Source organism: Acomys minous (assembly GCF_964271855.1).
Source record: "Acomys minous genome assembly, chromosome: 12".
NCBI classification, from domain to species: domain Eukaryota; kingdom Metazoa; phylum Chordata; class Mammalia; order Rodentia; family Muridae; genus Acomys; species Acomys minous.
In genome coordinates, this window is record NC_140493.1 from 72,172,756 (window position 1) to 72,243,967 (window position 71,212).

General features: G+C 46.4%; 1 protein-coding gene and 1 long non-coding RNA gene across 11 annotated transcripts; both read right to left on the reverse strand.

Moving 5' to 3' along the window:
- Nucleotides 1-8,180: 8,180 nt before the first annotated feature.
- LOC311579963 lies at nucleotides 8,181-31,496 on the reverse strand. 6 transcript variants are annotated; one of them, XR_014773305.1, is made up of 6 exons: nucleotides 31,407-31,496; nucleotides 30,647-30,820; nucleotides 30,390-30,563; nucleotides 26,428-26,660; nucleotides 22,067-22,226; nucleotides 8,181-9,322 (listed from the first exon to the last, which is right to left on the reverse strand). It is a non-coding gene; the product is annotated as an uncharacterized lncRNA (long non-coding RNA). The 6 variants fall into 6 exon arrangements; XR_014773304.1 differs by lacking the exon at nucleotides 30,647-30,820; XR_014773307.1 differs by having other exon boundaries at nucleotides 30,390-30,820.
- A 4,301-nt stretch (nucleotides 31,497-35,797) lies between these two features.
- Nucleotides 35,798-51,978, reverse strand: WSB1 (WD repeat and SOCS box containing 1). 5 transcript variants are annotated; one of them, XM_084748285.1, is made up of 9 exons: nucleotides 51,633-51,977; nucleotides 47,117-47,285; nucleotides 45,065-45,330; nucleotides 42,503-42,634; nucleotides 41,887-41,987; nucleotides 39,384-39,556; nucleotides 38,716-38,829; nucleotides 37,400-37,507; nucleotides 35,798-36,902 (listed from the first exon to the last, which is right to left on the reverse strand). In XM_084748285.1, exons 1-9 carry the CDS (start codon nucleotides 51,670-51,672, stop codon nucleotides 36,743-36,745), a joined length of 1,263 nt encoding a protein of 420 aa, XP_084604411.1. In that variant the 5' UTR covers nucleotides 51,673-51,977; the 3' UTR covers nucleotides 35,798-36,742. The 5 variants fall into 5 exon arrangements, with proteins under 5 accessions (XP_084604411.1, XP_084604412.1, XP_084604415.1 ...); XM_084748286.1 differs by lacking the exon at nucleotides 37,400-37,507 and having other exon boundaries at nucleotides 51,633-51,978; XM_084748289.1 differs by lacking the exons at nucleotides 45,065-45,330; nucleotides 47,117-47,285; nucleotides 51,633-51,977 and adding an exon at nucleotides 40,887-41,049 and having other exon boundaries at nucleotides 42,503-42,521.
- Between the last annotated feature and the right edge of the window lie 19,234 nt (nucleotides 51,979-71,212).

The following is a 71,212-nucleotide window of genomic DNA, read 5'->3' on the forward strand; positions in this document are numbered from 1 at the left end:
GACAGGGTTTCTTTGTGTAGCCTTGGCTGTCCTGGACTCGCTTTGTAGACCAGGCTGGCCTCGAACTCACAGCGATCTGCCTACCTCTGCCTCCCGAGTGCTGGGATTATAGGCATGTGCCACCACGCCCAGCATTTCCTTGTTTTTTCAAGACAGGGTTTCTCTGTGTAGCCCTGGCTGTCCTGGAACTCACTCTGTAGACCAGACTGGGCTGAACTCACAAAGATCCGCCTGCCTCTGCCTAGGATTAAGGGAGTGCGCCATCACTTCCTGTTCATCAGTCTTTAGTGAAGGACTGGTTTCCCTTTCCTGTGTCCCTTTCATTTCTCGGTCTTTCTGGCTTCCTTCACTAGGGTTGCCTAAGACACCACACCAAGCTTTTGTACTCATAATCAATGCGATGCAGGGAGGTGCGGTGGCAGGCCGCAGGATCGCTGTGGTTTGAGACCTACTGCCTGGCCATAGCTGTCACTTCATCCTCCAAGGGCGGCTCTTGGAAAATAGCTGATTATCCAGACCAGGTGAGTCTGTGGTTCTCTGGAACCTGGGAGGGAAGGAAAGGGAGAGTCTAGAGGACCGCCATGGGTCAGGATGGTCATCTATGACTGTGGAATCCTTCCTGGTGGGGCCTAGGCAAGTAGGGTTCCAAGAAAAACCGCATTGCAGGACCCACAGTGACCGCTCTTTAGAGACTATGTCTACCAACAGTGCTGGGTACCCCCACCCCCACGGGAGGAAGAGCCGGAGTAGAGGATGAAATCGCTACCTGCGGTGTGGAGCTGAGGGATTCATTTCTGAGTTCCTACCCACTCTTGCCAGTCCATGTCGGGAACACCCCAGGTCTCCTTTACTTCCCTGGGCCAGACCACACCGTGTAAGGTCTGAGGTCTGAGCCAAGGTGGTTACCGCCCCTTCCTGCCTGGCTGCGGGTCTGGCTCTTGCGGAACGCGCTGCGGGCTTTGGCGCCCTCTGCCGGCCAGGGAGAGCCATGTCATGCGCCGAGCCTTGGCGACGCGAGAAGGGCCTGTCTCTGCTAAGGCAGGATTAAGTCACTTAGGAAGAAAGGAAATGAGTCACCACTCTTCGCAGCTGGGGGTCGGCCTGGGGAGAGTGCCGAGATTAGGATACAGGAACTCAGGGGACAATGGCGGGAAGTGAGAGGAATGTGGGACAGCCTCCAGTACCCTCTGCGCCCAGGACCAGGGAGGGATGCGTAACGCGATTATGAGGCACACTTAGGGGTGGGATCGCGACCAGAACTCCATCACAGTGGGCTGAGCATTGGGTGGTTGGAACAGAGACCAGCTCAGTGTGCCTATATCATATTTCCTACATCCACGGAACTTCCTAAAACCTTAGCTAGACCTCCTGAGAGCCCTGTAAGGCCCTTAGAATAAGACTCAAACTCTATGCACATCCCAACACTCCCAGGGAACGGGTCATGCTGTGACAGCTATGGAATCTATTTGCCAGAGGGGAGAGTGTCCCCTGAGAGTAAAGCTATTAGTCCTCCTCTCCTCGGGGATTTAGGAGAGCTGGCCTTTAACTTCAAAATAGCTCAGGCCCCATCTGGATTTAGATATTTCTGGGCTTGCTACATTCCTTCTCCCAAGCAGAAGTTGTGGCATGCTTTTGGGAAATTTGTACCAGTCCAGTTGTGGATTCCTCTTTTGTTGAGTATGCCTCACTCTCTCTCTCTCTCTCTTTCCTGAAATAAGTCAACTTTACGTTCTACCTCAGAAGTTGAGGACGTTCCCTTGTGAGTGTCTCTCTTCCAAGCTGGCCCGTGGTGGTTGCTCCCCACTCCCCAGGTGTGTACTGAGTGCCCCTAGTAGGTCTTATTTCTCCCTGGAGGGCCTTCTCTCTGTTGCTCCCCCTGGCCAGAAATGAACCAGTCACCAGTGGAACTGGGTTTACTGGAGAGTCATGCCCTGTGGACAGCTAGAGGTGATGAGCCCACAACCTGGAAATGTCCCACTGGAGAGAGAACAGCTATAATACCTTCCAGGCATGAAAAACATCTGGGCATGGCCAAAGGGGCTCCCAGAGTCCTCTGGTCCCTTGGGTGAAGATTGTTCCAGAAGACTTCTCAGTCCATCTGGTTCTACTTATGCCAGCCCGCAATGCGAGATAAGCCCTAGCTGGCGGGTGGATGCACCAAGGGCCTCCTAAAAGCTGAGGCGGTTAAGGGGTTCTGTAAGTATCCCACCGGGCAGGAGAGCGCTAGGGGCGAGTCGCTCCTCTCTGGTGGCCTCAGCAGTACAGAACCGCAATGTCCTAGGGAACAGAGCTGCATCAAATCAATCCAGGATCCCTTTAGCGTGTCTGATAGCTCCCGAGGCTGTCAGCGTCCCTCTCTTCCCAGATGGCCCCATGTGCACACAGTACCCGGCATGCATATTCAGAGACCACGTAGCTGAGTTCTGCTAACTGGGCACTGGTGCTGGCTGGAAGAGGGCATTAGCCTCAAGGGTCTCAAAAACTCTGTGGACACAGCATGGCCTGGTTTCCTGATTCCATCCTGAACAGACAAACTCCCATCCCGAAACATCTGGAGGTTGAACTCTGCAGAAGGCTGCACCTTAGGAGCTGGCCTGCATAAATGTATAGTAAAGCCGGGATACATATAGACAGCAGGAAGTGAGGAGGTGTATAGTAAAGCCAAGGTATGTATAGACAACCAGAGATGTATAGACAGCAGGAGTGCCAATGCCCCACCCCCACCCCCTTCAGGGAGGAAAGCAGCGGGGTTGAGGGAGGGATGCTGCTGTGTTACTTCAGGAACTTCCACGAGAACAGCCTGGTGCTTCACCATTCTGTCTGGCAGCTGTAACTGTCCCTTTTCATTAAAGTTAACTATCCTCCAGTGCCTTAGTGGTATGTACTCTGAGAGGCTGTGCCAAGGTTAGCTATGCGTCTCAAGGTTCAGGAGTCCTGAGGCCATTGTGGCTCTCAAATGTTCTGTCCACCCGAGCCACTGAGTCTCTTTTTTTTTTTTTTAAAGATTTATTTATTTAGTATGTTTACAGTGCTCTCCCTGATGTAACACCTGCAGGCCAGAAGAGGGCACCAGATCTCATTACAGATGGTTGTGAGCCACCATGTGGTTGCTGGTAAATGAACTTAGGACCTTTGGAAGGGCAGCCAGTGCTCTTAACCTCTGAGCCATCTCTCCAGACCCCCTGAGTCTAACTTTTTATTGAGGTATCCTACCTGCTGGGGTGCTGGTCTAGCCTGAGCTAGGAAGTTATCCTACCTGCTGGGGTTCTGGTCTAGCCTGAGCTAGAAAGGCGATCTGTGGCTTTATAGTTTGAGGGAGGGGCTAGTTTAGAATACGCCAGATTCTTCCAGAACTCAGGCTATATTTCCCTCTCTAGTTGGGCATAATTGTGCTTTTCCCCCAAGAGACCTTACAGACTCTGGTGGCTAAGACAGAGATGCCTTCCTCCTCTGTTGCCTCACAGAGCAATAAGTTATCAATGTTTTGAAGGGGCTCAGCCAATCCAGATCATGGGCCAGAACCAGTCCAAATAGATGTGGGCTGCCACTAAATCCTTGGGTCAAAATGGTCTACATTCCTACACACACACACACACACACACACACACACACACACACACACACACACACACACACACACACACACTTCCTATCCCTTCTACATGCAAGTATTAGCTCTTCAGGGGCAGTCCCCCTCCCAACCCCCCAATCCAGAGCAGAGGGAAGAACGGAAGACAGTCCCGAAGGCTCACCAGCGCCCTCAAGTGGTCAATGTCCTTGAGTGTGCAACTTCGCCGCATTGAAAATGCAAACCTCTTCCTTCCCTTTGCAACCCCACTAATAGTTTAAAACAGCCAATCCGAACACAAGTCACCCTATGAGGAGACAAAGAACCCAAAATGCTATGAAAAGGCTATCTCACGCTCTGCCTTTGTGGAAATCTCCCTCAGAGGTGAGCTAGCACATAATAAACTGCTTCTTACAGAGGAGCCTGTGTTTCCAGGGTTACTTCGTTGGTCTGAAACTCCTCCCCTTCCTCCCACCGACCCTCCTGGCGGCTTCTGCCTTTACAGTCATTTCCATAGACACCAGTAACACTGAAAGTGCAAGTCACAGACCAGGAAAAAAAAAATAGCCACAAACTGTTTCTCTGAGACCTTCAACACTTTACAGGCCACTCATAACGTGGTAACAGCAGCAAAATCAAACAACCGAATTCAGGACTTGAATAAACATTGATCCAAGGAAAAGGAACAAGAGGCCAGTAAGTGTATGCAAAGGGCCCGAGAGAAGGCTCATCTGTTCCGTGAGCGGGCCTGACAACCAGGGCTTGGTCCCTAGACCCCAAACAGTGTCTAATCCCACCCATTTGCCCTCCGACCCGGCGAGCTTGTGGAAAGATGTCTCGCAGGTCTAATCACCAGGGAAGCAAAACTATAGGCGCGCACCTTTAATCCCAGCACTCGGGAGGCAGAGGCAGGCGGATCGCTGTGAGTTCAAGGCCAGCCTGGTCTACAAAGCGAGTCCAGGACAGCCAAGGCTACACAGAGAAATCCTGTCTCAAAAAAGCAAAAAGCAAAGCAAAACAAAAAACTACAACAAAAGCTGAGATATCCTTTTCCTATCCATTGAGAGAAACAGTGAGTGTTGGTTAAAAAAGAGGAGAGAGTGATGCTGGAGAGATGACTGGATGACTCAGAGCACTGGTTTGGTCCCATCATCCACATAGCTGCACTCAGTGTGACTGCAGTTTAGGAGACCCAGTTCCAGGGGATCGGGTGCCTCTTCCCATCTCCCTGGTTACCAGGTACACACATGGTGCACATATATACACGCAGCACACATGCACACATATAAAAAAATCAATATGAATTTTTAAGAAAAAAAGTGAAGAATTAAAGCTGGCGATAGTAACACAGAAGTAGAAACCTAGCTCTTGGGAGTCAGGGGGGCTGACTAAAAAAACAAAACAAAAAAGCTGGAGATGGTTCAGTGGATTATAGCCTTGGCTGCTCTTGCACAGGACCCCGACACTACATGGCTCAAAACCAGGCAGTTCCAAAACATCTGAAGTCCTCCTCTGACCTCCTTGGGTGCCAGGAAAACATGTGCTACACATATGTACAGGCAGGCAAAACAATCATAAGTCATAAATCTAAAAATACTTTCTGAAAAGAGAAAAGTCATTTTTTAAAAAAAATAATTGGACTCTTGTGTCTGTGTGCAGGGGATAAAGAAATGTGACAGCTTTTGTGGAAAGCAGCGTGGGAGGCTCCCAAAAGGTTCGACTTGGGTGTGTGAAATGCATGCTCTTAAGGTGTGCCTAAGTGAGTAAAATCTGTTAGAGGTAGGGTCCTCTTTGGGCAGTTGCCAGGCCTGGACAAGCAATTATAAGAGAGCCTTACCTTCACTAATCTCTCTGTGTGTCAAATGATTCTTTACTGAGAGGGTATATTTTTTCTATATCATTATGATTGGTTCTTTCTTTCCTTCTTTCTTTCTTTCTTTCTTTCTTTCGTGTGTGTGTGTGCTGTTTTGTGAGACAGGGTTTCTCTGTGTAGCCCCAGATGTCCTGGAACTCTCTCTCTATAGACCTGGCTGGCCTCAAATTCACAGAAACCCACCTGCCTCTGCCTCTGTTGGGATTAAAGGCTTGCACCACAGCCTCCTCCTCTAGCATTATGGCTGGTTTCCAGAGCAACCTGCCACATCAGAATCACCTGAGTAGGGAGCGGCTGTTTTTATGCACTTGTTTGTATTATTCAAATGCTGATTTCTGCATTCAGGGTGTTAATGCCAGCCTGGCTTTGGTATTGTCATTTTATATGAAGCATCTCCTGCCTTGGTATTTGTAAACACTCTTTCCAACACCTTCTGATATAGCTGAACAGCCAATAGCAAAGGCAAAACTTCCAGCAGAGATAGAGATGTTGGGAAAACAACCTGAGAGGCCAGATTCCCCTGCAAGACTCGAAGGAAGTCTGACCACATGAAACTGAGGAGAGGTTAAAAAAAAAAAAAAAACCATGTGGAAGAACACAGATTAAACATAGGTTCTGAGAGCAAGTTGGGAACAACAGTAAACGAAGGCCTAAAGCTATTGTAAATAAATATGTCTCCGTGGCATTATTCAAAGCTGGGTCCGGCAGAGAGAGCCAGTATGGTTTTAGGGAGCTCCACCTGAAGAGGTGTTCTGATTGTCTTGATTGATGTGGAAGGTGACCCTGACCATTGGCCACAGCTTCTGGTAGCATCCCAGATTCCAAGGGTGCCTCAGGAGGAAGACCATGGAACCCTTCGCTCTCTTGACCATCTCTCTTGTCCACGAGTTGGATGTCCCTGTTGCTGCTGCTGGCTCCTCTGCCGACAGCAAAAGCAATGTGTCCAAGCTTTCATGGTGGGCGAGGGACCAGCAACTGTCTGGGAACCTTCCAGGCCTCCAACACCAGACTGGAACTACTGAGGCACACAGCCATGGTACCTGGCGGTGTGGATTTCCATGGAAGATATTGGCTTGTTGGCACACGCAATCAAAATTTCCAGCTTGATTCCTCCCTTGAGACATCTGGATCCCATTTTCAGGCAGAACCTCAGGGCCAGCTCCAAGGCTTCCAGAAAGGATTCGGTGTTGCACACCTTTAAATCCCAGCACTTTGGAGGTAGAGGCAGGTGGATCGCTGAGGGTTCAAAGCCAGCCTTGAACTCTATTTAAGAGAGTTCCAGGACAGCCAGGGCTACATAGAGAGACCCAGCCTCACAAACAACAATAAAAATGACCTCTACAGATGGTCACAGTAGGACTGCTCACAATAATCTAATGGTGAAGCCAGGCATGGTGGTGCACACATGTAATGGCAGCACTCAGGAGGCAGAGGGAGGAGGATCTCTGTGAGTTCAAGGCTAGCCTGGTCTACAAAGAGAGTTCCAAGACAGCCAAGGCTATTACACAGAGAAGCCCTACCTCAAAAAATCAAATCATCATCATCATCGCCATCATCATTATCATCCTCCAATGGTGGAAGCAATTTAACTGTCTTGTCAATGGATGAATGATGCAATTAGCACTTGAGATAAAAAACATAAAACCAGAGAAAATATTTTTCTCTATGTGTATGTGTGTATGTACTGCTTTGCCAAGTGTCCCATTCCTCAGGGCAAGCTGAACAGGGTCTTAGAAAGAGGGAGTGGGGATTGAGGGGACAGAGACATGAAGAATGGAGCCAAGACAAGAAGTCCTGATCAAGGCTCAACTTTATTTAAGCAAGCATGGCTTTTATAGCAAGACATCACAAACTCTTGCACAATGTCACTTCCTCCTCGCCCCCTAGGCAGGCTGAAAAGAATACATTGCTCTAAGTAGTTCTCAATCAAAACTTCCCTGTTCCTTGCACCTGTGTTTGGAACATTGATGGTTTTGTGGAAAAACAGCTCAAAGGTCACAGATTGGAAAAATGCTGCTTCTGCTTAGCTGTCAGCCTCAGCTATAAGCACAGTGATTTCTTCTAGCATGGCTCTCCTCATTTCCCGCTTCTTTATTTTTTATGAGGTGTCTGTCTTAGGTTGGTGAACTAAACCCCCTCCTCTCTTTTTTATTTATTTATTTTTTTTTAAGACAGAGTTTCTCTGTGTAGCCTTGACTGTCCTGGTCTTGCTTTGTAGACCAGGCTGGCCTCGAACTCATAGCGATCCACCTGCCTCTGCCTCCAAAGTACTGGGATTAAAGGCGTGTGCCACCACCGCCCAGCTAAAAACCCTTCTTACCCATCATCAAGGCCCCGGATAGAATTCTCACAAGCCTCTGTCTTAGGTTGCTAGGGATTCAGAGTCACTGTTAGCCGTCATTGGCTGCCGTACCGTGCACTTGCGCGTGTATCGGCTGCAATCGCTGAGGCATGAACTGTGTCAGGCAAGGAAGGAAGGCACAGGCTATAATAATTTCAAGCCCTGCCACCCCCACCAAGGATAATCCATACCGCAGAATACTGCTAATTCCAAAAAGATGATGTTGAATGGGAATCCAATGAAATCTAGTCGCATTATATTCATAAGGAGTAACGCAAATCCAGGGAAATCCAGCCTGACATTGTAACCTGCTCAGTTGTCTCAAACCACTAACCTCTTCCTAAAGTGCTCGAGACATTTTCAGTCAAGGTATTAACACACTTTACCAGTGTGTACAGTTTGAGTTAAAGCAATAGCAAAAACAGTAGTAGATGCAATCAAATGTAATTGAGGCAGCTACACCAGCCACTACTAATATGGTAGCAACTCACTTGGTTCTCACAGACCCTCTAAATTCCTCAGGTACTTGCAACCCCTCATCTGGACTACCAGTCAGTGGAGACTTAATGAAAGGTGACTGCATAAGGACCATTACCGCAGGTCCCACGCCTTTAGCTATGCAATTGCTCAGATCACAGGCTGGGCAGCGCTGACATCATAACTTCCATTACTGGAATGAATAATAAGAGAGATTTTACCACTCGACAGCACAGAAGGAGGAGCATGAACACGAGCCATCACCGGCCCCTTTTCAGCTCTGCACAGTCCTGCAGACAAAGCTGACTCCAACAATTAGTGTGGAGAGGGACTTGTACCAGAATAATCACTGTTGCTTGCAGCACTCCTATATGAAGACCAATCATAAAGGCTAAAATTTGAGCTTCTGGAAGGGAAATATTCCAGGGGACTCTCTGCAAAGCACTGTTTCCAAGGTACAGTCAAGTTAGTACATTCTCAAGGTCCACAAGGAGGATGCCTCATCGGTACTGGAACACTTGAATTTTCCTTTCCCCTTCATATTTAGGGAAATCAAGCAGTTGAGTGTTGTTGACATATACCAAGACCTCTATGTTATCCCAGGAAACAAGTTGGAGAAAAGGAGGATCAAGAATATATGTCCAGTGGTGCACACCTTTAATCCCAGCACTCGGGAGGCAGAGGCAGGTGGATCGCTGTGAGTTCGAGGCCAGCCTGGTCTACAAAAGTGAGTCCAGGACAGCCAAGGCTACACAGAGAGATCCTGTCTCAAAACTCCCCCACCAAAAAAAGAATATATGTCCAATAAACCTTCACTTCCGACTTCGGGATCATCAGCAGACACATCCATCCCAACATCCACTTGATACACAAGCCTGTCGGGTAGCCAGAGTGTAACATCATGTTCCTGTGAGAAAACAGAGACAGAGCCTCCACTCCATATTAATACAGGTCGGGTCCATTCCACTGTCCACTGTTAAAGGATCCTTCCATGTCACTCTAGCAAAGGATGACTGAGTATTAGTGTGCCAGAACTGATCACCTGCAGAACTCCTCTTGGAATCTGGCAATAAAAAATTCAGAATAAAGAGATCATGACTCAGAGCACTTTTAGGTGATTGGGGGTGCAGCTCCCCCTTCTTTACTTTTTTGTAAATAGGTTTTCACGGTAGAGTGAACTCGCTCCACCATTCCTTGTCCTTGAGGATTATAAGGAATACTGTAATGTGCTTTATAGAAAAAGAGTCACAACATTTTTGAAAAGCTTTACTAATATACCCTGAACCATTATGTCTCTTAATAGCCTTAGGCACACCAATGTGAGAAGAGGAAACAATGGGCAGTAACATTTTTTGTAGCTTCTCCAGACTAGAAAGAAGCAAGCATATATTCAGAATAGGTATCTATGGAAACATGAACATATTTTAACTTTCCAAACTCAGGTATATGTGTAACATGCATTTGCTAAAGTTGACTAGGCACCAAACCTTTGGGATTAACTCCCAAATGTGGTACAGGTAAAAACTGAGGACAGGTGGGGCATGCCTTCACTATGGCTCGAGCTTGTTCTTTAGTAATCCCATATTGAAGTCTTAGACTTTGGCAATTAATATGATGTAAATCATGGGCCTTTTGAGCTTTTTCTACATTTGTAAGGCATGCCAAATTTCTATTAGCTGCATCTGCCAACACATTACCTGTAGCCAAAGGTCCAGGTAAATCAGTATGAGCTCTTAAATGTCCTATTTTTTAAAAAGGATGTTTTCTTTTTTGAATAGCTGTTTGGATTTGTGAAAATAATCCATTAGCCCATGATTGGGGTTGGATTTGTCCTGCAGTTTCTAATCGAGGAACAGCCGCTGCTACATAGGCATTATCTAAATATAAATTAAAAGCACAAGAGGTGTAGTGTTGAAACCCAGCAGCTACCACTTGTGGTTCCACAATTTGAGCAGACTTAGCAAAACTAGGAACAACATATGCCTGCCTCTCAACTACATAACTAGCTTTTCCATTAGAAGATCCATCAGTAAAGATCAATAAACCATCTGCCACAGGTTGGAATTGAGTTGTTTTTGGAAAAAAAATAACTGGATGTCTTTTCAAAAAGTCAAGAAGCTTGTTAGAGGGATAATGATTATCAATATTCCCACAGAAGTGGGCACAGGCTGATGGCCAATCATCAGTATTAGCAAACAGCCAATCCTGCTGTTCCTTATACTATGGCTGAGTAATAAAATCAGGTTCCTTGGCAAAATACTTTCTTCTTTGCAGTTGTCCAATATGAATCAATTTTGCAATAGCCAAATAATATGGTAATATTACTTTATAGGAAGAAGATGGTAAATATTCCCACATAATAGGGGCCTCTTGCCAAAATACTGCCGGAGGTGCTCTATGAGTGACCAAAATAATATATCCTAAAGGCTTGTCATAATCTATATGGGTTATGATTTGATGGGAAATAGCCTTTTCTCCCAATGCCACGGCTTTTCTAGATTCAACTGTAAGCTCCTGAGGTGAATTTGGAGAAGAGGCTCCTTGTAAAATTTCAAATAAAGGTAGCAAATCTCCAGTGGTCAACTTTAAATAAGGTCTTAACCAACTTATATCGCCAAGTAATTTCTGAAAATCATCTAAAGTCTTTAACTGATACACTCTCAATGTCATCTTTTGGTGTTTGATTTGAGAAGGAAAAAGCTGAAAATCCAAATACTAATATAGATCCACTTTTTGGACTTTTTTTGGAAGCTATCCGCAGACCAGACAGAGATAACGAGGTCTCCATAAAAGCATAACATAAAAGCACTTGCTTCCTATCCTTCCTGGCAATAAGTAAGTATATCATCCATATAATGAATGATATACAAATTAGTATATTTTTCTCTAACTTTTTGTAGAGCTGTGGCTACAAATGTTTGACATAGGGTAGGACTGTTGCCCATTCCTTGAGGCAGAACCTGCCAATGATATCTGTTAACTGGTTCTTTAAACTTTCACAGGCCGCGACTCTGTCTACCTTGACAGCTGGGGTTGTTAGCAGGGCAGTATGAGCTCCTTTCCACCGTGGTTCTAGGGAAGTGGCTCCGTGGCATCGCACATACACCACATCTCCTGGCTGAAACTTGTGAGGGACGTCAGGAGTCCCTGGGGGTATAAAGAACAGACAACTGGGACTAGATCACTTTGTATACTCTATAGGGCTAACAGCCAGGCCATGATATCATGAGGATGATCCTTGGACAGGTTAAAGTCAAGGCCCGTAGCCACTAGAGGGGAGGGACCCACATAGATTATTTCAAAAGGGGTCAGACCCAGCTTGTAGGGGGAGTTTCTTACATGGAAAAGGGCCATAGGAAGGAGCATCGCCCAATCTGCATCAGTCTCCAAGGTCAATTTGGTTAAGGTCTCTTTTGTAGTTCTATTAATTCTTTCTACCTGTCCTGACCTCTGGGGGGTGGTATGCACAATGTAAATTCCATCTGGTTCCCCAGTACAGATACCAGTCCCTGACTTACCTGGGAGACAAAGGGAGGCCCGTTGTCTGACCCTATTACGTTGGACGGTCTGAATTGGGGAAGAATTTCTTCCAGGATCTTTTTGGCTACCATGTTGGCAGTTTCCTGTTTTGTGGGATAGGCTTCTACTCATCTGGAGAACAAACATGGAAGAGGCCCTTACGGACTGTATTAACTTGTCTTGGCCCAAGTGGGTCCAATGGTGGCATCTGAGAAATCCAGTCCACAGCCTGTTCCTGGGGAAGAATGACTTCTCCTTCTGTGGTTTTCCATTGTTTCTCTTTCTCTAAGTAATAATTAGAGTGGTATTCTTTAATTAGGTCTTCATCTTCTTTGGGGAAGAATAAGTAAGGCTATCCTTTCGTCCAGTCATTTAGGCGCTGGTAAGTGGCCAGTCCGATGTTAGAAGATGGGGGCGGCCCAACATTAGTGACCAGAGCATTTAAACTGACCATGGGCTGTTGGGGTGCCTCTCTTGCTGCCTGATCTGCCCGGTTATTTCCACGGGCCACCGGGGAGCTGCCTTTTTGGTGGCTCGGACAATGGATGACACTCACACTTTTGGGCAGATGTAAGACTTGTAGGAGGATTTCTTGTTTGTTTTTTATTTCTTTTCCTTCAGGGGTTAAAAGTCCCCGTTGTTGGTAAATGGCTCCATGAATGTGTGCAGTTTCATATATGTACCTGTTGTCTGTGTATATGTTCACCTTTTTGTTCTTTCCCAGTGGGAGGGCCTTGGTTAAGGTGATGAATTTGGCTCTTTGAGGTGACATTCCTGGCCAGAGCCCTTCAGCCCAGATGACATTGTTGTCATCGACCACTGCCACTCCAGCCCACCGTGTCCATCCTGTAAGAACCTACTCAGAGTTGATGCAAAAGCAAAGGAATTGTATGGAGCCGACGCATCAGGACCCATCAAGCTCAGAAGAGTTGAGGACCCTGTCCTGCAAAAGCTGAGGGTTTAAATACCCTTTACAGAAGGAGAACTCAGCAACAGTGGTTAGTTAACGACTGATGGACTAAACAGAGGTGACCTTTTGGGGGGGGGGTGGGAGGCACTGGATTCTGGCAGATGTCTGAGGTAAAATATGTGGGTGTGGCCCTTTTTTCGGAGGCTGGTAAATTTTGAGCAGGGTGAAGTAGAGGCAGTAAATTCTGAGAAGCAGGGCTCTGCTCAGCTAACAATGCTAACTTGCTCTGTTTATTCCTGCTATCAGCCTGTAATGCTATTGTTAAGGTGGCTGAGCTCAGGCCACCTGGAAATCTTATATCATCACCCAAAATAGTGCCACTACCTAGCAACCAAACCTTCACTACAGAGACACTGTATATTTAAGCTACAATAAAAGGAAGGAACAGGGCTGGAGACATGGCTCAGAGGTTTTTCCAAGAGTCTTGAGTTCAATTCCCAGCAACCACATGGTGGCTCACAATCATCTACAGTGAGATCTGGTGCCTTCTTCTGGTGTGCAGGCACTCATGTGGGCAGAACGCTGTACAAATAATAAATAAATAAGTCTTTTTTTTAGAAAAAGGAAGAAACAAGGGTCGGCAGAAACAGGCAGATCGAGGCCAGCCTGGTCTACAAAGCAAGTATAGCCAAGGCTACACAGAGAGACTGTCTCAAAAAAACGAAAAAGAAGAAAAGGAAGAGGAGGAGGAGGAGGAGGAAATTGTGGTATTTCTATACAATGGAATATTATTCAGCCATAAAAAGCAAACTAGCCAAGCATGGTGGCGCACACCTTTAATCCCAGCACTGGGGAGGCAGAGGCAGGCAGATCTCTGTAAGTTTGAGGCCAGCCTGGTCTACAAAGTGAGTCCAGGCAGGGCTGTTACACAGAGAAACCTGTCTGAGAAAAAAAAAAAAAAGAACAAATAGTGCTCAATGGTAGAGCACCTGCCTAATATAGGTGAGGTTATAGACGAAATCTCTAGCATTTTCCCTCACCCCAAAAAGGGATGTATTACCATACATCCTTATGTACTACAATATGAGTAGACCTCATGAGTGTCACGCTAACTGAAAGAGACAAAACATCAAAGGAAAGCCTGTGTGATGGCTCCTTGGGTAAAGGTGCTCAGTAAGTGAACACATTTATCATACAGGCCTGATGACCTCAGTTTGATCCTGGGAAACCATGTAAAGGTGGAAGAGAGAACCAACGCCAGACCTGCCCTCTGACCTCCACACCTGCCTCAGGCACACACACACCCATACACACCCACCCCATGCACTATCATGTCTCAAAGAGACATAAAAGGACGGTTATTATATGGTTCCATTTTTTTGTTTTTTGTTTTTAAGATTTATTTATTATATATACAGTATGCATCAGATCACATTATAGATGGTTGTGAGCCACCATGTGGTTGCTGGGAATTGAACTCAGGACCTCTGGAAGAGAAGGCAGTGCTCTTAACCTCTGAGCCATCTCTCTAGGCCCCATGGTTCCATTTTTAATGAAATGTCTAGAATAGGCAAATCCATAGAGACAGAAATCAAACTCACAGATGTCAGGCTTGGAAGAGAGGAATGGGGTGATTTCTGACACTGTCTAGGGTCTTTCTTAGTTCCAATACATATTCATTCTTTAAGCTATATGCAGGTGAGGTTTGTAAATCCCCATGAAGATAGCCAGGCAGTGGTGGTGCACGCCTTTAATCCCAGGAGGCAGAGGCAGGCGGATCTCTGTGAGTTCGAGGCCAGCCTGGTCTACAAAGTGAGTCCAGGACAGCCAGGGCTACACAGAGAAAACCTGTCTTGAAAAACAAAAACAAAACAAAACAAACATCATAAAGGCACCAGATGCCTTCTCTAGGACGGAACCCAGACCCTAGAACACATGCTCTTGACTGCTAAACGGCCTCTGCCGCCCCCTAAAATGGTGATTATTTTACAGGCTGTGCCTTGTCCTGAGACAATCCGTTTTACAAGCAGCATCTGACTGCATTTCGAATGCAAACACAGAGGCAAGATGGTCTCTATCTTATTTGGCATGTAAACATCTGTCCTCACAGCACAGGTGATAAATAATTTATTCCTAAAAGTAAAATGGCACCACCTGGGTTGGAGCAATGGCTCAGCTAGTGCTCTTCAAGAGGACCTGGGGCCAGTTCCTAGCATCCACATGGTGGTTCACAACTGTCTGTAACTCCAGTTCCACAGCATCAATGCCCTCTTCTGATCTTCTCAGGCACCAAGCACGCACATGGTACACAGACATACAAACACTCATACACGTAAAATAAATAAAAAAGAAAAATTTTAAGCCAGGTAGTGATGATGCAGGCCTTTGATCCCAGCACTCTGGAGGCAGACGTAGGTAGATCTTTAAGTTTAAGGCCAGCCTACTTTATAGAGGGAGTTCTAGGACAGCCAAGGCTACCCTGTCTCAAAAAAATAAAAAATAAAAAAGCATATCAGAAAAAGCAGCTCGGAGAACTTGCAAAACGCACAAGCAGCAACCACTGCCCCCCCACAAAGGAAGACACTTCACATTCCCATGACAACAGCCTCCTCTGAACTGTCATCTTATTACAAGAGTTAGGCTAAGAGCCTGTGCCCTGGCTGCCCTGTTAAGTGATGGTAAGCCAGGTCCAGCCACCTGTTCTCCATGAGCCAATTAAAAGCCAAACTAGGCGTGAAAAGAAGAAAAAGGAGATTTATTCAATGTGGCCACTTTGAGAAAAGAGACCAAGATATCCAAAGACCTCCCAAATCCACTACCCTAGCAAGAGGGTAGTGTTTAAATAGAAGACAACAAATGTGGTAATTAAGCAGCCCTGGTCAGTGAATGGTACTGTCCATCTCTGCCTTGATTTAGATCTTTCGGGCAAAGCCATCTGATAAGTCACAAATCTCTGGTTGACACCAGATTTCCACCATTTCCTTCTCCTAATATAAGGTTCCCAAGGGACATGCCTGTTCCCTGGGTACCTTGTAAGAGTCCAGACGGCCAGAGTGAGGGCAAGTATCTCCTGAAATAGCATCTTCTCTCCCAGGCCTGCTGACTACAGTCTGACCCGTGTCTATATTTCACATCCTTGGCCTCCATACATCTGGTCAGTACAGCTTGACTGGACCAGGGTGTTGGGGGACGACACTCAGCTCCACTCTGACACTGCGGTCTGACTTGACTCTTCACCCAGCACTTCCAGCTGCGTTCATTTCCCCTCCCCCTCCCTCCCCCTTCCCCCCTCCCCCCCCCCCCCCCCCCCCCCGTTCTTTGGTTTCTAGAGACAGGGTTTCTCTGTTTAGCCCTGGCTGTCCTGGAACTCATGCTACAGACCAGGCTGGCCTCGAACCCACAGAGATCCGCCTGCCTCTGCCTCCCGAGGACTGGGATTAAAGGCCTGCGCCACCACCGACCGGTGCTGTGTTCATTTTCGAAGCACTATGCCCTCTGTGATCTGAGAGTTAATATTACTAATTGTGATTTGGAAGCGCTGTCAAGATGGCTCACCACGTAGAGGCCCTTGACACGCGGCCCAGTGACTTGAGTTTGATCTAGAAACGGCATAAAGGTGGAAGAATAAACTCAACAGAGCTGTCCTCTAACCTTCACTTAGGCATTACAGCAACATGCCCACTAATGATGGCTAATGTGAGGTTATAAGTTTTAAAAGATCCAGAAAGCAAAAATGCCTCTACCCTGTATAGGCACCACTTTCCCCCCAAGGACAGGTAACTAACTTCCTGAATGTTGGGGGCTGCTGTTCAGGTAAGATTAACAAGTCACACGTTTCTGCTTCTGTAAACATGCTTGGTCACGTGTAGGTGGGAGGTACCTAGACAGGAAGTGTACCAGGATGTACGCTTGTCCCTGATTTAGATGAAGGCAGGAAGTATGTAGCCTTGTTGTTTTGCCTTGATAAGCCTTTGACTAATGCAATTTGTGGCCATTCCCTGGGCATCCCGGGTATGGACCCAGCCATTGTCCTGGTCAGTATGTGATAAAGCTTGCCTCAAATTTGGCTCAAAAAAACATTGTCATAATGATCTTATTCTTGCCTGGTGGGATTAATACTATCACCTCCAACACACACACACACACACACACACACACACACACACACACACACAACTAGATCCCAAACCGCCCCCCCCCAATACCACACACACTCACAAATAAAAATTTCAAAGTCATTAAGATCGGAATAAAAGAACCCGTGCCTCCACTGAGAAGGAGAGACATAGAAGGCTTCTGTGACAGCCTCTATCCACCCACCCCACCTCCCGTCCCTTAAAAAAGGAACAGTCTAGACAGGAAGCCATCGAAAAGAGCTCTTAAAAATTGTGATAGGAGGGCTGGAGAGATGGCCCAGTGGTTACAAGTACCGTCTGCTCTTCTTAAAGGACCCAAGTTCAATTCCCAGCACCCACATGGCAGCTCACAACTGTCTGTAATTCCGGTTCCAAGGGATCTGACACCCTCACACCAATGCACATAAAATAAAACTTTTAAAAAATTGTGATAGGAAAGCTAAAAGGTCACTCTTCACAGTTGATGACTTCTGGCGGAAGTGGGGAAGGACGCAGTTTTCTTTAAGGGGCTGGGTGGCCACTGGGAGTTAGAACATGCTGCAGTGTGTACATGGGCAACGCAAATTGGACTAGGTTTTTTTTTTCCTTCTTTTTTTTGGGGGAGGTCATAAGGAGTGGACCTGAGAAGGCTGGGAAGTGTGATCGGGGTCCACTATGTAAAGTTCCCAAATAATCAATAGAAATATTCTGTTGGGAAAACAAACAAACAAACAAACAAACAAAAAACCCCAAACCTGTGCTCCCCTTTGCCAACTATCAAGGCTATTTGGAACGACTTGGCAAATTGTTGCCAATAAAAGCACCATTTTTTTTTCTTTTTTGTCATCCAACAAATTCTGACAGGGTGAAAAGACGTGTGTCCATCTAAGTTTCTAAGATGGCCCACTCAACACCAGTCACACTCAGCTGATGTTGGGGATCACCAGCGTTGGGTATCATCCTGGGACCAGCTTCAGAAGCCCTTCAATCTGCGTCTGGCCACTGGGGGGCAGTGCTGCACGGAGACCGACTTCTAGCCACCCTGAAAAAGGCCCCTTTCTCCTCCAGCCAGACGAATCCAGCTGGGCAGGTCCGGAAGGCCTCTGTCCCAGGAGGCTACGGAGAAGCTCCTGAGTCACCACAGATGCTGGCTCTGGACCCACAGCTGCCCCCGGGGCTTGGCAAGTTGCGCTGGAAAAAACTAGGTCAGGCATGTGGCCTGGTTTGCTGGTTCGCAGCGCAGGCCAGGGGAGAACCCGGGAGTGCGAAGGGCATCTCAGTTTACTCCCTGGCTCAATCAAGTGACAGCCGCCTGAGGAGTCCCTACTAAATGCCAGGCCTAGGTGGGTGGGTGAGGGGACATACAGCCAGCCAATTTCGGGTGAACTTCTAAAAGCCCAGGTTACACAGCTTCGCTGTATGTCATCTCAGGCTGCCTGGCTGTGCTGTGTGGGGTGGGGAAAGTCAACAGCTTCCCTTTCGCGCTGGCAGTTTGTCTGCCCGGTATGGAAGGCCCACCTTGGCACAGCCGCCGTTCCCCAGTTCTTGGTCGGCAGAATCCCAACTCTTCAACGCTCTCGGGCAGAGCTTTCCCAACAGAAGGTTACTTGCGCAGAAATCGAGTTTCACTCGGGGACCAGAAAAGGCAAAAGCTTTCAAGTCAGACGGCTAGATACATGAGCACGTCTCCACACAACACCAGCAGGGGAAACAAACGCCATCTCCTGTTTTCTTAGGCTAGGGAAGGCCAGGTGCATTTATAAAGAAGAATACTTGGGACTTTTCCAGACAAAGTTTTTTTTTTTTTACATTATTGAGTGTGACAGCTAATCCTAATTATGCACTTGACTATATCTGAAACTAACTAAACCCGGAGCAGCTGGGCATGCCCGTGAGGGTTTTCTGGGTCCATCATACACACCCGAAATTTGGACCGCACCTTCTGGGCGGTGGCCCACATAAAAGGGTCTGGAGGAACGAAACTTCGGCTTTTTGCCTGCTGGTCCTCACGCCGACCCCCCAGGACAAGATCACATCTCGTGTTGCTGGGATACCCCCAGGTATTAGAACCTACTCCTTCGGGATTCCAATGTAGATGGAAGACAGGGGTATGTCTTTAGGGATTCTGCAGGACTCCAGCCCCAGACTGGGACTGCTGAGACTTGTAGCCTTGTGGGCAGCTATAGGACTCTTGGCATTTCCACAGTGGGACCACCATTGTTGGACTATCCAGAACACCTCTTGTGAGCCAGGGATGGGCTCAGGCCTTTGATTCCAGGGCTTGGGAGGCAGAGGTAGGAGGATCTCTGAGTTCAAAGCCAGCCTGGTCTACATAGTGAGTTTCAGGACAGCCAGGGCTACACAGAGAAACCTAATCTCTGAACAACACAAAAAATTTCTCCCTCTCTCTCTCTCTCTCTCTCTCTCTCTCTCTCTCTCTATATATATATATATATATATATATATATATACACACACACACACACACACACACACACACACACACACATATTCCTTCTATCGGCTTAAACCTGTGTCTGCGTAGTCTTTTTTGACAAGTTGCCTCACAAGTTCCAGGACAGCCAGGACAAATAGAGAGACCCAGTCAAAACAAAACGAAACAAAAAACAGAGCCGGGCATGGTGGCACAGGCCTTTAAAAGCTGCACTCGAGAGGCAGAGGCAGGCGGATCAATGTGATTTCAAGGCCAATCCGGTCTACAAAGTGAATCCGAGACTATGACCTTGGGCCCAGCCTAAGACGAGGCCACATTCCTCCCACAGCTCTCCCATAATGTGCAGCTTCTGGTGTATAGGAAGCAGGGGTGAGGTCATGGGAAAACTGAAATGCAATCGGTTTCATGGGGTTTTGTTTTCTTTCAGACGTACTGGACGGAAAGTGCTGCTGGGGGTTGGGCACAAACGGCGCGGCCTGTGTGTGTTTAGCCGTGAGGAATGTGTGGCCTGCACGTGTGGTCACGGCTAGCTGACACCAGCCCACATTCCTGTTTCCAAGGGTTCTTTCTTTCTTAATATTTGTATTTATTCACGGACTTACTTTTGTGCATGCGTGTGTATCATGTGTGCATATATTCGTGTGTGTAAGTACAGGTTTGTGAATGCCACAGAGTGCCTGGGAAGGTGAGGGGACAGCTGTGGGTGTTGGTCCCTTCCTTCCTCTTGTTTGAGGCAGGGTGTCTGTTGCCAAGCTGGCTGGCCCTCAGGCTTCCAGAAGGTTCTACTGTCCCCCCTTTCCCATCTCACCATAGGATTTCTGTGATGATAGGCATGTACCATTGTGGCCAATAGGTACAGGCTCTAGGGACCCTCTGTCTTGTGTGGCTTAAACAATCTCTTTTTTTTTTTTTTTGGCTTGGTAGTCCAGGCTGGCCTCCATCTCATGGGCTAGCCTCTGCCTCAGCTTCCCAAGTATTAGGATTACAGGTATAAGGCACCAAGCCCCTACAACTGCCAGCTTTTCCCGCCACCATGAGGTGTAGGTATAGGCCTCCTATGTGTCAATCACAATCTACCTGTCAGTTACCGGCTTTTCTCTGAGTCACTAGGGGAATGTTCTTACTCCTTTGGACTCGCTTGAACAGTCTCTTCTTGAAGGTAGACTGGGGCTCTGTGAAATAGTTACATACAAACCATCTGAAATTGATCCAAGGGGTGGGGCTAGAGAGATGGCTCAGCAGTTAGGAGCACTGGCTGCTCTTACATATATCCAGACTTTGATTCCCAACACATACATGGCTGCTTACAATGTCTCTAACTCCTGTCCTAGGGGATCCAGTGCCCTCTTATGTATGGTCTCTTTGGCCATCAAACATTTTACATGGCAGACAGGCATCTATGCAGACAGAACACCCGTACACACTTAATAAACCTCATCTAGTCTAGTATTGCCTAGGTGAGGTCTCACGGGTACAGGCTGCGAATGAAGCAAGTCCTCCTGAAGTCAGAGTTGTGTCTTCAGCAGCTGTCACTGCAATGTCCCTTGTGGGTGGAGTGCAGCTCTCTGTGTACAGTCCTCCTCCCAAGGCTGCCAGGCCCAGTGGGAGCTTTGGCTGAACCACCACCAACACTGCAGACAAATGTCAAAGGGCACTTGTAGAGACTAAATAGGACCGGGGATGGGGATGTTTTGGTTATAATGGTTCCTTCTTTCACAGAATCACCCCCAGGACTCTTGTGACAGGGTGATGACTTCTCATGCCATAATGACATTGGTGGCAAGTCCATCTATGGTGAGGCACTGACGATGATAACAGCATCCTGAAGAAGCCAGTCCCGCTGCCTTAACCATCGCAAATGCTGGGCCCCTTTCCCATCTCCCTGCTAAGGCTCAGTGATTGGATGGCGATCACGGAGTCTTGGGGAAGGCAAAAGAAGGCCCAGGAATGACAGCACTTGCAAGATGGGTACCGGTACTGACTGTAGACGGCTTTAATACTTTTGACTGTATTGCATCTTTTCTTCTCTCTCTCTCTCCCTCTCTCTCTCTCTCTCTCTCTCTCTCTCTCTCTCTCCTCTCCTCTCCTCTCCTCTCCTCTCCTCTCCTTTTGGTTTTGTGAGACAGGGTTTCTCTGTGTAGCTTTGACTTGCTTTGTAGGCCAGGCTGACCATGAACTCACAGTGATCCACCTGCCTCTGCTGGAATTACAGGCATGGGCCACAACTCCCTGCTGACTCTATTTCTTCTTCTTCTTCTTCTTCTTCTTCTTCTTCTTCTTCTTGGTTTTTGGAGACAGGGTCTCTCTGTGTATCCTTGACCATCCTGGACTCACTTTGCAGACCAGCTGGCCTTGAACTCACAGCGATCTGCCTGCCTCTGCCTCCTGAGTGCTGGGATTAAAAGCATGTGCCACCATCACTCGGCTCCTCTTCTTCTTCTTCTTCTTCTTCTTCTTCTTCTTCTTCTTCTTCTTCTGGTTTTTCGAGACAGGGTTTCTCTGTGTAGCCTTGGCTGTCCCAGACTCACTTTGTAGACCAGGCTGGCCTCACAGGACTCTATTGCTTCTTAAGTGTGGGCACTTGTCTGCAGACAGAGGAAACACTCCCTCCTGGTAAGCTTAGTGCTCCAACATGGGTGAGCGGACCCTCTCCTGATAACAACCCACCAAACCCAAAAGTGTTAAAAGGCTAGTTCCTTGCAGGGGCCAAAGCACAGACCCTAACCCACATAAAAAGTGATAAAAGCTGGCTCTTTGAAGAAAAACTTATCAAAGGAGCCTGGTGATAGACTTTTAGATGCTCCCTACCTGCACCAGTGTTAGGGTTCCATTCAGGGCAGCACAGGGGAAATCCCTCGTCAGTGTCAGCCTGGAGTTGGGTAGGCTGCCCATTGGCTCCTGGGATGTTCTTTTGGGCCTCCAGCAGGATTCTTTCTCGCTCCTCAGTGGTAAACAGGATCTGTAGGAGCTGTTGACAATCGTCCCAAGTAGGCTGGTGAGTAAAGATAATGGACTCGAAGAGACTAGTTAAACACTTGGATCCCACGGTCGTGGCAGAAACCAAAGACAGACAGAAAAAAACACATACAGACCAGCACTCCTGCCACGGGTGCGGCAGAAACCAGACCTGGGAGCGGAGTCTTCTACCCCTTTTGAGCAAGAGCAAAGCACTCGCACACAGGTTGGAGGAGGACCATTTCTCCCTCCTCCAGAAACTTCTGGAGTGTCCGCCAGGACAGGCGGGGGACACTGTTCTCCCAACAGGGGCAGCTCACGCTGGGGACCCTGACTTGGGCAGGGGCAGCTCACGCTGGGGACCCCAACTTTTGTGAGGACATCTAACATGCCACTTACGTAGTATGCTCACCCCAGATACAGACCAATTGTTCGAGAACCAGATTCAGAGTAAAAAGTGAAAGTAACAGAACAACACAGACACAGACAGGAGACAAGACAAGCCACAGCAATACCTGGTCTCCTCAACCGGAGTCTGGTCCTCAAGGGGACTCAGATCTCGATGGAACGTCCAAATGTGAGACTCAGATTGTCAGAGTCTATTCCTGGAAGCCCAGTTGAGAGTCAGAGTTGATGCAAAAGCAAAGGAATTTTATGGAGCTGACGTGCCGGGGTCCACCAAGCTCAGAAGAGTTGGGGACCCTGTTCTGCAAAAGCTGAGGGTTTAAATACCCTTTACAGAAGCAGAACTCAGCAACAATGGTTCTGGGAATAGACTCTGACAATTTGAGTCTAACACTCCTAGGTCTATTTGGCTGAAGAGAGGGGGAGCAGGATATGTCTGGAGAGACCTGGGAGGGCTGAGTGGGCTGAGTGGCAGGAGCACCACTGGTGTCTTTCCTTCCTCCCGATGCTTCCTTTCTGCCTCCTTTCTCTCCAGCTCCAGCCCCACCCCCACCCCCTTCACCCCCTTGAGGTTAGACCTTATTAGCACCTCAGTGGCTGCCCTCTGAGCTGGGCAGCTACCGGCCTCCTCCTTTGCTAAGGCAGTGTCATCTGACCTACCCTCCCTTCACGCAAGGCCTGTTTCCAGGGACTTCAGAACATCCAAAATGCTCCACACCAAAAGTCAGAATGACACCCTAGGAAACATGGCTGTCAGAAGTCAGGCCCTGAGGCCCAGGCAGCCAACTATGCTTCAGAGGGTGTGAACATCAGGAAATCAGGTGCCCTGAGATGGGGCTGCTCCCAAAACTGATGTTGCACAGGAGGAGGAGAAAAGGAGGAAGAGGAGGAGGAGGAGGAGGAAAAAAGATTTATTTCCTGTTTTTGAGACAGCATCTCCTGTAACCTGGTTGACCTCCAATTTGCTATGAAGGTAGGGATGACCTTGAACTTCTGACGCTCCTGCCTCTACCTCCTGAGTGCTAAAATTACAGGTATGCCCAGTTTATTCTGTGCAGGAGGTAGAACACAGGGTCGTAGGCATGGTAGCTAGGCCTGTTACCAATTGAGCTACATTCCCAGGCCTTTTAACCACAACAAACCACGTTTGTTGCAGAATCTTGGCTGAGCACAGACGCGTAAAATAGTATCCGAGCAGAGGTTCAGTCTTCCCAGCTCACATCTCACTGGTTTAAAAGCCTTTCAACATACAAATGTGTTAGTAACTTACGTTTGCTGGGACAAAATACTTGACAAAGGCAACCTCAGGAAGGCCTCCGTGTGAGTGCTGGGAAACAGACCCAGTATTCTTAACCACTGGGCCATCCCTTCTGCCCCGAGATAGAACTCTTGGTAAACATGAGGTCCTGAGTTCAATTCCCAGCACCCAAACCAAACAAACTTCACCAACAATCAATCAAACCTGAGGGCCACGCTGGTGGTGACAGGTGAGTGGTATGGGCCAAACAAGAAGTTTAGCTTTCAAAAAAAAAAAAAAAAAAACCAAAGCGCCACACACACATACACACACACACACACCAAAAAAACAACAACAAAAACATAAAGAAGTTTAGTTTTATGGGTCCCATTGTCATGCTCAGCTTTGAACCCATGGAAGGTGGAAGGAAAGATGGACGGCAGGCCATAACCCTGGTCCGTTCCTCCAGTGCTGTGTGAGCAGAGCAGCAAAATTCAGTTCCCAGCACCCATATTGAGAGGCTCACAACTGTCTGTAACTCCAGCTCTGAGGGAGCTGATGCCCAATTCCGGCTCCATGGGCACATATCCACACACAGATACATACACATAATTAAAAATGTTTTTAAAACAAAAACAAACAAACAAACAAAAAAGGGCACAAAACACAGAGTAACTGGTGGTGGCGCACACCTTTAATTCCAGCACTTGGGAGGCAGAAGCAGATGGATCTCTGTGAGTCTGAGACCAGCCTAGTTTACAGAGCGAGTTCCCAGGATAGTCAGAGCTACACAGAGAAACCCTGCCCTGATAATCAACCCAAAAAACAAAAAACAAAACAAAACAAAACAACAACAACAACAAAAAGCCAAGAAACCCAGACAGAAAAAAAAAAAAAAAACAACAACAGATAATGCTGTCAAGGCCTGGCAACCGGTTGTGCTTCCTTGTGGCCCCTTCTGGCTTTCCCTTACCTCCTGGCCACTGCTTTCCTGACTTGGCCTTTGCAGACCACCCTCACAATTTGAGCCATGTCTGCCAATCCTGTATGCTACTACTAATCATTGTGACTGTTTTTGGCAGCCGCAGAGTTTCTCATCTCCACCCTGTCCTGTCCAGCCTCAGCCTGCGTGCCCATCTAGCTGCTCCCTGACCTGGCCCACCTGCTCAAGTCCAAGTCTGAGGCTAGCCTCCTCCAGTTGTGGTCAAGGACTGCCACCGGTGGGGGGTCCCCAGCTCCCAGAGCTCTGCCCAGTTGCTATGGTCCCCACTGTTAGGACTCCGAGATACATTCAGGAAGGATTTAAATACCCAGCCTTAATTACTTGTTTTAAAAAATTGTTAAAACAGGATATGAACATTATGAAAGGCTTAGGAGAAAGTAGGAAGGCTGGCTTCGTGGTGAAAGACAAGAGAAAGGGGCCCAGCACAGGAGGCCTTGACTCTGTAAAGGCTAGAGGGTCTGGGCGGGGCCCAAGTGGACTGGGCCCAAAGCTGTAGGAAGTTTGAAGAGGCCCAGAGGCAGTCTGACTTGTACAGAAAGGAAGGAGAGTGCCTGAAGGCTGATGGGGACAGCATCAGCAGCAGTGGATGCCAGCAGATTATATCTACCAGGGAGAAAGAGTACAACACTTGTACTCATTTTTCTAAGGAAAAGAAGCAGAGAGGTCTATTTCCGGATTGTATGGGTTAAGAGGCGGCCTCCTTGGTCTGGGATGTGGCTCAGCAGGAGAGCACTTGAGGCTTCTAAGGTGCCCAGTGGGGGATGGGGGGGAAGCAGGATGGATTCTCCCTCAACAAGGACTCACACTGAAGCCTCCAGGAGGCAGCTGGGCCAAATCCTCAGCCGCCAGCTCCCCATTACAAAGAAACCTTCTGGCTGGGGCTCTAAGGTTCCCACTTTGACCTCACTGGCTGGTTTGTCTCCTGGTGCATAGATGCAACTCTGTGGCCAAGCCCTGGGGTCCTGAGCGTCACCCTTGAAGCTGCCCTCTCTCCTCAGGCATGCCTCTGCCGAGCGTAGGCACCCCCACTGCAATGAAAGAATGAAGGCTTGACTAATGTATCTACAGAGATGCACCCCGGAAGTGAACCTCTTTGGAAGACTTAAACAGAGACTTCAAGCCTGGCCACTGGGGGCATCTATGGGAGATTTACACCAAAGAGTCAGAGTATACTGTCAGGTCCCAAAGTGAAAGACCGGAAGGATTAAAATTGGATTTCAGAGTCACTGGGGCAAAGTTTAAGGGATCCACCTACAGGTCTGAGCCAATCAGGGGACAGCGGGAAAGCAACTAACATTCCCAGATGTTAAGCATTTCGTGAGGTCAAGCTTGACCAATCCCTTAGCAACAGCCAATCAGCACAGGACAGGACATTCCTACCAAAACCGGAGACCAGATGCCTCCCCTGTCAAGGGAGAACAAAGAAAACCAGAACCGTTCGTGGTTTTGGCGCCCTCTCACAACCAACCATTTTAAAACACAATATCCTCTTTTGTGTCTTTAACCAATAGATGCTTGCCAGGCTTGAATTCCCCTGCCTTGGACGCGCTGAGAGGGTAAGGGACCTACCTATAAATTACCCTCAACACAGAGCTTGTGGCTCTCCTCCTGATACCGCTGTGTTGGTGATGGTTGGGAGCCTGGCTGGGAGTCCGGCGCGAACTGCAAATAAAGATCCTCTTGTGCTTGCATTGGTTTTGTCTCCTGGTGGTCTTTCAGGGGTCTTTCGAAATGGGCATTGCAAAAGTTCTTTTCAAATAGTTGTTACTCACATTCATCTTGCTCATCTGGCAAGGGCACACCTGATAAGAGAGCAGATGGTTGTGACCCTGCAGTGCTCTCTTGAGCTGCCTGTTCTGATGCATGTTCTCTGACCTGGGGATGGGTCCTGGGCCACTGGCGCCCCTTGTTATGGGAAATGAGCCTAAGTGGATGTCAGTCTTGTGAATAAACGTTAGCAGAAACTGTCTCAGCCAGCCCAAACTCCAATTATGGTACAAATTTTTCATTCTCATAGTTTCTTCTTCTTGTTGTTTTGGTTTTTTCCAGAGTTTCTCTGTGTAGCTCTGGTGGTCCTGGGACTCCCTCTGTAGACCAGGCTGACCTCAAATGCACAGAGATCCACCTGCCTCTGTCCTAAGTGCTGAGATTAAAGGCATGCACTGCAGCCCTGGCCTTTCTGTTTGTTTGGGTTTTGTTTTCTTTTCTTTTTCTTTTGTTTGTTTGTTTTAAGGCAGGGTCTCTCTGTGTAGCCTTGGCTGTCCTGGACTAATTTTGTAGACCAGATTGGCCTCGAACTCACAACGATCCGCCTGCTTCTGTCTCCCAAATGCTGGGATTAAAAGGCATGTGCCACGACCTCCTGGCTCCTTTAAAAAAAAAAAAGGATTTATTATGTATACAATGTTCTGCCTGCATATAACACCTACAGGCCAGAAGAAGAGAGCACAGATCTCATTATAGATGGTTGTGAGGCTCCATGTGGTTGCTGGGAATTGAACTCAGGACCTTCGGAAGAGTCGTCAGTGCTCTTATGCTCTGAGCCATCTCTCCAGCACTACCTGGCCTTTCTAACAAGCCTGGCTAGTACAATGCTTACCTTCCAGTTGTATTGGAGGCCGTAGCCTTTTAGCTAAAGTCAACTTTGTGTAGCTCAGTCCATCTCTACAAGTTAGTGTAGGTACAGTGCTCACTCCATCAGACTGAGTGTGGAATGAGTGAGCAGTGCTGGGACAGAGGGAGAAACAAGATGCCAAGGAGCCCAGGTAAAGAGCAGCCAGCACCCAGGGCGCAGGGGAGGGGCTAAGCCCTGGTCCCTCTGTACTTAAGGGATTCCCTAAATTGGTTGGTCCATGGACTGGTTCTACCAAAACTTTCACCCCCTAAGACTACAGCCTTCCCAGCGCTGGCAGGACTGACTGTGGAAGAAGGCTCCTGGCTCCAGGCCCGTGTTTTACAGGCTCAGAGCCAAGCTGGGTTTCCATGCACTTCTATGTATCCCTTCGTCCCTGCCTTGTGCAATCTGGCGCTCACGAGACGCCCGGAGTGAGTGTGGCTTTTTAAGCATTTGTTTAAGGGGAAAGAAAAATACCAAGGCATGAAAAACAAAACCGCCGAGTCAACACACTAAGCCCCTCCCCCAAATTCTCTGATTTGCCTCAGATTTGTAGGATGATGCAATTGTTATCAACGCCCAAGGCTGTGGAGACCGTGGTCTTACACTGAATGAGTAATAGCTCTCTCCTGGGCTTCAGCTAGGCCTTTGGCCAAGTGCTTCAGGGGTGTGCAAAGCTGAGCTCTAAGTGTGGTAATCTTATCTGTTTCCAGGTAAAGGAAGTTCAGAGGGGGAGGGGTTTGCTTACCCACATAGCAAGGAAGTGGTTAGAGCCAAGATTTTGTTTTATTTTGTTTTTGTTTTTTGAGGACTGGGTCTCTCTATGTTGTTAGCCTTGGCTGTCCTGGTGGCCCCACTCTGTAGTCGAGGCTGGCTTTGAACTCATGGAAATCCCCGTGTCTGCCTTCCAAGTGCTGGGATTAAAGGCATGTGCCATCACGCCCAGCTGAGCATTGCCTTTTTTTTTGGGGGGGGGGTAGTTTAGAGACAGGATCTCTCTGTGTAGCTTTGGCTATCCTGGACTCACTTTGTAGACCAGGCTGGCCTTGAACTCACAGCGATCCGCCTGCCTCTGCCTCCCGAGTGCTGGGATTAAAGGCGTGCGCCACCACACCCGGCTTTCTATTGACTTTTAAGATATGTGAAGTGACTTGTTTTGTTTTGAAGACAGCATCTTATGTAGCCCAGGCTGGTCTAGAATGCCCAATCTTCCTGCCTCCAAGTCCCAAGTCCTGGATGACCGGCGTGCTCACCATGCCTGGATGCAGTACTGGCTTTTCCATGACATTCTAGACACTACTGATTTTTATCCTCAGGACTTTAGATAATGTGTCATTTTAGTATGCACAATTCAAGAGATTTATGGTTTTTTTGTTTTGAAAGTTTTGCAGCCAGGTGCCTGAAATCCTAGCACTCAGGAGGCAGAGAGAGGCAGGCAAAACTCTGAATTTGAGGCCAGCCTGGCCTACAAAGTGAGTCTGGGCCAACTAACATTACACAGAGAAACCCTGTCTCAAAAAACCAAAAACACCTGTTTTTCTTGGAGTTCAAATTGCCTCCAGCTTCCTTCTTCCTTTCTCCTACTCCTCCTCTTCCTTTTTCTTTTTTGACTTTTGAGACAGGATTTGTGTGTAGCCTTGGCTGTTCCAGACTCACTTTGTAGACCAGGTTGGCCTCGAACTCACAGAGATCTACTTGCCTCTGTCTTCCAAGTGCTGGGATTAAAGGTGTGTACCACCACACCTTTAACTTTCTATCCTTTTGCTTTATTCTCTTGAGTGCTGGGGTAACAGGTATGCACTACCACAACCAACAAGATTTTTTGAAAACCACGCTGATTACAAAATTTTAAAGATATTAAAATGTGATGGAGCTGGGCGTGGTGGCACAGGCCTGTAATCCTGGCACTCAGGAGGCAGAGGCAGGCGGATCGCTGTGAGTGCAAGGCCAGCCTCATCTGCAAAGTGAGTTTAGGACAGCCAGGGATAGATACACAGAGAAACCGTCTCAAAAAACAAAACAAAACAAAAAAGTGATGGAGGGGCCCTGGAGAAATGGCCCTTGCTTCTCTTTCAGGGAAACACCTGTGTCAGGCGCCTCACAAACTGCTTGTAATTCTAGCTTCCGGGGATTGGGTGTCCTCTTATGGCTTCTAAGGGCACCCAAATGCATTTGGCTTGCTTATCTTTCTCTCTCTCTCCCTCCCTCCCTCTCTCTCTCTCTCCCTCTCCTCTCTCTCCTCTCTCTCTCTCTCTCTCTCTCACACACACACACACACACACAAATAAATAAATAGAAAATTGAAAAACCTTAGCCAGGCAGTGGTGGTGCGCGCCTTTAATCCCAGCACTCGGTCGGGAGGCTGAGGCAGGTGGATCTCTGTGAGTGCGAGGCCAGCCTTGTCTACAAAGTGAGTACAGGACAGCCAAGGTTACACAGAGAAATCCTGTCTCGAAAAACCAAACCAAACCAAACCAAACCAAATAACCTCAGCAAGGCAGTTGCAGTGCATACCTTTTAATCCCCGCACTTAGGAGGCAGTGGCAGGTGCATCTCTGAGTTCAAGGCCAGCCTGGTCTACAGAGTTCCAGGACAGCCAGGGAAACACAGAGAAACCCTGTCTCAAACCTGCACCCCCCAATAAATAAATAAATAAATATAAATTTAATGTAAAAGAGGTTTTTGTGACAGTGTCTCATTCAGATCAGGGTGGCCTCAGCTTGCCTCCACCACTCAAGTGCTGGGCACACAAGTATTCGATACCACACCCTGCTTCTGGGAAGTGAATTAAAGTCTAACTTTTCAGCAGCAAGTGTGGCAAGAATGAGTGAGCTTTGTTCATGATGAGCGAGGGCTGCCTTGCTCTGGATTTGCCCCACCATCAAGAGCATCTGTGAGCTGACACAGAGGAACTTACATCCAGTTCAATCCAGCCTCGAGGACTCTGTCCTGGTCATCTCCTGACTGGTGAGGCTAATTTGTTCCTGTGGCCTGGCCAGGTGTTGATCTTCAACAGGAGAGCTGCGACACCAGCTCACTTCTCACCTTCGGCCCAGCCCCGCTGAATCCTGCTACTGCCTGCTGGAGTTGGCTGTCACGTGGGCAATAAAAATGATTTGTTTGAGTGAGATGGGTGTACCCAAGGCCAGCAGTGTGGAGAGAAAACTCACCAACCTCCGGTGTCATTTTCCTAGGCACTGGGCAAAGGGCAGGGCGCAACAGTCATTCTGGGTTTCTTCCAGTTGCCTTGTGATATTCAGGGTCATTCCTTGTTTGTTTTTTTCCACAATCCAATGAAAAGGGTAGGGTGTGCTGGGAAAGGGTTAGCCTGACATCATGGCTGGCCTCCTTGGAAAGAAGGAGGGGTGTTGGCAAAGACACAGGCAGGAGACTGTTTTCTTTCTAGCATCCACCCACAACTAAACTAAAACTGGAGCCTGTATTCAGCGCCATCTTGGACCCTCATGTGACCGTGTCCATCTAGAGGAGGGAGCTAGTCTCTCAACTGGCACAGCCATAAAAAGAAGACAATAAAAATTCTCCAAACCAGCCTGTGGTCAGTACTCCACAAATGCTGGTTTAAAAAACAAAAAACAAAGTCAAGTAGGACCTAACACTGCAGAAAGAAAATACAAGCCAATGTCACCTGTGTGAGGAGACATTATGTCATTTAGCAGCCAAGTTAGCAATCACGCACATCTTCCTCAGGATAGCAGCCTTAGTCATCACGGGGTAAGGAGTGTGGCCAAGCTGCTACATGCACACTCTCCTGCTGGGAGCCAGATGGGACCAAGGCCAGAAGGCTCGGCTTTGGCCAGGCTTTGAGAAGCATGACGCAGTTGGAGAACTGCTTTCTCATAGCACAAGCTCAGTGACTGGGCCCTGGGTCTCTCATCCAAACCCCCCAACTCAGGTTAAGTCCACGTCTGCTCACCAGGGGTTGGTTCCTCATCAAGCCTTGGCACCAACAACCCATCCTTGTGACTCAAATGCCAGGCACCAACAGCTCCTATGGGAAGGCTGCAGCATCTCCTCAGGTATAAGGAATTTGCCTTCTAAACAAGGAATCAACATCTAAGAATGATTAACTTATTTGCAACAGGGCTTTATTTGAAAGTCCATGGAGGAGGGGAAGAATTGAGGTGTCTTAGGACTCAGGCAAAACTGCAATGAGCTAGCTGGGCCACTATCTGTGACCACCAAAGAGGCCTGTTAGTAGGCTCTCCTGAGGGCTGGGCCTGATGAAACTGAACAAAAACAGGCTGAAAGAAAACAGAAGAAGCCGGGCAGTGGTGGCGCACGCCTTTAATCCCAGCACTTGGGAGGCAGAAGTGGATCGCTGTGAGTTCAAGGCCAGCCTGGTCTACAAAGGGAGTCCAGAACAGCCAGGACTGTTACACAGAGAAACCCTGTCTTGAAGGAAAAACAAAAAACAAAAAAACAAAACAGACAGGTATCACTGGGTGTGTCGCTGACTTTCATGCCACTGTGACCAAAGCTCCCAACAGAACCAACTTACTAGATTAATATTCTGCCTCACTTGGCCCAGCAGACGGAGGAGGCATGGCGGTGGGAACACGAGGCCGTGGTTGCGTTGCTCAAACGGTGGCAGGTTAGGAGGTAGAGCTAAGCCAGAAGTAAGGGTAGGGTATAACTGTCTCAACTCCCCAGCGTTGAGTGACCAGGCAGACCCTACCTCAAAGAGCCTTTAAAGTAAGCCTCAAGCCTTCAAAACAAGCCTGTCCAGGAGTTTCCAGCTTCAGACCTTATTAGTGGGGACTGCGTAGAAGTGGCTTGCTCTGTGCTGTAGCAGGGCTTACTCCTTGCTTGTACAAGGAGGCACTATTGCAGGTCTATCTGCCCTGCTGTTACAAAGCACATAGATTGGATGGCTTAGACACAACAGACAGTCCTCACAGCTCTGGAAGGTGCAAGTCAGACGAGGAGCCAGCACCGTCAGGGACTGTAAAGGCCCAGTTCATTGCTCTTCCTCATATCTTAACAGGATGGAGATATCTCTAAGGTCATTTCTGTGTTTGTTTGTCAAGACAGGGTTTCTCTGTGTAGCCTTGGCTGTCCTAGACTTGCTTTGTAGACCAGGCTGCCCTTGAACTCACAGTGATCCGCCTTGAACCCTGCCTCCCAAGGCGTGTACCACCTCGCCCAGCCTCTAAGGTCATTTTTATAAGAGTACAAACCCCTTGCCGGGTATGGGGGGGGGTACACACCTTTCATCAGGACACTCGGGAAGCAGAGCCAGGCAGAGAAACCTTGTCTCAAAATACAAAAAAAAAAAAAAAAGCACAATTAATGACTACCCTTTTTCTCAGTAATTGTCCAGATGATACTGAGAACATGCATTTTTGTGTTTGGGGCCCTGTGCTTCCCAGCTTACATGTGTCCTCAGTCCTGGCTCTATTTATATCCTCAACCACCTATTTTTCTTTCAAAACAGGGGGTTTCTGTGTAGCCTTGACTGCCCTCGACTCGATTTGTAAGCCAGGCTGTCCTTGAACCCAGAGAGATCCTGATGCCTGCCTCTGCCTCCTGAGCACTGGGATTAAAGACATGTGCCACTGTGCCCAACTCTATCAATGCGCTCTCCCCCCGCCCCCTTTCTCTATGTAATAGCCCTGGCTGTCCTGGAATTCTCTAGAGAGTTCCAAAGACCAGGCTGGCCTCAGAGGTCCACTTGCCTCTGCCTCAGAGTGTTGGTGAAGGTGTGCACCACCACACCTGGCTCTATGCCTCTATGCTCTTATTGAAGCAATAAACTCATGCATAACTCTACTGCGCACCACATGCATGCCTCATGCCAAAGGATACCAGGAAAGGGCTCAGATTGCCTAGTACTGGGGTTACCGACAGTTGTGTGCTGGAACTGAACCCCAGTCCTCTAGAAGAGCAGCCAGTGAGCTGGCCCTTCAGCCCTGGGTCCTATGTTAAAAAACTGACTAGAAGAACATTTATCTTAATAGCTCAAACAACCTACTTGCAGTTGCACTGAACTGAGTGCTTTTGCTGTGAATACCGCTCACATTCACTGGATGTGTGTGTGCACTATGCACGTAGCCAGTGAATACTTCCTTATACACACACATACATTTGAAGACTTGACCATCCCACAGACACCTCATTTTTGTTTTGAACAAGGTCATATGGTGGACATAAGCTCTCTACACATCAGATCTGAGTTCTGTAAACTTCTGAGTTCTCTGCATGTCATGCTGGTACTCAGTGCTCACGAAGCAACATAGCAGTAGATCAGCTCCTGTGGTTATCTCCTTATGGATTTAGCGATGGGGAAGGGATGCCCACAAGTGAAAGTGGTACAGGTCAGACACTTGTGCCAACCAGTTCTCTCTTCCACCATGGAAGCTCTACACTCTGGTCCTCAAGGATTGGCAGCAAGGACCCTTCTCCACTGACTACGTCTTCCGCCCTGTAGTCATCTGTTCTTGATCTGTGTGCTCTATAGCTAAAATGCAGTGAGGCCAGCAGTTGGTGGGAGCTGCACAGACAGAATGCTCCAGCACCTCCAAGTCTTCATGGCCTCCATGGTTTCTGTGTAAGACAATGTTTAACTTCTCATGCCTTTTCTTTTCTTATCCTCGAGCTCGGCTGGCAGCCAAGCCCACTGCCTAGACTAAGAATCATGCTAGTTCCCTCCAGTCATAGCTCTTGCTGCCCTTAGGACAATGCAGACCAGACCAAACCAACTTTATCTCAATCACAAGCAGGCAAGGAATTTCAAGGATCATAAACCGAGGGTTTGCCAACCTAAGCTCGGGTTACAGGTCTTAAAGTGGTATGCATCGTTAAGGTAGTAGGGAAATAGGAGGATCTCTGTGAGTTATTAAAGGTCACCCAGGGTGAGCTACATAGTTAAGACCCTGTCTCAAAACAAAATAAAAACCCGGGCAATCAAATCTGAATGTCACTAATTTCTTGCCAGTTCTCCAAATGGTATAGCTGTGGCAAGGAATACACCCCAAGAAAAGCAACCTCAATCTGAAATCACATAGCTAGAAGCTGACCCAAGGGCGAGCCCAACCACCTTTTTCCCTGCCTCCCTTTGGCCATGTAGAGCCCCCTTCCTCTCTAAGGCAAAAGGAAGCCCAGGCATGTTTGCATCTGTTTGCATTCTGCTGTGTCCCTTTCCTATGGCTCTGAGGCTGCCAACAGCAGAGCATGGATCATTCAACTAAATGTCTTTACATCACTGGTGTTGGGTGTGGCTATGAAAAGTAAACATCCAAGCCGGGCGTGGTGGCGCGCGCCTTTAATCCCAGCAATCGGGAGGCAGAGGCAGGCGGATCTCTGTGAGTTCGAGGCCAGCCTGGTCTACAAAGTGAGTCCAGGATGGCCAAGGCTACATAGAGAAACCCTGTCTCAAAAAGCCAAAAAAAAAAAAAAGAAAGAAAAGTAAACATCCTGTTGGCGATTAATCATAATTTTTAAGATCCTATTTTTGATATATTTAAAATGCGATTAAATTTTTAATTTAACGTTTTTTTAAGCCTCTCTTTCCTTCTTTGAGAAAGTGCTTCTCTGTGTCGTCCTGGCTATCCTGGAACTTGCTTTGTAGACTAGGTTGACCACAAACTCAGAGATCCCCCTGCCTTTTCATCCTGAGTGCTGGGATTTAAATCTTATTTTTAAAACTATAGTAGATATACAAGTGAAATGCAGGGGGAAAAAACCTTAAGACCTTAGAAGAAGTGCCTTTGCTTCTTGTGTAATATAGAGGACACTTGAGAAATTACTTGGATTCTTTTCTGGCTTTCATAACCACTTCCGTATAGTTTAACATAGCTAACAAGAAGAACACCCATTCTCAGGAGCCCATCACCCCCTTGAGATCATGCGTGGCTACCAGTGTGTTAGTCTTCTTCAAGGACCCGGGCTACCATTTAACCAGCAGGGTTATTTGTTTTTTGGTTTCTCTGTGTATCCTTGGCTGTCCTGGACTCACTTTGTAGACCAGGCTGGCCTCGAACTCACTGCGATCTGCCTGCCTCTGCCTCCCGAGTGCTGGGAGTAAAGGTGTGCACCACCAAGCCCAGCCTAACCAGCAGGTTTAATTCGAGCTGTTGCTCTAAAAGATATTCTTTTGCTCAGAGCTGTTTTCCTTTACTCTACAGATTTAGGTACAAGTAAGGCATTGCTCCCAGAACACAACAGCATGCATGTGCTCAGGAAGCAATGCCTTCCTTCACATGGTCTCTTCCTCACATGCTAGTGGGCCCACCATTAGCCTTACTACAGTGAAGCTGGACAAAGGCACCACACAATGCAACACACGAAACAATCGTGTACAATGCATTATTTTATGACTTTTAATTAAAAAACTCAACAAAGATATAAAACAAGCATTTTACATAATACATACATTCTCAACATCTGCAGGTAAGATAAATAAAAGGCTAAAGCAGACATATTGTGTTGAGTCTCTTTGGTAAGTTACCAATATCATCCTCTGCAGAAACAGAATGTTTAAAAAAAAAAGCCCAGTCTTAAAATAATTGTCCCTTAGTAGTAAAATAATAATAATACAGTAGATATATTTTTCAAATTGACAAGAATGCATAATACCTTAGTCTCTGAGGGCTAAGTATCTGCTCTCCAAAGTTAAGGCCTACAGAGATGCCACCTTTTTTCTAGCTGCCTTCCTGGTTCTTTTTGTTGTGGTGGTTGTTGGGTTGTGTTTTTTTTTTTTAATGTCACAAACTCCTTGACATACCATACTTTTGGAAAGTCTTTTTCATATACAAAAACTCTCTCTCACCAGTCAGTTCGGCACCATCCATACTTATCAATCCCACTTCCTATGCTTTAACTCAGCATCATCTAAACTCAGTGCCCTCAAATAAAAAAGAGCAAGGATTCCACTGAATTTGCTCCAACAAACAGCACGTATACACAGTGGCTCTACTGAAGCTATATATACATATACAGGTCAAAGCTAAGAGTTAGAAAACTAAAAAGGCCGCCCATTCAATACATAGCAGCTCATATCTAAATATATACATGTATGTATATGTTTTCACAGTTAATCTTTTTAAAAATTACATGATATGTTCAGAAATATTTCTCCTATGGTCTATAAATAATGCCTTAAAAGTCCAACTAACAGAATGAAGTGTAAGCATTGATCAAGTTAAATAAATCTTCTGAGCCATCAAGAACAGATGCTTGAGCTGGTTGGCAGAGCTGGAGGTGTTTTGTAAGGGTGTTGTGTCAGGCCTACCAGGAAAGGCAGTCTTCCTTCTAAACCCGGTAGGACAGAAACTCCAAAACTTTGGAAGGAACAGGCAGTTTCTGGACTTCTTGGGTGGACATCACTCTTCGGATCGACATACGACATAAATGTTGAAGGCTAGGGACTTGCCTTGGAGTAGCCCAAAAATACACACTTCCGTCATGTGTCCTTTAGAGAAATAGACAAACAAAAGCACAGTCACCCAACTACTGTGTATCAGTCACAGACACCCAACTACATGTATCCCATGTCCTACAGCTGTGTATCAGTCACAGTCACTCAACTACATGAATCCCACATCCTACAGCTGTGTATCAGGGTCACACATCTCACCTTCAAATCTAAAAGAACTAACCAATGATGTACTTCAGGACAAGGCAGTAACAGGATTAAAAATAGTTTTCTAGGAAGTTTACAGAATTTTTCTCTCTTAAGAAACAAGAGAGGGGGCTCGAGAAACAGCCCAGCTGTTAGGAATGCTCAGTGCTTTTCCTGAAGACCAGGGCTCCGGCTCCTGCCTGGCGGCTCACATCCAGCTCTAGATCACACCCTCTTCTGGCCTCCACAGGTACTACGTGCACATGGTGCACACGCATGCAAAAACACCCCCACACAAAGTCAAAACAAATCTTCAAAGGAAAAAGAAACAGGAAAGATGTATTTACCCAGCAGCTAAAACACTGCCGTCAGTGGAAAAGGCACAGCAAAGACCGTTGCTCAAAGGTGCAACTTGTACCGGACAATCCTCATCAATTCTCCAGAACCTCACCATTCTAGAAGGGAGATAAGGGAGTTGAGTGAGTCAGAAAGCAGTGCTTCTAACTCTGAGAACACACACACACAAGTCTCTCTCAAAGACAGTGGTAACTTTGGATGAGGCAGGCTCGTGTGTAACGACCAGCCTGCAAGTCCCGGTCTTTCCTGCTTTTGCTACCGAGAGCTGGGGTTACAGGCATGTGTGGTCTCCGCCCAGCTAATGCAACTTTTGTTTTGTTTGAGATAGGGCCTCACTACTTACCCTAAGCTGGAACCCTCCTGCTTCAGTTTCCCACGTGCTGCAATTACAGGCATGAGGCTCCATATTCTATACTGTTGTGCTCTATATACAGACTATTTTACAACTGATACAATTACAAGTTGGTCATTTGGATAAACTCCAAAGAGATTACAAGGCATGGCTCTGTAACCTCATGTGTTTGAACCTGTAGCCTTCACGGCTGGAAGCGTCCTCGTTTTCTTTTCTTTCTCATTTGTTTTTCGAGACAGGGTTTCTCTGTATAGCCTTGGCTGTCCTGGACTCACTTTGTAGACCAGGCTGGCCTCCAACTCACAGCGATCCACCTGCCTCTGCCTCCTGAGTGCTGGGATTAAAGGCGTGCGCCACCATGTCTGGCTGCTTTCTCATTTTCTTACAGATAATTATAACACAATCTGCTTTACTTTTTTCTACATTTGCCTAATCTCACAAACAGTGGCTACCAACTTACAGCAGTGTAACACCATAGACAGCTGGGCAAAAAGCAGCACCTCCCAAGGTGCTGTTCAAAGGGACAGCCAGTTACAGGATGAGCACGGTCCACACTGAATTCCCAGCACTCAGGGCCAGAGGTAGAAGGGTCGTAAGTTCAAGATCAACCTGGCCCACATACCAAGACCATTTCAAATATAAACAAGTGAACAAATAACCCCTCCCCCACAAAAACCTCAATCTAGCTATAGAAAAGTGTTAAGTTAAAACATGCTTTCTTTCATTAAGTAGAAGGATGAAAAAAAAAACATTAAAAAGTATGAATATAGGCCAGGTGTGGTGGTGCACGCCTTTAATCACAGCACTCAGGAGGCAGAGGCAGGTAGACTGTTGAATTCGAGGCCAGCCTGGTCTACAAAGTGAGTCCAGGACAGCCAGGGCTACACAGAGAAACCTTGTCTCAGGAGAAAAAAAAAGTATGGCTATAGTTAGAATTCTACTCCATATACTTACTTATCATCAGCAAGGCTTGCAACATGCAGTCCATCATGACTGAAAGACACAGCTCGTACCCATCGGTCATTCGCTCCTCCAGCAAATATTGGAGTAGGTGGGGGAAACAGGTGCCTGGGAGCAGACATATTCTCAGTGGATTGATTTCAGAATCAATTCAAGAAACAAAATGGGCTTGGTACCAAGCTCATTGGCCTCTGGATAAGGTTTAAAGCGGGGCTTTGATGATACAGCTAACACGGGAAGAAAGCTGTTACAGCTAAGCTAAATGCCATAGGAAGCTGAGGGCTCAGCACAGGGCCATGCACAGAGGACTGTCCTTCAGCTAAGGGACACAGCAACTGAGCTTCCCTGCTACAACTGGCAACAAAAGCGAGGGCTTCTGAAAGAACTGTTCACCTCTTTTCACAAAGCTCACAGCATTTAAGTCCAACTTCTGTTTAACACTTTCCTCAGGCATGACACCCTTAGTAGGGCACTGTTACGTACCTAGTAAGAGCTAGGCTTACTCTGAGTTGTCTAAAGCTTTGCATTATTCAAGTGCTCACATAATGGGACTATTCATTGTACACTTGGTTGAGGATTCTAATTTTACGAGTAAATTCTTCAAAGCTATAGTGAAAGCCAAAGTTGGATATCAGACTGATAATAATTCATATTGTACTCACCCAAATTCCATTAGAATGTCTCCACTGTGTGGATCCCAGACATACACACGAGTATCATAAGATGCAGTAGCTAGCAATGCTCCATCAGGAGAAAAGTCACAAGCTACAACATCATGGTGATGCCCTTCTAGTCTCCTTATCATGGTGTAATTATCCATATTCCAAAGGAAAACCTGAAATTATAAAAAGGCAAATGTTATAGTTTCACTCAGTCACACAGAGGACAAAGGGGCACATCTTAAACTACAACTGCTACTTTAACATTATATTAAATTAATTACAAATTACAAGTAATATAAAGAATATGCTCAGTGTCATAGATTAAAAATCAGTCTTTAAGTTAATTAAAGCAGACATGCAAATTTCTATCTCAAATGTTTCTGTTAAATGTTAATTTAAAAAATAAGCCTAAAGGGAAAATAAAGGCAATGTAATTTAACCACAAATACTGAGATCCATTTATTCCAAAAACTAATTAACTAAAATATACAGAAATAAATAGGGTTAAGTATTACAAACCCCTTTCTCTTTTTTCCAGAAACTATCAATTTTTAAAAATATATACAGACAGAAAATGTAATGTTAGCAAATTGTTACTCCATTGGCATCTCCCTTTGAGATAATCACTTGTTTACAATAGGCTTGGGTCACCACGAGAGCCTAGGAAGAGAAACAGACACTGCAAGCAAAGAGAATTTTCACAGCCAAATGTAATTTTACTGGCAAACAAACAAGGATGTTAAACCACATTACAAGTAAACATGTTATTTTTTTTATATATATTTAATTATAACATTTTTTGTAATCAGGACTTAACATTTATTTTTTCCCCAAAATGACTATAATCTATTAGTTATTTTCAACATAAAACAATGAAACTGCTTAAAAATAAGTTCACATACAGTTTAGATTTTAAACATCCAAGACTGTGCAGAAGAGTTCCAAATAAGTTTTGCTGGTTTTTTGCTTTGAGGCAATATCTCACCAAGAAGCCCAGGCTGGCCTTTAAGTAGCCCAGGCTGGCCTTGGCCTTGAATTTGTGACCCACTTGCCTCTGCCTCTCAAGTAGCTCTAGACAGGGCTCTAGTGCTTACTGCAGTCTGTCAGGTTAAACGTGAACTTGGAGGTTTACAGCAAGCAAGCCTAGTGAGACCGCAGCCCTCCTCTTGAAGTAGATAGAGCAATCCTTCATGCTACTTCTTTTCTGTACACATTAATTATTTCCAAAGGAAAGTAAGTACAGTAACTGGGCCAGTGACTTAAGGTACTGCCAGTATCTTAAGAATTCTAAAAAGCAGAGAAAGCACTCAAAAACCAGTTATCTTACATTAAATAGGGCTCGCTTGTCAGACTCTCAATTCCACCAAACTAGAAGATCAATTTACTCACGAGTCTGGGTTTTACTGTGGGAGAAATTATTTTTAAAGGGGGAAGAAAAAAGAAAAAAGAAGAGAAAAGAAAGAAAAGCAGAAAGTGGCCGTCGACCAGCACCTGTGTACGTACAGTACACCTTGCAGCCGAATGCAAGGTTACTTCATCCTATGGTAAAGGTCGCCCCCAGCCCGGTAGCCAGAGATGCCACTCTTTCTGCCCAGCTAACACCATGTGCGCCTGTGTGCGAGTGGTGCCAGCATAACCTCAATCACACCAATATTGCTGCCACCACCTGTGACAGGGAAAGCAAGAAGCATATGGAAAACACACAGCCTAAAAACAGCAATGTCAACATCTAGCTTGTTTTTATGATTAAAAAACAAAAAACAAACCTAAGCTATTTTGTTCTAAACTTCTAACATTCACAGCCACCATTTTAACACACTTTTTGGTAAAATGTCTTTATCTAGCCACAACCCCCACCCCCATTAGTCCAAAGAGTTTTGTGATCACTGCGCATATTTGGAGCTCAGCCAGTTTCATTAATACTCAATGCTGCTTTAACTTAGAGCTAATAAACTGACAGTTCACTAAAAGCACCACCCTCAATAATCACTAAGCTGGCAATAGGCACACTGCAAAACTATGTGCAGCTTCGCCTATAATTCAGTCTAGTACATACATGTGCTAATTTTATTACATTTTTAATTACTTTTTTTTTTTCAGTTAAATGTCCAGCATCAGCTGGGACAAAATATAAATAAAGGAATGAATGAATAAACAACAACAAAAGAACCCCAGCAAACTGGACAAAACAAAAACAAAGAAATTATTTAGAAAGGAAATATCTTTAAAATGAACTAGATTGTCTATAGCACATAAGAGTTGCTAGATTTCACAAAAAAACTGACTATGACTAACTCTTCATTTTACAAGCATCTCTAAAAGCAATTCAATTTCTCAATTTACAAATAACTAATATTCTGCATGCAAATTCTCTCCATCATGAAATAAAGCATTTAAGATACTCATGACACCGAGCACAGACTTAAGGTTACTTAGATTTAAAATGATTAAGCATACATCATCATCCAATTCCCATAACATGTACAAGAACTCTGACACGTACTGCTTTACTGGCTCCAACTGAACACAGCATAGAAGAGTCGGGCGAGAATGCACAACTGTACACCCAGTTCTGGTGTCCCCGCAATACTTTCATCATGTTTCCTAAGAAAAAGAAGCATCTGTGTCAGGAGAATGCATTTCAAATCAGTAGCACCTTGACTGACATGACAGTAGTTTACAGTTATCAAGCTTTTATAGCTGAAAAACGTGTGTGTGTATATATGTATATATACATACATACACATACAGAGAGGCCTTCCATATGTGCCGCCTTCTTGCTTGCTTGCTTTCCTTCCTTTATTCCCAAGGCAGGGTTCTCTCAATGTAGCCCAGACTATTCTACAACTACTACGTAGACCAGACTGGCTTCGAACTCACAAAGGATAGTGTCTGTTGCTTGATAAAATTATACGGGCCAGGCGCCATGGTTCACGCCTTTAATCCCAGCACTTGGAGAGGCAGAGGCAGGCAGATCGCTGTGAGTTCGAGGCCAGCCAGGTCTACAAAGTGAGTCCAGGACAGCCAGGGCTACACAGAGAAATTCTGTCTTGAAATAACAAAAACCAACAAAACCCACTCTTTTCCCCAGTTGGGGAGAAGTCAGAAGACACACTTACCATCGTCTTTCAGGTCCCACACTCTCAGGGTTTTGTCTCTTGAAGCTGACACAAGGATTAAGCTCCCATCTGGAGCAAATGTTAAGTCTCTGACCACCTCAATGTGGTCCACCAAATTAAGGAGGAGTTTTCCTAAATGTGATTAAAAGGAGAGAAAAAAAAAGACAAAATCAATTAGTTCTTATCTTCTATTTTTATAGGTTTGTAACTGTAAACACTGAGCAGACATTCTCGGGTACCTCCTTGTTTTATGGAGTAAACTACTTCACTTAGTATTAGTGGCTGTTTTTACTTGTGAGGATTCATTGCTTGGATTTTTAAGTAATTTCTTCCCAAGATAACAAACCCTGCATTTATTAGCAAAATGTAGAAGAATGGCTGAAATGTCAGAAACCCTTTAGATCAAATTAGCCCCCTAGCCAGGGGTGGTAGCACACAGGCAGATCTCTGTGAGTCAAGGACAGTCAGGGCTACACAGAGAAATCCTGTCTCAAAAAAATAAATAAAAAGTAAAAAAAAAAAAAAATAAATAAAGTACAGCTTTAAAACAGTATCAAACTATCAAATTTTCTCTTTGCTTTTTATTTCCATGGCCTTGGGCTATAAAATGCCCCACAAAGTAAACATTATCTCTCTCCCAACTTTTTTTTTTTAATGTTTTTAGTTTTTCGAAACAGGGTTTCTCTGTGTAGCCCTAGCTGTCCTGGACTCGCTTTGTAGACCAGGCTGGCCTTGAACTCACATCGATCCAGTTACTAGAAGTTTTGTTTTCTAGAAAAATTTGTGGTCATCTCAAATTTTCCCCAATAAGCCGATGAAACTGTTTCCTTGTCCCCAATCCAATGTCATTATCACTGTCTGTGTTCTGCGGCAGATCTTGCTTCAATGCCACTTAAATTAGTTTATGTTTGTGAACACACACTAGAGCAAAACCAAAACTCTCCTTTTCTTCTTGTACTGCTGGGCATCGGAGCTGGGGTTCAAAGCACTGTTCATCAACTACGTTACCACTGAGCTTCCTTCTCATCCTTGGTGGAGACAGGATCTTGCTGTGCTGTTCGTGCTGCCTTCAAGTTGCTATGTAAACCAGGCTGGCCACTCAGCCTTCTCCATATTGGGATCACTGTGTTTATGTCAGCATGCCTGTTTGAACACTTACTTTTCTTTGTTTTGTTTTGTGACAGGGTCTTTCTACAAAGCCCTAACTAACCTAGAGCTCATAAATCAATCTGGCCTCAAACTCAGAGATCTGCCTCTGCCTCCTGAGTGCTGAAATTAAAGACATGCACCACATCCCACTTCGAACCCTTAATTGCTCAAAGAACTCAACTTTTCTTTCTTTTTTTGTTTTTGTTTTTCATTTATTTATTTATTGGTTTTTCGAGACAGGGTCTTTCTGTGTAGCCTTGGCTGTCCCAGACTAGCTTTGTAGACCAGGCTGGCCTCAAACTCACAGCGATCTGCCTGCCTCTGCCTTCCGAGGGCTGGGATTAAAGGCATGTGTCACCACGCCCAGCTCTGTTTTCGTTTTTCAAGACAGGGCTTCTCTGTGTAGCGGCTCTGGCCATCTTGAAACTTGCTCTGTAGACCAGGCTGGCCTCGGAACTCACAGAGATCCACCTGCCTCTGCCTCCCAAGTGCTGGGATTAAAGGTGTGTGCCACCACCACCCAGCAAGAATTCAACTTCTCAACTTACATGGTTAGACATTGGATAATGACTAAAACCTCATGAAGGTTAGATAGATTAAAGTCTGAATTGCAAGCTGGGCACGGTGGTACATGCCTTTTACCCCAGCACTTGGGAGGCAAAAGCAGAAGCAGCAGATCCCTGCAAGTTTAAGGTCAGCCTAGTCTACATAGTGAGTTCCAAGACAGCCAGGACTACATAGAGAGACCCTGTCTCAAAAACAAAAGAAATGAACCAAACTTCTGATTAGTGGCTTGGCTGATAGGTGCTTGCACAGCATGCATGTGAAGGCCTGGAGTTGGATCCCAGCACTGCATAAGACTGGGAGTGCCTGCAATGCCGGCACTCAGGAATGTGACAGCTGGAGGAGCTTGGGGGAAAGCCATCCTTCCCTACAGTTTACATACCAAACAAACAAACAAACCTGATTTCCCATGAAAACCTCTATCATTGAAAAGCATGTAAGACATTTTGCTGAGTTATTAAACTAAATTATTAGTTTATAAATAATTAACTAAAATAAGGCCCATACATGCTTTGCATACTTTATCAAGAAGTATGAACTCTATTATTATTCTCCTAGATTAATTATGAACTGAAGCCAGGCGTGGTGGCGCACACCTTTAATCCCAGCACTCAGGAGGCAGAGGCAGGCGGATCGCTGTGAGTTCAAGGCCAGCCTGGTCTACAAAGTGAGTCCAGGACAGCCAAGATAACAGAGAAACCCTGTCTCAAAAAACCAAGAAAAAGAAAAAAACAAAAAACTATTAACTGAAGAGTTAGAACAATTATAAAGACACATCAATTCTCATTTTTCTATACATTAAAGTCCTCAAATCATATTCCAGTGCTTCCATCATAAAACAACCCGTACCTGTATATACATCCCAGATTTTGATGCGACCATTGTTTAAGCCTGTGGCAAGAAGTAGCTGATCTTGTCCAAATCTGAACCGATGCCATTCTATATTAACACAGCGACTCTGTTTTTCTGGAACTGAAGACCCAAAAGCAAGACTCCAGACTATGTCGCCACAGTCTATGATGTGTTCACGGGGCTTAGTTTTTTGACCATTACTATTTTGTCTTGCCAATTTTAGACAGCTTGAGTTGGTAACATTCTTGGAACCATGCAAAAGACTGAGGGAGAAAAGAATGAAAATAAATTATTCTTTATAGCAAACTTCTGTAGACACTAACTGTTAACACTTGTCAAATCTTCCAATACAATATAACATTATTTCTACAGAAAGGAAAATTGGTATCTGAAATATGAGACCAGACAAATTCAACTCACGAAAACTATTGGTGGCTGAAAGAATAATCAATATGAAAGCTATTTATAACTTATTATCCTTCCAAATAATAGGACTTCAAGCTGGGCATGGTGGCGCACACCTGTGATCCCAGCACTCAGGAGGCAGAAGCAGGCAGAGCTCTGTGAGTTCGAGGCCAGCCTGGTCTACAAAGTTAAGTCCAGGACAGCCAAATCTACAGAGAAAGCCTGTCTCTAAAATACCAAACAAACAAAAAGAAAAGAAAAAAGAAAAACCAAATAATAGGACTTCCTTACTAGAGCAGAGTAAGGCCTGGGTCTACATGAGAGAGGGCACTGTTGTCAGTGTCAGCACTGGCCAGTGTATTTCAATTGAGACAGCTTCTATCACAGGAAGTGCACTCAGTAGTGACCCTAAGACTTGTAACTTTTTGTTCATGCACAGAAGTGAAGAAATGATGAGAAAAAAGGTAACTTCAATATGAAACTTAAGGACTAATTTAGCTCATTTCCCAAAGTATCAAGCATTACATAATCCACCTTTAAGGATCCTAATGTGAATTGTTTTTAAAAATTAGAAGCTAGAGACCCCGAGAGCTCTGAAGCCCCAGGTGTGATCTCCATCCCAGCATAAATGGGGTGTGCTGGCATGCCCTGTTATTCTAACACTTCTGAGTAAAGGTGCGAAAGATCAGAAGCTTAAAGTCACCCTAGGCTACCCACTGAGTTTTGAAGGTACCTAGGCTAAAGTCCCACCCCTCTATTCCAATAAACTAGAGGCAGTGGCTCACACCCAGAAGACAGCATCAGCCTAAGACAGGATCAAGAGTTTAGAGCCAACCCAGCCCACATAGTAGAACTTTCTTATAGGAGAAAAATCTGTCTCCTTTTTTTTGGTTTTTTGAGACAGGGTTTCTCTGTGTAGCCTTAGCTGTCCTGGACTTACTTTGTAGACCAGGCTGGCCTCGAACTCACAGAGATCCACCTGCCTCTGCCTCCCAAATGAAAAATCTTTTTATCCATTACTGTTAACCAATAAAGTGTGTGAAACCCAAAGTAAATGCAAATGGTTTCACCTAACAAAGACCAGGTGGTGTGACACAACAATTAATCTGTCTTTTCACATACATACACTTAACAGAAGACAGGGGTGTAGGTTAGTTGGCAAAGTATTGGCCCCAGCCTATAAGGCCCTGGGGTTCAGTGATGTAGGGGTAGGAGCATAACTGTCTGAGAAATACTAAAACACTCAACAATGTACAAATTAGGTCCAGACCTTTTCAACTATGTAGACCAGGCTGGTCTACTATGAGATCATCTGCCTCTGCTTTCCCAGTGTGTACCACCACACCCACGCAGATAACTTTTTTTTTCCTTTTCCTTTTTGAGACAAAGTCTCTCTATTATGTAGCCCTGGCTGTCCTGTGTAGATCAGGCTGGTCTTGAACTCAGAGAGCCACTTGCCTCCACCTTCCAAGTGCTGGGATTAAAGAGATGCACCACGATGGCAGGTTCAGACAAATCCTCAATGCTAATTTCAACTACAAACACACTTATAACCCTGGCTATAAAGGAAAACTTAAATATTACCCAACAACACTGAAAGACAGCAGTAAGTCTTACAAATACAAAGGAAGAAAGAAGTCTTACAAGTTCTTAAGGCACTGGGACCACGGGACGAGCGTCACTATACGATACCCTTGTGACCACGCAAAGTATGAACCATCTGGAGCGAAAGCAACTGTCCAGTTCTCACCACCACATTTCTTGTCAAAAGGAGCCGCTGGAGCTAGAAGTTCCCCTATAGTGCGCGATCTCACTAAAACCAAAACAAAACAAAGCAGGAGATTATATAACAAGGGATTGAGATGGCGCTCACGTTACTTTGGAGTTGGCTGAGGTTTTCTCCTTTTCTTCTACACAGGTCTGGTTTGCTCTCCACTCACAGAACATTAGAGATTCGTTTTGTTTTGATAGTGGTTTTCCAATACAAGATTTAAGTATGTCGCTAGGTACGGTGGGCACACCAGTCATCCCACCACTTCTAAGGCTCAGGAAGGAGGAGTTCAAGGCCAGCGTGGTTTACAGGAGACCTTGTCACAAAGTTTCAGGGCGGTGAATGGGGGGTGGGCAAGATGATGGGGCTTTCAGGCCAGCCTGGACTATATATGGGCAGATCCCATGAAAGTGAGAAAGGCAAAGAGAGAAAGAAAGAGAAGAGAAGTAGACTTTGTCTTAACTCAGGCAGAGGCAGGTGGATCTCTGTGAGTTTGAGGCCAGCCTGGTCTACAAAGAGATTTCCAGGCCAGCCAAGGCTTATTATACAGAGAAACCCTGTCTCAAAAACCGAAAGGGAACCCTTAGGCTCAAGTGGTCTTGCCAACATACGAGAGGCCCTGGTTCGGTGCTCAACACTCGGGAGGCAGAGGCAGGTGCATCTCTGAATTTGAGGCCAGCCTGGTCTACAAAGTGAGTCCAAGGCAGCCAAGGTTATACAGAGAAACCCTGTTTCCAAAAAACAAAAAAATAAAGAAAAGTGGTACCCAAAACTGTACTTTCTGGTGTGGTTTTATCAAAGTGATAGAGCACCCCCACTTATTCAAAAGGCAGCCACCAACATAAACTCACATTCATTTTACCGGCAGTCACATGAGTATGATACAAGACTCACGAGCTGGTGAGCAGAGGCCTGCACGATGGCTTCTCCATCCATAAACTTCAGAAAGAACACACTGTTGGCAGGCTTCCTGCATTTTTCCAAGCCTACCCTCTTAAATGGTCCTTCCACTGGGATTCTCTTAATATGCCCTGCCTCCCAAAACTGGGATTCCTGTTCAAATTTCATGAATTTTAGTAGAACGGGTCTTGTTCACAAATAAAGGAAGCAAGTTTTAAAGTTCTACTTTTTTTTTTAAGGAAATGGGAAGTATTAGATGTAAAAGAGAAAGTCCTAGGTAAACCTAAGTAGAATACTACATGTCCCACAAAAGAGTTTAGGCCTGTATTTTAAAGTTACTTTAAAAAAAAAAAAATCCAAGCTGGGCAGTGGTGGCGCACACCTTTGATCCCAGCACTTGGGAGGCAGAGGCAGGTGGATCTGAGTTCTAGGCCAGCCTGGTCTACAAAACGAGTCCAGGACAGCCAAGGCTACACAGGGAAACCCTGTCTCCAAAAACCGAAATCAAAGACAAAAATAAATCTTGACCACAATCATTTGGCCGCTCTTCCTCATCAAGTGTTAATAAGAGATACCGGTGTGGCTGGTTCAAACAACCAACATCCATGAAACAATAAACTAACTCATCCTCAAATGCAAGAAATTCTAGTACCACTATAAGAACGGTAAAATAAATGTTACATGGTCAGTGTTTTTCTAATTGCCTTCAAGTTTCCTTACTGGCTAACAGACACGCCAAGTGATTTTTATACTTTAATCAGCTGTTTTAAATACTTGAGCACTAACTAGTAAAATATTACCAACCTGGAGTAAGGTTTACGCTGAAGAGCTTTTTTAAAAAATTAATGGCTGCATCTGTTTAATGTTAGCATTGTAAGAAATGTTTAATTTCATGACCCTGGCTTAGGTCCCAACACTGACTGGCCGTGGGAAACTGGCCCTAAAACACAACCTATCTGTACAGTAGTTACATCATGAGTCACTGCTCAACTAGGCTAACCAGACTGAAGTTCTTCACATTCCGCCCTCCAATTCCCTAACCAGAAAGGAAGTGTGACAGTGCCTTGTTAAAGTAAAGAGGGCAGTAGCTCACGGCAGTTACGTCTCTGTCCTAGAACTCTTCACGGAGTCCTACCTCTACTTTCAGCATGTATATGAAAACCCAAACTTGACATGACTAGACTAATGCCAGGGGGTGGGGGGCTTTATCCACAAACACCAAGCCACACAGAGAAATAAATGTCTAACCTTTGTATCCAAATGGCACTTCAAATACAAAGAAATAAGAAACTTGGCTTAGGAAAGGCCAAATTCAAGACATTTGACAGTTACACTTTTATATTATATCCAGTAAATAAGGAGACACAAAAGTGAAAAAAAAAACTATTTAAAAAAAAAAATCAAAGCTGGGCGGTGGTGACGCAGGCCTTTAATCCCAGCACTTGGGAGGCAGAGGCAGGCGGATCACTGTGAGTTCGAGGCCAGCCTCGTCTACAAAGTGAATCCAGGACAGCCAAGGCTACAGAGAAACCTTGTGTCAAAAAACCAAAAAAAATTTATATATATGCAGGTATTTGATGAATCATCTTCCCTTAGCAAGTATGCTGAGAAGCACTGTGTAGTCCCTTGAAAAAGAGGGCAAGAATGCTGGGCGTGGTGGGGCACACCTTTAATCCCAGCACTTGCTTTTGAGTTCGAGGCCAGCCTGGTCTACAAAGCAAGTTCAGGACAGCCCCGGCTACACAGAGAAACAAACAAACAAACAAACAAACAAACAAAAGAGGGCAAGAAAAGTTTTCAAAGTACAGATAAATATGAACAGTGTTATTGGTATATATGAAAGAGGAAAAACCATTGCTCAGTCCTAAGAATTTGAGGCCAGGAGACACAGTTCAGAGGTAGAACACTTGCCTAGCATACACAAGGTCCTGAGTTTAATTCCTAGCACTACTAAGAATAATAAAACAAAATTAAAGAGTCTGAGTTCAAAACACTTGGCTTTAAAATACAGTTTAAAAACCAGCAGGAATTTAATGATTCCTGTAACTTTAACATGGTTATAAAACTAATATTAAAGCCACCTGCTAATCAGCCATTCAACTTCATCCTGGGATGGGGGGGGGGGAGGACCCAATTGAGTACAGAAAAAAGAAAAAAAAATTTTTATTAGCTCAGTTTCTCATCCTTCCTAAGAAAACCTCCTCTAAACACTTGACAAAGTCATCCACACCAACAGCAGGAAAAGGAAAAGGCTCTCTGCTCACTGACCACTGTCATTTTTTAAAACTGAATTTCACTATTGTAGTCTTGGCTACTGGAACTAGCTATGCAGACTAGGCTCTTTTTTTTTTTTTCCAAGACAGGGTTTCTCTGTGTAGCCTTGGCTGTCCTGGACTGGCTTTGTGGACCAGGCTGGCCTCGAACTCACAGTGATCCGCCTGCCTCTGCCTCCTAAGTGCTGGGGCAGACTAGACTTCTGATCACAGATCCTGCTTGCCTTGAATGCTGGGGTTACCATGCCCGGCCAAATTAAAACAAACAAAACAAAAGTAGTAATGTCAGTGTCTGCTAATGATTTTTTTTACTCAATGAATCTCAAACAATGGCCTCAAAGGTGGCTCCTTTGAGAGGACTCAGATAATGCTAAGCACTTTAAAGGGACCTCTGGGCAGGTCTGTCCACACCCTTCCACTCCCCATTGTCCTGTCTTCTGCCTGGTGCGTGGCAGAGGTGGCCGCTGGGACCACTTTTGAGCCCTTTCCCAGACTCCATCCTCTGTATGACAGCCCCCCTTCTCCTCCAGTCGCATCTTCACGCTGCTCCTACCGTGTATATAAGGCAGGATGCTCCCTCGCCTTTGAACCCTTCACTTTCATAACACCATCCTTTAAAAGGGGGAAAGTTTTCCACCCGGCAGGCACCTCTTCAGCCCCTTTCTCATTAGAGTGCCTGACATACAGGAACTTCTACCTCCTATTGCATCTCAAGACACAAAAAGTTCACTTTTTTTTCCCCCACCACAGACTCAAGATATCCTAAGACAGGCCAGGCACTTAGCCTATGCTAGGAACCCTTGAGAGCCACTCGACATCCAAGCCCCAAGCAGAGAGAATCCCAGGATCTGGGACCCGCTCCGGAGCTGTGAAGGTGGCACCGGGGTCGCGCCCGAGCTGTTGATGGTGGCACCGGGGTACGGCGGGCTTGGTAAGCCTGGCCTCACAGTAACTCGGAGGCCCTCTCCGGGGCGCGGGTCCATTCACTCCCGGCCGACGCCCATCGCGGGGCCGCTTCCTCCCGCCACGCGGCGCCGGTCCCCGCCTCTCCCCGCTTCTCCCGAGTCTCGGCACGGGGTTCCCCGTTTCTCATGCGCCTGGGCATCGGACTTCCCGCTTCTCCCCCGACCCCACCGCTTGGCACCCCCGGCCCCGGCGCCAGCCCCATCACAGCCTGCCCGTCCTCCCCGCGCTCCCACTCCATCCTGGGCCTCACCGATCTCTTTCTCGTTGACCCTCGGGGGAAAGCTGGCCATCTATGGGGCACCGTCTGATTCCGGGAACTCGATTCGGGACGCAGCGACAGAGAGAAGGGAAACGGCGGGGGCTGAGGGGCGTGACGCGGGCTCGGTCCTTCCCGGGTGGTGGGGACCGAATCGAGAGTGCGGGCGGCCGCTGCGGCTTCTGCGGAATGCCCGGCGGAAATCACCGGGAGATGTGGGACCGGGCCAGCGGGTCACACTCAGACAAAAGAGCCGGCGCGCCTTCCACTCACGGACTTGTACAGCCCACCAACACCTCCGCCGCCAAACCAGACACTGGGACAAGATGGCGGGCGGCACTGATAATATCTGGGAGGCGGGGTGTGGCGCGTGACGTCAGCCGAGCAGGCCCCGCCTCCCGACGCAAGAGACGTGACATTATGGGCTCACGCGCGGGCGTTGACCCCTCAACGAGCGACCTGCAGGCGGTTCTGAAGTCGAAGACAAGCAGAGGATAGTATAAAAATGCCCGTGACTGAACCGGGGAAAAAAAAAAAAAAAGACTTTTCAGATGCTTAACTCCATTTAGCTACGTCCCTGGCTCCGTGGTGCAGGGGAAGTGAAGGTTGCAATGATGAAAGAGATACAATGAAAATTAGCATAGTGGTGCCGAGTTTGTCAGGACGTGAGCCAGCTGGTTTTAGAGAAGACTCAATTAACGGAGGAGACCCAGATGGGCCTCACCTCTGAGGCCTCCCCAAAGCTGCCTCTGTTCTCCCTGGTCCCTAAAGTCAGGCTTCCTGAAGAGCTGGCCAATACCACGCCCACCACCACCACCATAATCTACTGTTCATCCGCAGAAGTCTAGGTCTCTAAGAAGCAGCTTGCTAACCCACATCAGAGACATCTCATTTTGAGTGCCATCTACAGATGACATAATTGCATTTTAGTGGCCCTTGTCGGGACTCGTCCTTCCAAAGGAGAACAGATAAAGGCTTAGATTTTCTCAGATACTCCAGGAAGACAGAGAGGCATAGCTTAATTCTTCAGATCTCAAAGGACAGCACTTCGGAATTCTTCAAATCATGAAATAATATAAATCATCTCCCTTTTTAAAAAAGTACTTGGTCCATATGTCTATCAAGAACTTCGTGAGCCGGGCGTGGTGGTGCACGCCTTTAATCCCAGCACTCGGGAAGCAGAGGTAGGCGGATCGCGGTGAGTTCGAGACCAGCCTGGTCTACAAAGTGAGTCCAGGACGGCCAAGGCTACACAGAGAAACCCTGTCTCGAAAAACCAAAAAAAAAGAACTTCGTGGAGGTGTTTCTTTTTGTTTGGTTGGTTTGGGTTTTGGGTGGTTTTTGTTTGTTTGGGGGTTTTTGTTTGTTTTAGTTTTTTGAGGCAGAGTTTCTCTGTATAACCCTGGCTGTCCTGGAACTCTCTGTAGATCCGGCTGGCCCTGAACTCACAGAGATCCGCCTGCCTCTGCCTCCTGAGTGCTGGGATTAAAGGCGTGCACCACCACTGCCTGGCTAAGATTTTTGTTTGGTTTTGGAGAGTGGTTGGCTCTGGTGAGGTGTTTGTTTGTTCTGGTCCTAACTAATGAGCAGAGTCAAAAAAAAAAAAAAGAGAGAAAATGCAGGCCAGGCGTGGTGGCCCACGCCTTTAATCCCAGCACTTGGGATGCAGAGGCAGGTGGATCGCTGTGAGTTGGAGGCCAGCCTGGTCTACAAAATGAGTCCAGGGCAGCCAAGGCTACACAGAAAAACCCTGTCTCGAAAAACCAAAAAGAAAAAAGAAAAAGGAGAGAGAGAGAGAGAGAGAGAGAGAGAGAGAGGGAGAACACAGTCTTGAAGCATTCAGAACATCATTTTCTCCTAATTTTTTAGTTTAATTCATTATTATGTGTTGTGTGTATATGAGATATATGCCTTTTTCTTTCTTTTCTTCTTTCTTTCTTTTTTTTTCTTTTCTTTTTTTTTTTTTTTTTGCCTGCGTCTTCACGTGCTTCAGTGCTCCTGTGTGGATGCAGGTTCTTGCACGCCATATTGAATGCCTATGGAGGTCAGACGACGTCCTCGGATGTGGGTCCTCACCTTCCACCTGAGACATGAGCTCTCGTGATTCACTCAGTGCTGTGTGCTGGGACCAGCTGGCCCCGTGACTTTCCAGGATCCTCTTGTTAGATGTAAGGGGTTACCGAGGAGGAATCTGTAAAACTGCTTTCTGCTTTTACCTGGGTTTTGAGGATCTGAACCCTGTCAGGTTTGCTGTGGCAAACATTTTAACCTCTAAGCCACTTCCCAGCTTAACTTTGGTTTTTTGTTTGTTTGTTTTTTGTTTTCATACAAAAATATGGACTGTTTCACAAATTTGCAGGGCTGAGGGAGGGGGGGTCCACCTCAGCTGGTAGAGTATTTGTCTAGCATACAGCAACCATGATTGCGTTTCTAGCACCTCACAAACCTACTGTGATGGTGCATGCCTGAAAGCCCAGCACTTGAAAAGAGGAAGCAGAAGAATCAGGAATTTAAGGCCACTTCTGCTACATAGAAAGTATGCGGCCACCCCGGGAAACTTTATCTTCAAAAAAATCTGGAAGGCTTCAGGAGTTTGTATGTCATCCTTGTACAGGAGTCATACTGGGGTTTTGTCTGTTTTTGTTTTTCAAGACAGGATTTCACTGTGTAGCCTTGGCTGTCCTGGAACCCTGTAGACCAGGCTGGCCTCGAACTCACAGAGATCCACCTGCCTCTGCTTCCCGAGTCTTCCCAAGCGCTGATCAAAGGCATGCACCACTACCACTTCACGGGGAGCAGGAAGCAGGATGTGACGATGAAGCGGAGCTTTAGGCATGGACGACCTTCAGAGGCACTCTGACCTACTGACCTACTTCCTCCAAATAGGCCTCTCTTTCTCAGGTTTCCACAACCTCCCAAAATAGTACCACCAGGTGGGAACCAAGCCTTCAATACAACAGTCTGGGGGACACATTTCAGATTCAAACCACAACAACTTATGGAAGCCTCTGACGTCTCTGACATGACACTAGACAGGTTCTAAACGGGGCAGAGTTCCAGAGGCTCTTCAATCTTGTTCACAAAAAGAGTGAGTACATCTGCTTCCTGTGACAACGGAGATGTGATATTTACTGAAAGCATCATCCAGATGAGACTAAGACAGTGGTAACTGTCAGGTGTGGTGGCACATGCCTTTATCCCCAGTACTAAGGGACAGAAGCTGGCAGGTCCATGAGAATTAAAGGCCAGCCTGGTTACATAGTAAGACCTTGAATCAAGAGGGGGAAAAAAAAAGGAGATAATGTGCCAAAAATTGTACAGCTGGGGTTTACAGCCCCACTCAGCAGCAGCACTCCATATATATATGCACATACACACACAAATTAAACAAACACAATTCTGAAATGTGTTGATTCCTACCATGATTAAATGATAAAATTAAATGATAAAAAAAAAATGAAAGAGGGGGCTGGAGAGGTGGCTCAGAGGTTAAGAGCACTGACTCTTCTTCCAGAGGTCCTGAGTTCAATTCTCAGCAACAACATGGTGGCTCACAACCATCTATCATGTGATCTGATGCCCTTTTCTGGCCTGCAGGAGTGTTTGCAGGCAGAACACTATATCCATGATAATAAATAAATAAATATTTTTTAAAAATGAAAAAGATTGACATGATTTTTTGACTCTGTACTCATCAACACCAACTTAGAAAACATGTATTGGTACCTCTTCCTCCGTGTGTGTGTGTGTGTGTGTGTGTGTGTGTGTGTGTGTGTGTAGTCACAGTTTTGTTAAGTAGTTGAGCCCAGCAGCCATTTGACCAAAGGACCACACTTCAGCAAGTCTACAGAGTGTAGAGCAGCAGTTCTCAACTTGTAGGCCATGACCCCTTTTGGGAGGGGGTTACCGAATGACCCTTTCACAGGGGAGGTCACCTAAGTCCATCAGAAAATACAGATATTTACATTATGATTCAGTTATGAAGTCAAAATGAAAATAACTTTACGGTAGGGGGTCAGCACAACATGAGGTTTCTGGAGCCTGGGGTCCATTTCTTCCCCTCTGGGCATCCTGCACAGGTCTCTGAACAGCTCTTCTAGTGGTACGGCCCTTCTGGTAACACACTCTGGGTTTGTGTGTGTGTGTGTGTGTGTGTGTGTGTGTGTGTATGTGTTTGTTTGGTTGGTTTTTTGAGTCAGGGTCTCTTTGTATAGCCTTGGCTGTCCTGGACTCGCTTTGTAGACCAGGCTGGCCTCAAATTCACAGTGATCCGCCTGCCTCTGCCTCCCAAGTGCCGGGGATTAAAGGCGTGTGCATATTCTCTTTCCTGAGGGGAGAAAGGGCTATACAAAGCTTCAGAAAGTGGGTAGGTGTTTTCAGGTGAATGAACATCATTGGCTGGAGCTGAGGTGCTGGGAATGCTGCATTTACATGGAGAGGAATTCCAGGTGCTAGCCTAGATGACTGCCTCGAGAATTGTGAGGGTGAGGGTAGCAGGGCCACATGCATTGGGACATGCAGGAGCAGCACAGGGACGGAGGGATCCTTACTCCCGCTGGTCTGAAGAGTGAAATTTTCAGGATTTGGACATGTCTCAACCTCACTCGAGCTCCATGCTGGTTTCCCCAATAACACAGCCCGTGTGGCCTATGATGAGGAAGGGTTGAGGCAGTAGGAAGGTTGAGAACCATTGATGGGGTTAACAGAACAGATAAGTGAATTGCTTGGTTTTGCCTTTTGGAATGCCCTGCTGTTGTTACTATAACCCCTATAAGCTAGTCCTTAGCTAAGCACAAGATTTTACCTAAAATTATCCTATCCAGGGTATGGGGCTTGGGAGAGATGGCTCTGTGGTTAAGAGTGCTTGTTACTCTTTCAGAGGACCCAAGTTCAGTTCACTTAGCTCAGACTTCACAGATGCTTCCAGGACCAGAGGATCTGCCTTCCTCTTCTGGCCTCACTAGGCACCCGTACTTGCTTTCATATTCACCCACACTAACAAATACTCATTTTTTTTTTAAGTGTCTAGGGTTTGGATTCTGGCCTGGGAGTTCCAAATGAGGGAAACTGCAATACTAAATCTGAGCTTACAGATTAAAAAGAACACAATTTTCTGAGGATTCAGCTGGGCATACAGAATGAAAACGCACAGACACATGCATCAATAAATGCTAATAGATAGGTGCAGGAGTGCAGGCCTTTAATCCTAGCACTTGGGAGATCCAGATCAGCCAGGGACACACAGCAAGATCCTGTCTCAACAAATAAACCAACTACCCTCTCAGAGGCATAGCATCAGAGTCGAATCGTAGTGAGAAGGGATCTCAGAGACCACACACTGTGATCCTGTTTTATAAACACCGCCCTCAGCATCTGTAAAATGAGAACTGCTTCCTTGTATAATCCAAGGCAATGAAGGAGAGAGTTGTTTTCCCTATGCATATTTATCTATTTGAAAAATTATTACAGTTTGATTTTAGTGAGGTAGTGGTGGCACACACCTTTGATCCCAACACTTGGGAGGCAGAGACAGATAGATTCTGAGTCTGAGGCCAGCTTGTTTTACAGAGTGAGTTCCAGGATAGCCAAGGGCCACACAGAGAAACTCTTTGGGGTGGGGGTGGGGGGGTGACCAAAAATATGGGGGAGGGGCTAGGGACAATGGCTCAGTGTTAAGAGCACTTAGAGGACCTGAATTTACTTCCAAGCACCCATACGGCAGCTCACAGCTGTCTGTAACTCCAGTTCCAAGGGATATGGTGCCTCATACAGACATATATACAGGCAAAACATCAGTACACGTTTTTTGTTTGTTTGTTTGTTTGTTGGGTTTTTTTGTTTGTTTTTTGTTTTTCGAGACAGGGTTTCTCTGTGTAGCCTTGGCTGTCCCGGACCCGCTTTGTAGACGAGGCTGGCCTTAGAACTCACAGCGATCCACCTGCCTCTGCCTCCCGAGTGCTGGGATTATAGGCGTGTGCCACCAAGCCCGGCTTCAGTGCACGTTTTAAAGATTTTTTTAAAAGAAAAAAAAGTTATTCTCTCTCCTCTCCCCTGCCCTCCCCCCCCCCCCCCCGTGTGTGTGTGTGTGTGTGTGTGTGTGTGTGTGTGTGTGTGTGTGACGTCCCTTACCCTCTGAGGCATCTTGCCAGCTCTACTGATGTCATTTTATATGTATATGTTTGAGTATGTATATGTGTACCGGGTACACAAGGAGGCCAGAAAGAGGGTGTTGAGCAGGAAGTAGAGCCGTAGTGGCTATGAGCTGCCTGATATGGGTTCTGGAACTGAACCCTGGTCCTCTGCAAGTGCAGCAAGTGTTCTTAACTGTGGCGCCATCTCTCCAGCCCTTTAATGGCATTTTATGCCGCTGCCGCTGTTTCTCACTCACAATTCATACTTCGCATTTTAGGAGACACTGTCCTTTACAGAAGATGTGTGGAGCTCCGAGCTGTCCTCCTTGGGTAGCTGTGTAGTTGGGCATATACATCGGCTCTTAGCTAACCTTGTATTTTAGGGGCATGGGTTGTTATTTCTTGTTAGGCTCAGAGAAATGAGCCTAGTGCCAGAGAGGTTCCAAAGATCATGATGCACAGCGCAGCACGTCAGTGTGACTTACGCCAAGGGCGTGCAAGCTAGGAGCTGACATTCCTTCCCTGCTGGGATCTGGGAATCAGGATTTGAGGAATTTGAGAGTTGGCTCCACCCTTCAACGAAGAGCCGCAAGGCTGGAGCAGGCTCCCCTCCCTTCAGCGCTAGCTCTTTGTCAGAGTGGCTCCTTTAATCCACCCTTCAAAGGCATCTCCATTCCCCAGATAAACTGGTTCCCAGGAGTTTCTCACATTCACGGGCTTCTAGTAAGAAGCAGGGCTGGGACCAAACTCCCATATTCAGCTTCTGAACTCCTTGTACTTCCGTCACGCCATGAAAGTGCGCGTTTGGGGAGCTGAGTTCTTCTGTCATCAAAGAGAATAGTGAAGATCCAAGGGGCCTCGCGGTCCTGCCCATTTCTCTATTGTCATTTACCCAGTCAAAGGTTTGCTCTCTTCTCCTCTTCCCCCCTCCCTATTAATTTTTAATTATCACTCTCCCTATTAATTTTTAATTATCATTGGTAGATCTAAAGACTTTAAGTAGTCAAAGGCCAATTGAAAATCTTGGCCCTTGCTATACAGCTCAGTGGTACAATGGTTGCCTCACATGCTCAAGGCCCTGGGCTCCATTTCCTGCTCCAAAGAGGAAGAAGGAGAGAAGGAGGAGAAGAGAAGGAGCTGGAAGATGAGGAGAAAAGCTGCTGCTTGAAAGCTGGGACCATCTTTCCTATCAATATCTTATCAATATCTTACTTTTGCTTTAAAACTAGTGTGGATGGAGTGCCCCGCAGGAGCTCACACCTTTAATCCCAACATTCAGGAGGCAGAGTTTGTGGCCAGCCTGGTCTACCAATTGAGTCCCAGGACAGGCAGGGCTACATAGAGAAGTGCTGTCTTGAAAAAAAAAAAAATTTTTTTTTAAAAACTAGATGTGGATGGAGAATGCTTGCCTAGCATGCATGAAACCCTCTAGCTGATCCCCAGAAGCACACAGCCCAGTGTGTGGGTGCATGCCTGTAATCCCAGTACTCACAGGAGAGGATTAGAAATTCAAGGTCATCCTCTGGTATCTATAAACTTCCAGGCCAGCCTGGGCTGCATGAAACCCCGTCTTAAAACAGCAAAGGGCCGGGCATGGTGGCGCACGCCTTTAATCCCAGCACTTGAGAGACAGAGGCACGAGGTTCACTGTGAGTTTGAAGCTACCTTGGTCTACAAAGTGAGTCCAGGGCAGCCAAGGCTACACAGAGAAACCCTGTCTCGAAAAACCAAGAAAAAACAAAAACAAACAAAAAATTGCCGGGTGTGGTGGCGCACACCTTTAATCCCAGCACTCGGGAGGCAGAGGCAGGCGGATTGCTGTGAGTTCAAGGCCAGCCTGGTCTACAAAGTGAGTCTAGGACAGCCAAGGCTACACAGAGAAACCTTGTCTTGAAAAACCAAAAAACAAACAAACAAAACCAGCAAAAAGCAAAGAAACTAGTAGTTATCTGCCCCTGCAGAGACTGATTTTATTAATATGTTGCTACTGATTTGTTTGTTTGTTTGTTTGTTTTTGAGATAAGGTCTTACTGCTTAGCCCTGGGTAGTCTGGAACTCTCTATGTAGTCTAGGTGGCTGGAACTCACAGAGATCGGCCTGTGTTTGCCTTCTGGGTGCTCCTCCTCCCAGCCTGCGCGGTAGTACAGGCTTGTAACCCAAGCTACTTACAGGCCAACTGAGGCTGGAGGCTCTCAAAGGCAAGGCCTGCCTGAGCCACAGAGCCAGTTCAAGGCCTGAAGTATGTAGTGAGAGAGTTGGAAAGGTATGGTGTTTTGGTAAGAGTGCTTGCTTAGCATGTGCAATGCAAGGTCCTGTGTTCAATGCCAGAACTGGGCCCAGCATTTAAGGTCGCCCCAGGCTCCACATGAGGTCAAGAGCAGTCTGGTTTCCTGAGAGGTCAGGAACAAACAGGAAGTGAATTTGTAAGGAACCAAATTAAACTGTGTAGTGGAAGCCGAATGGGAAAGAGATAGGATGTATCCATCACTAGGAAGGAGCCACGGCCTGGAAAAATGCATCCATGGGTCTAGACCAGTGGGTCTCAACCTTCCTAATGCTCACCCTTTAATACAATGCCTCACGTTGTGGCGACCCTCAGCCATAGGGTCAGTTTCATTGCTACTTCCTAACTGTAATTCTGTTATGAACCATAATATAAACATCTGTGGTTTCCCATGGTCTTAGGTGACCCCTGTGAAAGGATCATTGGACCACCCAAGGGGTCGAGACCCACCATCTGACCTAGAGCAACAAAGTCCGCAGAAAAATCTCTAACTTCAAGCATAGAATTTAGATTTCTCTTCCTCATACTTCAGCTGCTGCTATAGTCTTCGAAATGCTTTCTAATCCTAAGGCGGAAAGTCATATATGAAGACGATATGATATACTTTTCATTTAGCCTACAACTTCACTGGACTCTCTGGGCTTCCAGTGGTGCGGTGGGACGTAGCGTGGTTGGTAAAGTACTAGTTTAGCTTGTACATGCTGGGCAGGCACTCTAGCAACTAAGCTCCATCCCTAACTCGTATTTTTGTTTGTTTGGTTGGTTGGTTTTATTTTTACATTTTTATGTTTGCGTGTGTGCTCGCGTTCTCTGTGCACACGCGCATGCTACAGCGCATGCGTGGAACCAGAAGACAGCTTGTGCCGGTTGGATTTCTCTTCCCACCAAGGGGTCCCAGAGACAGAACTCTGATCACCAGGCTTCTCAGCAGGCATCCTTACTTACTGAGCCCATGGTCTGGGTTTCGGTTGGTTGGTTGTTTTTCGTGAAAATTCCTATACAATTCTCCAGACTCCAGGTCTGTCAGTTCTGTGAACAGGCAGCTCCGAAGGGAGTTTCTTTCCTATGCTCTTTTATTTCAACAGCCTCTCAGAACTGGATTCATTTTAGCAGAGTAGATACAGATAAGGAAGATGGCTGAGAAGTGAGAAGTTGAGAAAGTTGCTAAGATTTTCTTTGTAGCAAATGAGAAGATACCACTTTCTCAGCCTTTTAAAACTCTGGGCAGGCCGGGCGTGGTGGCGCACGCTTTTAATCCCAGCACTCGGGAGGCAGAGGCAGGTGGATAACTGTTGAGTTCGAGGCCAGCCTCATCTATAAAGCAAGTGTAGGACAGCCAAGGCGACACAGAGAAACCCTGTCTCCAAAAAAAAAAAAAAAAAAAAAACACCCAAAAAATAAAAACAAAAAAACTCTGGGCAGAAGGCTGGGCAGTGGTGGTGCACGCCTTTAATCCCAGCACTCACGAGGCAGAGGCAGGCGGATTGCTGTGAGTTCGTTTGAGGCCAGCCCGATCTCAGGGACAAGACCTGACCTAAGTCGTTTAACAGATGCCAAGGAGGATGTGAATAGAAGGCGGAGACTCCACAGCCAGAGGAATAAACTCAGACATGCCTTCCAAGCCACAAGTGGAGGGATGGGAGGGACCTCACCTCCCCTGTCATCACTTTATATTAACTGAGCACCTCTGAGTCCCCGAAACTCAACTAGGTGCTGACAAGACAGTAGCTTTCAAGGCCAATGAGGTTCCTGCTTGTTGTGATGGCTCTTTGGTTTTGTTCTTGTTTTGTTTTTAGAGTTTTTAGATTTATTTATTAGATTTTAGAGCGTGGTGGCGCACGCCTTTAATCCCAGCACTCGGGAGGCAGAGGCAGGCAGATCGCTGTGAGTTCGAGGCCAGCCTGGTCTACAAAGCAAGTCTAGGACAGCCAAAGCTACACCACAGAGAAACCCTGTCTCGAAAAACCAAAAAAAAAAAAAAAAAAAGATAATAACAAATAATTAATAAATAAATAGATTTTATGTGCACACACCTTTTGCTTTCATGTACGTTTATGAACCATGTATGTGCCTGGTGCCCACAGAAGGAGGGATTGGATCTCCTGGAATGGAGTTATGGGTGCTTGTGAGCCACCATGTGGGTGCTGGGAGGTGAACCCAGGTCCTCTGAAAGGGCAGGCAGTACTCGTTCTTGGTAGTTTTATGTCAGCTTGACAACAGCTAGAGTCGTCTGAAAAGAGAGAACCTTGGCTGAGAAAAATGCTTCCATACGATTTGGCTGTAAGGCTGGGCGTGGTGGCGCACGCCTTTAATCCCAGCACTCAGGAGGCAGAGGAGGGTGGATTGCTGTGAGTTCAAGGCCAGCCTGGTCTACAAATTGAGTCCAGGACAGCCAAGGTTACACAGAGAAACCCTGTTTCGAAAAACAAACAAACAAACAAACAAACAAACAAACAAAAAAGATTTGGTTGTAAGGCTCACTCTTAATTAGTGATTAATGGGGGAGGGCCCAACCCATTGTGGGTGGGGCAACTCCTGGACTAGAGATCCTAGATTTGCTAAGAAGGCAGGCTGAGCAAGCCAGTAAGCAGCACCCCTCCATGGCATCTGCATCAACTGCCATGGCAACTGCCTCCAGGTTCCTGTCCCAGTTGAGTTTCTGTCCTGACTTCCTTCAATGACAAGTGACAATGTGGAAGTGTAAGCCAAATAAATCCTTTCCTCTCCAACTTGCTTTTGGTCATGGTGTTTCGTGCCAGCAATAGAAACCCTAAGACAGTGGTCCTTTTAATCCCACAGCACTTGGGAGTCAGAGGCAGGCGGATCGCTGTGAGTTCGAGGCCAGCCTGGTCTACAAAGCAAGTCCAGGACAGCCAAGGCTACACAGAGAGACCCTGTCTCAAAAAACAAAAGATCTCTATGCGTTCAAGGCCATCCTGGTCTACAAAGAGAGTTGCAGGATAGCCAGGGCTATTTCACAGAGAAACCCTGTCTTGAAAAACAGAAGAAGAAGAAGAAGAAGGAAGAGGAGGAGGAGGAGGAAGAGGAGGAAGAGGAGGAAGAGAGTGGTCTTAACCATACTGAACCATCTTTCTTTCTCCCTTCCCCGCCCCCATTGTTTTGTTTGAGACAAGGTCTTACTATGTAGCCCTGGCTGGTCTGGAACTCACAGAGACCCACCTGCTTCTGCCTCCAGAGCGCTGAGGGCCTTGTGATGCCCTCTTATAGTAAAGGAGTAAATCAGCAAAAGAGAAAAAGTAGTTCTGAGTAGCCATGGATACACCCTCACAAAGCAAGACAGAGTGCCGGATGAGCAAGGATCCAGCAGCATGCCACAGGGGGGCAAGGCCTAGCATTTGAGGTGAGGCAGGAAAGAGCCCAGTGGATAGACCAGTTTCTCCAAAGGCTCCCAGGCAAAAAAAAAAAAAAAAAAAAAAAGGAGCTTGGGGGCTTAGAGATAGTCCCTGTGTTTGGGGTGCAGTGAGCCAGGAAGACTACTGCAAGCAGAGAGGGTGTCAGGGAGTCCTGCTCAGGCCATTTTAGGAAAGCATTGCACTGTTACATTTCTGTTTCCAAGACTGCTGTTTGCCATTATGCAGGGACTGGAGTGTAGGAGGACTCCGGCAGGCAGGGACGGCGGCAGGGAACTGGGGGTGTAGGTCAGTGGTAGAACACTTTCCCAGCATGGGCAAGGCCCCAAATTCCCAGTACCACACACACACACACACACATACACACACATACACACACACACCACACACTCACACACACACACACCACACACTCACACACACACACAGACACACACCACACACACACAGACACACACCACACAGAGAGACACACACACCACACACACACACACATACATACACACTCACACACACACCACACACTCACACACACACATACATACACTCACACACACACCACACACTCACACACACAGAGACATACCACACACACACACACACACACACACACACATACATACACACTCACACACACACCACACACTCACACACACAGAGACACACACCACACACACACACTATGGATCTGGGAAAGGAAACCATTGCTGTTTATATAATTATTGAAGTTAATAACTCTTTAATTCATTGACAATTTCACTCATGGATATAATGAATTTTGGTCATATTCATCTCCCGTTACCCTCTCTTAGCTCTGCCCACTCCTGATGAGTCCTTTTCTCAGCCTCCTATTTCTTCTGTGTGTGTTTTGCTGAGTTTAACTAGTGCTGCTTGCAGGCCCATGGGCACCAGGTACACAGGCAGTGGACTTGCATACATGCCAGCAAAACACCCATACGCATAAAGTAAAAGTACATAGATCTTAAATGATTGTGGAAGACCCGCAGCTTATGTCTCCTGGTGAAAAGGCCTGAAACCTAGGACAGCCCTTAGGCCACAAAAAGAAAGACATCAAAACCTTTTAATATTTCAAAGCTTAGGCCTTAGCTAGGCAGACTCTCAACTAGCTCATCTGAGCTAACCCGACCACCTAGCCCCATCCAGCCGCATGGCTAGCTAGACCTTCCAGGCCCACAATCACAACCGTCTCCTGCCAAGGGGGGCTTTCCTCCTTCACCTTCCCAGAGTGCCTCTCTCCCTCCCAGGAAGTCCCACCTTCCACTTCTCTCTCTGCCCAGCCTTAGGCTGTCAGCCTTTTTATTGTCCAATCAGGGATAGTTTGGAAGGCTAGGCTTACATGACAGCATCTTGGCTAATCCCGCCACGAGAGAATAAAAACACTATGACAACTTTTGAGCTAAATTTGAAGCAAGCTTTAATTAAATACTGGCCAGGAGGCGGAGGCAGGCAGGCCATCCTGGTCTATTAAAAGAGTCCAGGATAGCCAAGGCTACACAGAGAAACCCTGTCTCAAAAACAAAAACAAAAACAAAAAAAGGCAAACCCATAAGGCTAGCTTGGCTCGCATCATGTCCAGTCAGGGCAAGCACATATCCTGATGTCCTTCCAGCCTGCATGCCTACAGCCAATCAGGGGCAAACGAATATCTTGACATAATTCCTGTTCATGTACCTCCCAGCTACATGTGATCAAGTACATTGCATTCAGTGCAGTCGGGGCAAATAAACTTGTTTAGAGGATCGAAAACTTCTCTAATTACGGGTGTGTTATCTCCCATTAAACAATCGCCTGTAGCATTTCAGGAAGTATCTATCCTTGGGCAAGGAGCTTCCAAGTTAGAGGTATTTTTTAATAAGTTTTTTCAAGACAGGGTGTCTGTGTATTGCCTTGGCTGTCCTGGAACTCACTCTGTAAAGCAGGCTGGCCTCGAACTCACAGAGATCCTCCTGCCTCTGCCTCCCAGAGTGCTGAGATTAAAGGCATGCGCCACCTCTGCCTTGCATGGGGAGTCTATATTTCTTTTCTTTTCTTTCTTTAAGATTTAATTATTTATCACACATACAGTGTTCTGCCTGCACACCAGAGGAGGGCACCAGATCTTATCATACATGGTTATGAGCCACCATGTGGTTGCTGGGTATTGAACTCAGGACTTCTGGAAAAGCAGACAATGCTCTTAACCGCTGAGCCATCTCTCCAGCACTGGGAGTCTATATTTCTAACAAGTTTCCCTTTAGTGAGTGGTTTATGGTCCTAGGACCTCACTTTGAGTAGAGAGGGCCTGCCAGAGTCAGCCTGTTTCTTCTTGGTTCTAACTGGATTACATTTTGAAGAAGTTGGCCCTTTTTTTGGTGTGTGAATGTGTGTGTGTGTGTGTGTGTGTGTGTGTGTGTGTGTGTGTGTGTGTGTGTGCTTCTCCTCTTACCTGGGGGGCTGATGGCCACTAGCCCACTGAGGCAAGAGGAGCAGAAGACAGGATGCAGGGCCTGGAAGGCAGTAAGCACGCAGGATGGAGATCAAACACTGTGGGGACCACTTAAGGAGCTAGTTCAACTTTACTCGGTAAAACAAAGGCTCTATAGCCTGGGGGTGGGGGGAGGGGCGGGGAGGGGAGTGGGTGGGGCTTCCAGGACAGGCATTCCTAATTGGTTGAGACCAGGCACTTTTCTTTCTTTCTTTCTTTCTTTCTTTATTTATTTATTTATTTATGTTTGTTTGTTTTCGTCTTTCCGAGACAAGGTTTCTCTGTGTAGCCTTGGCTGTCCTAGACTTGCTTTGTAGACTAGGCTGGCCTCAAACTCACAGTGATTCTCCTGCCTCTGGCTCCGTGCTGGGATTCAAGGCGTGCACTACCACACCCGGCTGAAGCCAGGCACTTTAAGGATGCCTGCTTTGCATCTGGCAGCACACTCCTACCGTATGAACAAGAGCACGGTACCTAATTATCCTACGCTCTCAAGGAGGGAAGACCTAGCAGGGAGCTGTGTCAAGGGCCGGATATCAGATGTGCTTAGAGGCATCTGTGTCTAAAGACACTCTCCAGATGGAGTCAGGCAGAGAGCCGGAGGCCCTGCTGGGGAGAGGGAGTCCTGCATCTCAGAATGGCGATCCAGACTGGGAGGGCTGCAACCTCAAACAGCAGGGTTCTTCCAACATGTGTGTATGTATGCATGGTCAAATATGTGTAAGTGTCCATCTGAGCACATGCCTGTAGAGGGTAGAGGTTGACATCAAATGTCTTTTTTTGGTCACTGTCCACCTTACACATTAGTGTAGCTGGACTTTTACTACTTTGTGGGTTCTTCTTTCTTCTACACCTTTTTCTCCACTCGTTTCAACCTCCTAACACTACATGTGAGAGAAAAAGGATAGAAAGGAAAGAAAATGGACCCCTGAATAAAGTCAGGGGTTGGCGAGGGGTTGACATCATCCTTAGGTCACTTCCTGCCTATTAGGGGGGCATTGAGTTCCTTGGGGCAAGTTTGATCTTTGCCAGCAGGATATTTGATTTCTTCTCGTTTCTTCTTTGCACATGACTACTTAACAAACCGCAACTGACCAACAACCCACCCTGCCTCTTGGGGCCCTAGCGTTTATATGGCCTCTAAAAAGTACCCAGAATTCCAAATGTCACACAGTCACAGACACTAATCCCAGCATCCAGGAGACAGAAACAGGCAGATCCTGGGCACGCCCAGCTGGGCTGGCCTGGCTGGAAACGGTGAGTTTCTGCTTTAGTGAGAGATGCCGGTTAGAGGGAATGAGGGAAAAGAAACAAAACCCTGCATGTCCCCCCCATGCATGCAGTGTTCTTGGACGGACACACACACACACACACACAAACAGTCTTTTCTATTAAAAATAGCCTGCCAAAGGCCAATATTCTATAAACCTTCCCCATCTGTCAAAACTCTTGTATATGAGTCCCTTTGCCCAGCCCACAAACGCCAGACATTCTTGCATTCCTGGGACTATCACAGCCCTTCCCTTTACACACACACACACACACACACACACACACACACACACACAGGAGCAATCAGCCAATTACGTAGACTGTGAGGTCAAGCTCACTAATGGAGTGAGACAGAGTCATCACCCTATACTCTAGTATAAACTAGGTGAGTGTTTGCTTGCTGGGTTTAGGTCACTGTGCACCCTTTTGCAAAAGAAAATTGCCTCAAACTGCTTTTGCTTTGTCTGTGTGTCTCTTTGTGCAACACTGGAAATATTTTTTTAAAACACTGCCACTCCAGCCAAGTCTGGTGGCACATGCCTTTGATTCCAGCCCTTGGGAGGCAGAGGTAGTCAGGTCTCTGAGTTCAAGGCCAGCCTGGTCTATATAGCAAGTTCTAGGACAGCTACATAGAAAGACCCCATCTCAACAACAACAAAAGAAACCCAAAACAAAAACCTAAATAAGCTGGTGTGGTGGCACATGCCTTTAGTCCCAGAACTCAGGAGGCAGAGGCAGACGGATCGCTGTGAGTTTGAGGCCAGCCTGGTCTACAAAGTGAGTCCAGGACAGCCAAGGCTACACAGAGAAACCCTGACTTGAAACTCCAAAAACAAACAAACAAAAAAACCAACAACAATAACAACAACAAACCCTAAATAAATAAATTTGGGTCACCCCATCCAGGGTTTCCCTGCTAAAAGGTTCACTCTTCCTTCCTTCCTTCCTTCCTTCTTCTTTTCTTTTTTTCTTCTCTTCTTCTTCTTCTTCTTCTTCTTCTTCTTCTTCTTCTTCTTCTTCTTCTTCTTCTCCTTCTTCTCTCATGCAGCTCAGGTTGGCCTTCAACTCACTATGTAGCCAAGAATGTCCTTCAACTCCTGTCCCTCCTGCATCTGCCTCCCGAGTGCTGGGATGGTAGACAGACACTGTCATGCTTGGCTAATGTGCAGTATTTGGACACTTTGCTGACCCAACGCAAGTTTGTCTTCCCTTGTTGTGTTAGAGAAATCTGAATACTTCTCAAAACTCATACCCAGCTGAGAGTTCCTTTTGCTATGGTGTTCTCAGGAAATGTAGCGAGGTTTTGCAGTTCCCAGCAGAACCTTCAAAGGTCAGAAGGACAGGGAATGTTTGTAAGAGCATCTCGTGTGCTTCTGTTCTCAGCCCACAGATCCCCTGGAAACATCAAACTTTCATAAGCAAAACAGTCCAAGCCGTGGGAGAAACATCAAGACTTTTTAGGCAGGATGCACCACAGCCAACACATTGCCTCTGCATCAAATCTCTGGGTCACCTGAAGGAGAGAAACCTGTTCTTTAGGATCCCAAATGTGGGATCAGAACGGTCTAGTGAGAGAACAGGTGATGTTAATTCACTAGAAGAGCAACCACCTCATGCAGGAGCTTAATTGCTACCAGCTGAAAAAGATCCCGTGAACGGATTCTGGGAGGAGATATATAAATGTTCCCAGAACTGGCGGCTGGGCAGATTGAAGACTTGGGATAGATTTGGCTGTTCATCGCTGCCCTTCAAGAGGCTCCTAGAGAAAACCGCTCGAGGGAAGGCTTCAGAGCTCCAGCTCCAGCTCCTGCTGAGGCTTTGAGGTCTGGCTACCCCCGGTTCCAGTGGAAGAAATCCTGCGGCTCCTGGCTGGAGAATCGTTCCTTGGGACTGATATCCTTAAGGTTTTGTTGCTGTGTCAATTAATCCTCATTTCCTACTGTTTTGGTTAATCCGGTTATAATTGACATAGGCTCAGTCAATAAGTTGTTAATAAAATATTTTGGTTAAGAAAATTGAGTCTACAGTCACCATTTGGTTGTTTTTTTTGTTTTTGGTTGGTTGGTTGGTTTTGGTTTTTTCCTTTTCTCCCCCCCCCCCACATCCCTTTGGTTTTTCGAGACAGGGTCTCTCTGTGTAGACTTGGCTGTCTTGGGTTTGCTTTGTAGACCAGGCTGGCCTCAAACTCACAGAGTTTGTGAAGGCGTGAAAGGAGTCCCAGGAGAGGAAGGACTAGAGGGTTTTCCAAAGTTCGGGTGGGTGAGTGGATGCAGTGGTGCACTCCATTAATCCCTACCCTAGGGAGGCAGAGGCAGGTGGAGCTCTGTGAGTTCCAGGCTAGCCTGGTCTACATAGCAAGTCCTAGGGCTATATAGAGAGACCTTGCCTCAAAGAGGAAAAGAAAAAAGATGGTTGTGGAGAAAATAAGTCCTGGGCAGAGAAGAAATTAAGCATGAAGAAGAGAAAGAAAAGAACTTTAGCCAGGCATGGTGGTGCACACCTGAAATCCAGCACTTGGGAGGCTGAGGATGGAGGATTGTGAGTTTGAGGCCAGCCAGGGCTACATCGTGAGACTCCGAAGGAAAGAAGCAAAAAGAGACTTAAAGCACTAAGTAAAGCGCTCTTATTTATTTATTTAGACAAGATTTCTCTGTGCAGCTCTGGCTGTCCTGGAACTAGCTCTGTAGACCAGGCTGGCCTCAAACACACAGATATCCACCTGCCTCTGATTCCATGAGTGCTGGGACTAAAGGTGTGTACTACCACACACAGCAGTCGTTATTTTTTTTAAAGATTTATTTATTTATTATGTATACAGTATTCTGCCTGCATGTACACCTGCAGACCAGAAGAGGGCACTAGATCTCAATATAGATGGTTATGAGCCACCATGCGGTTGCTAGGAATTGAACTCGGGACCTTTGGAAGAACAGGCAGTGCTCTTAACCTCTCGGCCATCTCTCCAGCCCCCAGCAGTTATTGTTATTATTAGATATTCTTTTAGTTATGGTGATTTTAGGTTTATTTATTTTGTCTGTCTGAGTCTATCTGCCTACATGTGTATAAGTGCGGTGTATGTGCGTGCTGCCTAGTGAGGTCAGAAGAGGGTGCCAGATCCCCTGCAGCTGATAGATGGTTTTTGTTTTTGTCTGAGATGGGACAGCTAGGGCTGAACTTGAACTCCTGGTCCTCATGCCTCTGACTTCCAAATTCTATAATCATAGGTGTGCACCACCACTTCTGACTGTGCCATAGTTGAGCAAGGTGGTACCTGCCTGTAAATATATAAAATATAAATAAGATAAAAATATTAAAAAAATAAACTTTTTAAAAAATAAAAAAAATGTAACTAAGAAGACAATGGAGGGAAATCCAGTTTCTCAGTCACAGTAGCCACATTTTTAAGTGCTCGCTGGTCACAATTGTTAGTGGCCGCCATGTTGGATAGCTGGGATACAAGACATAACAGCATCACAGGAAACACTTTGAGGAAGACTCTGGTCCAAAAATGTCTTGTCTGTTGTCTACAGCAGTTTTAGTGGGATTTGACACAAAGGCCACTTGTTCCCAGGCCCGCTACATCTGGCCAGATGCAGGCACTGTAAACAAACCAATTCCTGACAGATTGTGGGGAATTCCTTTCTGGACACTCGTCCTCAGCCACGGGGCAGCTGGGACTCTTACCAGGTTTGTCTGGAATCTGTTTGGGGAGCCAGGGTGAGAGCTGGCTTCTGTTGTTTGGATGGTTTTGTTTGGGTGTTTTCAGACAGGATCTTAAGTGCCCCAGCTGACCACAGTTACTTAGCTAGCTGGAGAGGATGAGCTGAAAAAGATGAGTTTCCGCCTGCAGCCCTGGCTGGCCTGGTGCCATTTGAGCCACGCCTCCCCCGAACTCTGTATAACTAAGGATGTCTTTGAACTCCTGACCTCTCTCCCTCCAGCTCCTAAGTGTTGAAAAGGAACCATGGGTGCGTCACCAAGCTGGCTCAGTGTCCACATTGGCACCCTTCGAGCCTGCTTGTTCGGTTGTT

Bases quoted from the DNA above. Each gene is read 5' to 3' on its own strand.
- WSB1 (XM_084748285.1), bottom strand. From the start codon at position 51,672: ATGGCCAGCTTTCCCCCGAGGGTCAACGAGAAAGAGATCG. The intron at 42,635-45,064 runs GTACGGGTTGTT...AATCACATTTAG, and splicing joins AATCTGGGATGTATATACAG to GAAAACTCCTCCTTAATTTG. The intron at 36,903-37,399 runs GTAAATACATCT...ATTTCTCTAAAG, and splicing joins GGCAGTGTTTTAGCTGCTGG to GACACATGACGGAAGTGTGT.